Source organism: Muntiacus reevesi, chromosome 18 (genome assembly GCF_963930625.1).
Source record: "Muntiacus reevesi chromosome 18, mMunRee1.1, whole genome shotgun sequence".
Classification (NCBI taxonomy): domain Eukaryota; kingdom Metazoa; phylum Chordata; class Mammalia; order Artiodactyla; family Cervidae; genus Muntiacus; species Muntiacus reevesi.
In genome coordinates, this window is record NC_089266.1 from 18180514 (window position 1) to 18241461 (window position 60948).

The 60948-nt window shown below is 49.2% G+C and overlaps 1 protein-coding gene across 1 annotated transcript; it reads right to left on the reverse strand.

The window, feature by feature from the left end:
* Positions 1-43056: 43056 nt before the first annotated feature.
* On the reverse strand, positions 43057-46145 carry FZD2 (frizzled class receptor 2). The gene is made up of 3 exons (XM_065909173.1): positions 44124-46145; positions 43938-43977; positions 43057-43559 (listed from the first exon to the last, which is right to left on the reverse strand). The coding sequence occupies exons 1-3, from the start codon at positions 45815-45817 to the stop codon at positions 43533-43535; spliced, it is 1761 nt and encodes a 586-aa protein (XP_065765245.1). The 5' UTR covers positions 45818-46145; the 3' UTR covers positions 43057-43532.
* Between the last annotated feature and the right edge of the window lie 14803 nt (positions 46146-60948).

The following is a 60948-nucleotide window of genomic DNA, read 5'->3' on the forward strand; positions in this document are numbered from 1 at the left end:
AAAGCTGAACCTCTCAGCCCGGCCTTCAAAGGAGGGCCGCTCGGACTGTGGGTGGACCCCCTGAGCCAACCTCTGAGGGCCAGGCTGGGCGGGCAGGGTTTGGATCTTCTCATTCCTGAGCTGGACTATTTCACGCCCCTTGACTCTACATAGTCAAAGGTCATGTGTTGGGAGCCTGCAGGAGGCAAGGAAAGGTGTCCTCTTGTGCTTTTCAAGAGAGGAGGGGGGCGTATCTGAGCTCCTAACCCCTCCTCCCCCAAAGGTTTGGGCTCTGTTGCCTGGCTAGGGGGACCCAAACCCCAGCTCTGGAGTTAGTGAGAAGCAAGCGGCTCTGCCCCAGTCCCACAAGGGACACTCTCATAATTTTCTTCTCCACGTTCAAGACTGTTCCTTGACCTTGTGGTACTCACATACCTTTCTTCTCACTCTTCTCTTTTCCCCCCACATTCTCTTTCCCATCATCAGATTGTTTCTTAAATACTGAATCAGTCCATTAGATATATAAAAAAGAGAGGGGAGAAAGAAAGTGAAAGTCACTCAGTCATGTCTGACTCTTTGTGACCCCATGGACTGTAGCCCACCAGGCTCCTCTGTCCATGGGATTCTTAAGAATACTGGAGTGGGTTGCCATGCCCTCCTCCAGGGGATCTTCCCAACCCAGAGATCAAACCCAGGTCTCCCATACTGCAGGCAGATTCTTTAACTGCTGTGCCACGAGAGAAGCCCAAGAATACTGGAGTGGGTAGCCTATTCTTTCACCAAGGGATCTTCCCAACCCAGGACTTGAACCAGGATCTCCTGCATTTCAGGTAAATTCTTTACCAGCTGAACTACCAGGGAAGATTGTTCACGATATAAAGAAGAGAGGTGAGAAAAGTCTTCCTTTTATACCTTACTCTATTGGCTTCGGATTCCCTCTATTTGAGCACCCATTGAAGTCTGGGTCTCTAACAAGATTGTCCCATCCCAGGAGCCTGGGGAGGGGCCGCTGAACCATTTCCCTTTGCAAGTCTAGCACATCACATATCCACTCTCCTGGCAGGCTTGGAGTGTTGAGAAGGTGACCCAGAGCTCCCTGTCTGGTGGAGAAACTTGGATGAAAACAATGAAATCGTATTTCCCAGAGCAGTATGTTTAAATCCTACAAATCAGTATAAATCCTACAAAGCCCTGAAGTTCCAGAGAGTGGTTGGGATGGTGGCAAGAGTCCTTCAAAAGTCCCTTCCTGGGGCTTCCCTGGTGGTCCAGTGGTTGAGACTCTGCGCTCTCAATGAGGGGGGCCTGGATTCGATCCCTGGTCAGGCAACTAGATCGCACATGCTGCAACTAAGAGTTTGCATGCCAAAACAAAAGATCCGGCATGCTGCGACTGAGACCTGGCACAACCAAATAAACAAACACTTTCAAAAGTTCCTTCATTAGAGCCATTGAGGGAACTATCGCCTTTATGTAGTCATGATTACTAACCCTTCCCTAAGCAAAGCCAGGTAGAGTGTCCATTATTTGGGGAAATTAACCCTGGGTTGAATTAGGGGAAGGCGCTGCTGGATTGTGTTCAGTCTTGTCCAAATCTTTGCGACTCCATGGACTGTAGCCTGCCACCTTCCTCTGTCCATGGGAATTCTCCAGGTAAGAACACTGGAGTGGGTTGCCACACCCTCCTCCAGGGGCCCCTGGATTACGTGTCTTTAAAAACAAGATATCCAAATCCAGTGGGGTGGGTTGTGCAGTCAAGTAAGAAAGTTGCAAGATGGGGAGACTAATAAGGGAAGAGAGATAAAGAAGCAGATCCAATGTTTTTTTTTAAATATTTAATTTTATTTATTTGACTGCAGCAAGTGGGACCTTAGATTTTTGTTGCAGCATTCGGGATCTTTCGTTGCGGCATGCAAACTCTTAGTTGCGGCATGTGGGATCTATTTCCCCCACCAGGGATAGAACTCAGGCCCCTGCTTTGGGAACACAGAGTCTTAGCCACTGGACCACCAGGGAAGTCTCAATCTTTGGTTTCTTGAAAACGTATTTTCTCTTCTGTGGGAATGGCCAAATGTATCTGAAGGAGACAAGGACAGCTTTCTTTTTGGGGAGAAGATGCCACTCACACAGGTTGGGACACTGTCTCATAGCCAACAGCTACACAAGCACTTGGACCAGCTCACTGATTGCTCGCAACCACCCCGTAAGGCATGCCGCTGTCTTACCCCCATTTTCTAAGTGAGATTCTGAGGCGTGAAGTCACTGGCAGCTGGCTTGCTGCAGATCTGGGACTCGAGCCCAGGTCTTCTGATTGGAAGTCTGGTAGTTGTTGCACTCTTGTGCTGGTCACTGCATGAGGCTGGTGCCTGGGGTCATTGCTGATTCCAAGGTCCTCACTGTAGACCCTTATCCTTGAGCCAAGCAACTGCCCTGTTCAGTGTTTTGGGGGAAGTTGGAAAGGCTCATGTTCAGAGCTAAGAGACCTCTGGCCACTTTCCCAGGCTGTTCTTTCCCAAGAGGTTCTTAGGCTCAGTTTTACACCCTCCCTCCCACCCACATGCACACCCTTCTAGCCCCAGCTGCCTTGGAAGCAGGGAGAAGGAGGCAAGACCAGAAGGCTTTTGTTTTCCAAAGATGGAGAAATGGCTGAAATCCCGGCATCTCCCCCAGAAGACAGAGGCAGCTCTGGATTTCCTGTTGCTCCCAACACGGGCCAGATAATTGGAGACAGATTTTTGGGCTTGGGTTGGGAGGTGAAGCTTGAAGTACAGTCATCGGGCCTCCTGTAAGTCCGTGTGTGTGTCTGTATGTGTGCATGTGCATGCGCTGCTTTTTGGAGTTTCTTTGTTAGTAGCGAATGTATGTGTGTAGGCGTGTGTTTGAGACAGTGTGTGTACATATCTAAGTGTGTGTGCCTGTGTATTTGTGTGGCACGCCCATGTTCCCTGTACTTTTCTGTTTTCATGTATAGGACTCTCTGTGTATGTGTGTGTATGAGAGAGAAAGTGTGTAAGCACGTGTCTGGCTCTCTGTGAGTGGCTCCCTTGTTTTGTTTTTTTCCTTTGTGAGAATCAATCCAGCCTGGGGATATCTCACTAGTTCTTTAGGATCCTATTACTCAAGACTTGGTGATTAAATGTAAAACAATAATTAAGATTAAAAAAAAAAAAGGCAGGAAGGCAGATGGCCTTCAGGGAGAGGATATGAGGGAGAGAAACAGCCAGAGTAAAGTCAGAGAGGAGGCCAGAGGGGGACCATCTTACGGAGCAGAGGGTCTCATTTAAGGGGTACAGATGAAACCCCAGCCCCTCCCCCTTACCTCTCTAATAGACAAAGTCACCACACAAGTCCAAAAAGGTTCAGCTTTCTCCACGCTTCCATGGTTGGGCAGGGGAGGGAGCTAGCATTGCCTTCCTGCTGGAATCACCACCCTGAAAAGATAACCAACTCCAGTCTTCTGAGCCCTTCTGTGCAGATTCACAAATGTAGGTTCTGTTGGCTACAAATGAGATACAGACCGGTAGGGAAGTAACCTGAATCGTGAAACATTTATACCCCGCCATTGTGTACATGCTGCATGTTGGACTCTGGGCTGCACATTTTACATAGTTCTTGTATCAACAGTATGTCTGTCTGTATGTATGTATATGGATGTGTGTGTGTGCATGTATGGTTTCATAAAACCACTTATGAGCTGGGTAATACCTCTTGGCAGAGGACACTGAAGTTTGCGTTAGAACCAGGACTTTAACCCTCTGTGGTTCCCCCAAGGGATCGTTCATTTGTTCATTCAACAAACAGGGACTGAACCCCTCTCTTTTCTTAGGCATGGGGGACACAGAGATGAACCAGATGCAGTTTCTGCCCTCCTGCAGTTTCTGCCCTCTAGCGGATTGCTGATTGTCCAAGGATTGAACTGCCAACTCTCTGGGATTCGACCCCTCTCAGTGCCAGAGCAATGTGGCTGTTATGGAATCAGGGACTTTTCAGACTGGGACAAGATTTGTTCCTGGAATCAGTTGTTCTTTATAAAGACATGTAAGATAAGGACTGGCTGAGGAGGAGAGGATGCGGGGGAAGTGGAGGGCAGTGACTGTGTGTGCTGGGGCTGGAGTGTGAGGAGGGGAGGACTTCACCGGGTCAGCTTCACAGCCCAGCATTTGCTGGGTGGAGATGATGTTCTTAAATGGTCCAGCCCCTCAGGCAGTAGGAAGGAGAGAAGATGGGATACAGCACACACCCTCGCCTTTCTGCACTGGTCTCTGAGGTTCCAGCGTGGCTGGTTGGGGGTGGGAAGGGTAGAGTCCTCTACTAGCTCCTGGCGACCTGACTCAATACCCTAGTGCTGCCGCCTCAGAGCTGCCGCCAGCATTCTCTGGCCTAAATCGCTTCCAGTTTGTTTAGTCAAAACCCTTGGCCCCAACATCAAAGCCCCTTTGGAGTTTCTGGGGGTTGTTGTTCTTATATGGTGTTTATTTCAGAGATGGGTCTTCTGTTACTGGCTGTGTGTGGCGGCACAGGAGGGCTTGCTGGGGCTCTTGATTATAGACACAGCAGGTTGGCCTGGGTGGAGGGCTACCAGACAGTGTCCACGACAACTGTTCCCCAGACGCTATCCCCCCATACGCCTGCCTCTGCCTGGGGAGAGCACAAAGGCAAGCTGCCTTCTCGCCTGCCCAGGGCCCCACAGAGAAGCCTTCATTCCCTTCAAATTTATGTCAGACATTTGAGTCTGGCCTTCTAGGTGTCAAGTCTATGCCACCTCCCACAGCCCCCATCCCAGCCCTGCCCTCACCTCAGAACCCACAGACTCTCTCCAAGCCAACAGTTCTCCACTCTGCGCCTCCCCATCTTAGTCCCTCTGGGCCTGGACCCCAGCTCCCTCTACACCTCCTTGCCATCTTCTAAAGAATCCCTCCAGTTTTTCTTTTAATCTGATTGGTTGAACGTGTGCTCAGCAGTTTGACTGACACTTGGCTCCATTTGGCTCTGGAATCTGCACCTTCCTTCCTTCTGAGTTCCTGCCGGTTCTAGTAGGACCCCTCCTTCCTGGGGCCCATTCTCCTGTGCCTGGCGTGGTGTGTGCACACAGAAGAGGGATGCTCTGTCTGGGTGGTGGATGGAGGCGCTGCCTTCAGGGAAGCTGATAGCAAAGGATGCAAGGCTGGTGGCCAGGATGGAGGTAGAGCTCTGAGGACTGACCCTGCAGAAAAATCTGCACCCAGTGAAGAGGAAGCCAAATCCAGGCCTTAGCTGTTTGCTAGAGCATGAACAAAGATGAGAGACACAGAGAGGAAGAAAAGAAGACAGACGGTAAGGGCCCAAGTTTTTGGTAAGCAGTTGTTGAACATAAACGTTTCCAACCAGGGGCATTCCCTGGCCGGTCCAATGGTTAGGGTTCTGAACTCTCACTTTGGAGGGCTTAGGTTCAATCCTTGGTTGGGGAACTAAGATTCTACATCCCACAGGAAAAAGAGAGAGAGAAGTAAGATGTTTTCATAGCCAAAAAAGTAATTAAAAGAAACTACCTCTATTAAAAAAAAAAAAATTACAACCATGAGCTACAAGGACAGTCCTCTCTGAGTCAAATACCTTCTTCCTAGGGTGTTCCTAAGAGCCGGAGGCATCTCCACACCCTCCTTAACCTGTCTACTCTCCCTCACCTCCTCATTGAACTCTGTTTGTTTCTCCTTTCATCAACCCAGGCTATGCCCTTCTTCCTTCTTAACTTCCTCTCTGCTGTCGCAAAAGGAACTATCTTGAGTGTGCCAATGGTCAACTTTAGGCATCACCACCACCATCACACACCTCCCACCCCCCTACACCCCACCCCCACCATCCCCCCACACCCCACCCCACCCCCACATTGGACAAATTCTTTACCATCACAATCACAAGCTAAAAATGGGATCCCAGCTCTGGGAGGGGTGGAGGTAAGACTAGGAGTGGACTAGGATCCCTGTCATGGGACAATGGCAGTCTCTGGGTCTGAATCTCCTGCGTTCTGCACACACTTGTGAGCCAAGAGCTAGGTCTTCACAGGGGCCCCATTTAAGAACCTGGCTGACCACAGGTGAGCGCCCTGCCCTGTGGACGCTCCCACAAGGAGCCTAATTCGTGATTTCCCCGAGATGTGGTAATACAGAATGCCTGGAGATAGGCGCCCCATCCCCAAACCAGTGTCTTTAATGTCCTAAGCAGCTGGTCTTCTGACTTGGGGCGGGGGGCGGAATGCCATTTTGAGCCATACTCTTCCAGGGTGGCCCCTTGGCTCAGCCATCTAGCAGGTGTCTCCCTCTCCAACCCACTCTCTGCCCACCCCGCCTTGCAGACTTCTCATTAGGTAGTAATGTTAATGTGGCTGCAGTTAGTGATTAAAACCATTGGTTGGACTGAGGGTTAGCGATCAGCATCCCTGGCATAGTTGCTAATCCCTTGGAAATATGTTTTTAATAGTCACAGGGGAGGAGGTCAGGGTGGGTGGTCCTGGGCGTTGGGATCCAACGTCTCCTGCTCCCCCCACTCCTTGGGCCCTGTGGTTACTCCTAGGCAGGCGCTCTGGGGTGTGCTGGGGCAGAACTCACTTGGGAAGACTGGCCAACTCCGTGGCAGATGGAGGTGGTGCCTGGTACTCAGCTGCCTCTGCTAACAGGGCAGGGACAGGCTTGTGCCAAGGGTGTGGCTTGTGTAACTAAATGAAGTGTGGGGTCAAGAGGCTTTAGCCACGTGGAAGGATTAATTCTGAGCCCTGGATGTCTCACTTCTATGCCAGATGCCCAGAGAGCAATCATGGGTCCCCAGGATCCCCTTACCAAAGGAACCCAGTTCCAGATGACATCCTCCGTCTCTCGGAGGCAGGAAAGCCTCAAGCTAGAAGAGCTCCCTTTCCGTTCACTTAGGTTTCTTGCGTCTCCCGATCGTCCCATTCAGTCATCGAGTTTATGTAAGGCCTTTAATAATATATCATTATAATTGTCCTATGAACAATATAATAGCAGGCATATAATACATGTAAACTATATAATAATATATTAAGTGTAATAGTATAATTATTATGGTTAACGTTTTATTGACTGCTTACTTTATCAGGCCCTTTATATAGATTACCTCTTGTATTCATAACACCCTGTCAAGCAAGTTTTATTATCCTGTTTTTATATGGAGAAATATGAGACTCAGGAAGGTTAACTTGCTCAAGGTCATATAGCTAATAAAGGGTAAGGCCAACTTCAACCCTAGGTCTCTGGTTAATTCCAGACTCATTCTTTCCAAAGCCTAACACTGTAGGGAACTTAAAGAGTAAAATAATACATCCTCAACACCATTAAAACACTGATAACCCAGGACATCATACACACACACGTACACTAACAGTTAGATGACAGCACAAAATAGCTTCTGGAGGACTGACATCAGGCAGGATGGGCAAGGAGGACTCGGGGAGTGGTATGGGGAGTAAATAACACAGCTGAGCTGGGAGGAGGGGGAAGCCACCAAGGACAGCAGGAATCGCTGAAGACTTTGCAGAGGGAGGAGAGGGATTTGAAGCGTGGGTAGGAAGTTGGTGGTGGGAAGGACAGGAGTAAAGGTACACAGGTGGGCATTGAGCAGAAGTGAGATCAGGCTGGTCTACTCCATCCTGATAACTTCTCTCTGCCCACTTGCCCTCCCTGTAAGCAGGCCTGCCCTTAACATCTGTGGGGCTGAGGGGAAGAGAACCAATAAAAAGTCAAGAACAGGGGCTTCCCTCATGTCTCAGTGGTAAAGAGTCCGCCTACCAATGCAGGAGACACGGGTTTGATCCCTGATCCGGGAGGATCCCACATGCAGCGGAGCAAATAAGCAAGTGTATCACTGCTCTTGAGCCCGGGAACCACAACTACTGAGCCCATGTGCCCTAGAGCCCCTGCTCTGCGACAAGGGAAGCCACCAAAACGAGAAACCCATGCCCCATGGCTAGAGAGTTGCCCCTGCTCACCGCAACTAGCGAAAAGCCCAAATAGTAACAAAGACACAACACAGCCAAAAATAAGTAAATAAATAATTTTTTTTAAAGCCATGAACAAAACATTTCTAAATATTTAAAAGTTATATTGAGGACCCACTGTAAAACACAGGGAACTCTGCTCAATATTATGTAACCTAAATAAGAAAAGAACTGGAAAAAGAATAGATAGATGTAGGTGTGTAGCTGAAGCACTTTGCTGTACACCTGAAACTAACACATTGTAAATTATAAATTATATAATTATAATTTATATTATATGTATAATTATAGTAGCTTGACATTCAGAAAACTAAGATCATGGCATCCGGTCCCATCACTTCATGGCAAATAGATGGGAAAACAGTGGAAACAGTGGCTGACTTATTTTTTTTGGCTCCAAAATCACTGCAGATGGTGACTGCAGCCATGAAATTAAAAGACGCTTACTCCTTGGAAAGAAAGTTATCACCAACCTAGACAGCATATTAAAAAGCAGAGACATTACTTTGTCAACAAAGGTCCATCTAGTCAAGGCTATGGTTTTTCCAGCAGTCATATATGGATGTGAGAGTTGGGCTATAAAGAAAGCTGAGTGCTGAAGAACTGATGCTTTTGAACTGTGGTGTTGGAGAAGACTCTTGAGAGTCCCTTGGACTGCAAGGAGATCCAACCAGCCCTTTCTAAAGGAGATCAGTCCTGGGTGTCCATTGGAAGGACCGATTTTTGAAGCTGAAACTCCAATACTTTGGCCACCTGATTCGAAGAGCCAACTCATTCGAAAAGACCCTGATGCTGGCAAAGATTGAAAGCAGGAGGAGAAGGGGATGACAGAGGATGAGATGGTTGGATGGCATCATCAACTCAATGGAGATGAGCTTGGGTAAACTCCGGGAGTTGGTGACGGACAGGGAGGCCTGGCGTGCTGCAGTTCATTGGGTCACAAAGAGTCAGACACAACTGAGTGACTGAACTGAACTGATAGTATATATCATTATAATTATATAATTAGAAATTAATTAAATAAAATTAATAAAGAAAAGTTATACATAAAATGTTTAAAAAGATCTATCTCTTACCTTGACAAATCTGCTTTCCAAATCACTGGAGTTTAGGGCTGGAATGTGGTGGTACCACCCACTTTCTCTTCCCGCCAGCAGTTCCTTTCTGCTCCACTCAGGTGAGGACACCTCCCCAGCCCCCATGTGCAAACCCTGTCCACTCCCAAAGCCAGCCTGCCCTTGACCACTGTCAGCCCTGAGCGTATGTGCACTTGCACTTGGCCTGTCCTCAGTGAGTAGGATGGGTGGAGAAAGAGGTCCACAGGCTTTGGAAACAGTCTGGGGTCACTTAGATAGGAAATTCTGAGGATCAGCGAGGCCCTCAGCTCAGGTACAAAATTTAAGGGATGACATAAAACTCATTAATGATAAATAATATTTTAATTTGGACTTCCTTGCTGGTGCAGTGGATAAGAATCCGCCTGCCAAGGCAGGGAACAAGGGTTCGATCCCTGATCCGGGAAGATTGCACATGCCGTGGAGCAACTAAGCCTGTGCCCCATGACTGCGGAGCCTGTGTGCTGCAACTACTGAAGCCCGTGCGCCCAGAGCCTGTGCTCTGCAAGAAGAGAAACCACCACAGTTAGAAGCCCTGTTCACCTCAAGGAAGAGTAGCCCCCACTCACCGCAACTAGGGAAAGCCCACGTGCAGCAATGAAGACCCAGCGCAGCCAAAAGTTAATTAATAAAATTATAAAAGGGAAGCCCCTGAGGATACATTTTTTAAATATTTTAAGGCAATATTTTAAAAAATTAATATAAATGACCCAAAATAAACAAAATATCAAACATTTTAGAAGAGATGAGTTCAGTATTACTGATTTCTTTTTGACTCAGATTTCAATACTGTTCCACACTGTGTTTGGCTAGGAACCCAGAGAATGGTCTAGAAGAGAGAGTAAAGGGGGCCGTGTAGACTCTGGGTATGTGCATCTCATGGACTCTTTGCTCTGTGGAGTGTAAAGCACCTGGAGGCTCCCAGAACAAAGGACCCCCTTGTCTAGAGCTGAGGAGTGACGCATACTAACTGTGGGGTCCTTGAATGGTGTCCAGCATCTAGCAGAGGATCTAGCATGTAGCAGGTGCTCAATAAATACTTCTTGAATAAGCAGATGAATAGCATTAACTTCCACAATCATCACAGACTCATCACAAGGCTCCCGGGACAGAGACTCTCAGTGCAGCCCCAGCATCCTTGTTATCATCACCTTGTAGGTCAGGGCCATGAGTCGAGGCACAGAGGCAGGGAATGTGCCAAGAGTTAGAGAGGAGACTGAGTGAGGGTCCTGGACCCCTTTGGGGTGGAAGGAGGTCAGGCTGTGTTTGAAGAGCGGGTGAGGGAGATCCAGGTGACATGGACAAGGGTCTCAGAGGCTCAAGCAGAGCAGGGTGTGGACGACCAGAGGAAGCGGGAGGGGATCCCGGCTTAGGGTAGTGGGAAATGGGGAAGGGAGGGTGGAGCTAATTCTGGGAGGACCAAGGGGCAGGCCAGGGATGGGATGCAGGGAAGGGAGCTACAGAGCCTGGCAGGGCGAGCACAGAGCACAGGATCCGGACGGAGTGAGGAGTGTGTGAGTTTCTGCTAATAGTAGAGGCCTGGAGAAAGGGAGGGAAAGCCTCCAATGGGAATCCCAGGAGCCAAGAACAGGTCCATTCCTCCAGAAAGGTTCTGGGCGGACCCCTCCCCACCGACTCGAGTTACACACTGGTGTTTCCTATTTCAGGCCCTAAGCCCTAGGCGATTCCCGGCCTCCACCCCCTCCTCCCTCCCTCTCACTTCCACCTTCCCCAGGGAGGGACAAACACACTTGATAGATGAAGTGTTTCCACCTCAACGCTTGGGAATCCCACAAAGGCTTCACTGTGTAGCGGCCCCTCCTCCCCTCCCTGCAGCCCCTCCTCTTCCTCCTTCTGTCTGAGAGTCTGGGAATGCCTCCTTTTCCCCGGGGTGTCAGAGAGAAGGTGGACCAGCTGTGGGTGGGGAGGTTCCCTGCCCTCTCTAGCTGTGTCCCCCCACCCCGTGGAGGGTGGGTAGGTGTGGATGAGTGCTGGGGCCGTGGGATGGTGATCACTGGTTTCTTTGGGGACCTTCCTGGTAGACCAGTGGTTAGGACTCTGCACTTCTAATCCAAGGGCTGCAGGTTTGATCCCTGGTCAGGGAACCAAGATCCCACATTCGGCAGGGTGCAATTAATAAAATAAAAACAAAAACCTGGTTTCTTTAGCTTCCCACGAGGGCCAGGTTCCAGAGCTCAGAGAGGCGGGTGGGAGGACTTCGCTTCTAATTTACCTCTTTACTTTCTCTGTCCACCTCACTCCTTGCTGCTGAAGTCCCCTCCCACAGGTCAGGGGAGTGTTTCACGTCCCCCTTTCCTCCAAATAGGAACCCAAAGGAGAAAGAAAACTGAGTTTTCAAGTGCCAGGCAGTGTGCTAGCCCATTTTACAGAAGTCGTCTCAGTTCCTTCCTGAAAAGTCTTTGAAGTAGGTATTTCTCAGCCAAAGACAGGGTGAGGCAAGCAAAGTTGGAAGCAGTACGGCCCAGGAGACCAGGGATTTGGGTGGCAGACAGACCTGGGAACAATCCCTGCTCTTGGTCTCCTGAGCTGTAAATTTTACCCCCCGAAACTTCAGTTTCCCATCCCTATAGGAAGAAGATAAGACTCTTTATGGGCTTTTTGGAAGTATTAAATGAGATATGGTGCATGAAATATTAATACCTGGCAAGTGGGATGTAGTAGATGCTGAGGTTATTTTTGCAATGTCCTATATCTGGCAGAGGGCAGAGCAATCCCTCAGCTTTCCACTCTCAGAAAAGGCTCTTCTCAGATGCCAAGAGCCCTGGGGCTAGGTGCCCAGAGAAGGAGGGGAGAATGAGGCTAGGGAGAGGCAGCAAGCATAAGAGTGTGTGTGTGTGTGTGTGTACACACCAGAGAGAACTCCCCAGGGACCCTCTATGGAAGTACAGATGGTGTAAGGACACCAAAAGAGCCTGAAGTCAGGGAACCCTGAGGACACAAACATCCTCCCTCCCACCCACAGGCGGAGGAAGGACCCATGCCAACACAGTGGGTGGTCTCTTGGGCCAGCTCCTCCTCTGACTCAGGGAGAGGCAGCAGCTGGCCCCGGGCCACACCAGCCACTCATGCCGCCAGCCACACCACATGTGTCCATCACTCTAACTCTTCTCACCACCAATAGTACAGCAAAGAGTGGAAATGGGCACACTGGGTATCTGGGCTAACATTTCCCTGGTGGCTCAGTGGTAAAGAATCTGCCTGCAATACAGGAGTTGCAGCAAACACAAGTTTGATCCCTGGGTCAGGAAGACCCCCTGGACGAGGGCATGGCAACCCACTCCAGTATTCTTGCCTGGAGAATCCCATGGACAGAGGAGCCTGGTGGGCTACAGTCCAGAGGGTCGCAAAGAGTCAGACATGGCTGAAACGACTGAGTACGCATGCACACAGGCACGAGTGAGGTTACAAGCTGAGCATGCAAACAGAGATATCAGGCACCCATGTAGGGGATATGCTTTGGATTTATGTACATTGCTTCTTACCTATATGCGAGAGGGTGCCTGTGTGCATACACATTTGTGGTCACACAACTTCCAGACTTACCCTGGGGTCCCTGGGTGCCAGTGCGTACCGTGTGCCAGGATATATGTGTGTGTCCACGTGTGCGACTGCATGTCAGACAAACTCCCCGGAGCTGAAGCTCTGCAGGAAGGGTCAGATGGCAGTCTGAGACACTTTTCATGTGTCAGGAAAACCAGGCTCCCCTTTCAGGAAGCCTTCCCAAGCAAAATAAACTAGCTCAGCTCCTGGGGCAAAGGGGGAGGGAGCAGGGGATGAGGAAAGAGAGAGGGTGACTGAGCAGGGTGGAGGAGGTCACAGAGCCAGGCAGTCAAATGACACCCCTTTGACCCCACCTCGTGACCCCATCCTGATCTCTGGAAATTCTGTTCCTTTCACTTTGTCCTAAGAGGGCTTTGTCCTCTTGCTTCTCTTCAGATCTTTTTTCTCCTTTCCATCTCTCTTCTCTCCCTGCTCTGCCCTTCTCCCTCCAACTTCCTCTTTTCCTCCCCACTCCTACTACTCCGGCTGCCTGCCAGTCACCTCTGCTATTCTCTCACCTCCACTGCAGGAGTCAGGACAAGGGTCCACCTATGAGAACAGGTGGTCAGAAAATCCTGATAAGCAGTAGTACAGGTGTACCGGTTGTTCTTAAGAAGCCCCTGGCTGGTGCCTCCAGCGATGGAGGGGCTTTTTATCTGTTGATAGCTGACTATATCACTTATCAGATGCTTATTAAACACCTGGAAGGAAATAGCAACCCACTCCAGTACTCTTGCCTGGAAAATTCCATGGACGGAGGAGCCTGGTAGGCTACAGTCCATGGGGTTGCAAAGAGTCAGACTAGACTGAGCGACTTCAATGTCAGTGTGTTGTGCCAGGTACCATGGTTGACTCTAGATCTACAATAAACAGGTTCTTCCTCATGAAAATTCCAGACTGATAGGCAAGTCAGAAATTAATCAAAATCACATACATAACGTAAAATTAAAACAAGGGGGTTCCCTGGTGGTCCAGTAATTAGGACTTGGTGCTTTCACTGCCGTGGCCCAGGTTCAATTCCTGGTAGGAGAACTAAGATCCTGCAAGCCACATGGCAAAAAAAGAAAAACATCATTGAGGGCTTCAGACAAAGGAATATGCATATGTATGGTGAGAGCCTCTAATGGGGGAATTAACTTGGTCGGTGATGGGAAAGATTCACTAAGAAAGTGCTTAGCCTAGGTTTGAGGGAAAAGTAAGAGCTAACCAGATCAAGCAGCAGAGGGAGAGGGTGTGCTGTAAGACATTATTGTATTGTTGTAGGCAAAGGGAACAGTGTAGGCAAAGGCCCTGGGGCCAGAGGGAGGGAGGTCCTTTCCTATATTTGAAGAAACTCTTGAATGGTGAGGAGAAAGAGGGAACTTAGATGAGGCTGGAGCAAGCTGGGCATGCTCTCCTAGACTGTGTTAAGGATCATTCATCTTGACAAAATGCCGACATGGTTTATAAATATGAATAATTTTTTTAATTTAAGAAAATGAAAATTCATTAAGACTCTCAAGTGATTTTATGTTTTTTTCACCACGACAGCAACCACACATATTTGAAGAACAATAGTGCATGGATTTACCAACAAAGGTCCATTTAGTCAAAGCTATGGTTTTTCCAGTGGTCATGTATGGATGTGAGAGTTGAACCGTAAAGAAAGCTGAGTGCCGAAGAATTGATGCTTTTGAACTGTGGTGTTGGAGAAGACTATTGAGAGTCCCTTGGACTGCAAGGAGATCCAACCAGTCCATCCTAAAGGAAATCAATCCTGAATATTCATTGCAAGGAATGATGCTGAAGCTGAAACTCCAATACTTTGGCCACCTGATGCAAAGAACTGACTCATTTGAAAAGACCCTGATGTTGGGAAAGATTGAAGGCAGGAGGAGAAGGGGACGACAGAGGATGAGATGGTTGGATGGCATCACCGACTCAGTGGACATAAGTTTGAGTAAACTCTGAGAGTTGGTGATGGACAGGGAGGACTGACGTGCTGCACTCCATGAGGTCGCAAAGAGCCAGACACAACTGAGCAACTGAACTGAACTGAGTGCAGGGATCTGGGAGACAGTGGAAACTGCGCAATTAGAGGTGATGTTTGGTCCAGGGCCCCCACAGGTGGAAGGTCACTGTGCTGGGGAAGAGCAGAAAGGAGGGGATAGAGAATCCCCTCTGTGTGTTGCTAGGGTCTGGGTCAGAAGGAAAAGGCCAGGGTGAGCTCAGCTCTATACACTCTCCTCACACAAGGTCTGACTCTGGTCCTCTGCCACCCCAGCCATGTGCTTAGCCCCTAACAGCTGGGATGGCGTGTGCTGGGGGTGGGTGTGTTGGGGGTGGGGGGGCCAGCCGGCAGGGCTGGGAAAGGGATGAGACAGCTGAGCAGCTGGGGGTCAGGGGTGGGGGGTGGGGGGAGAAAGAACAGAGTGCTTCTCAAAGCAGGGTCCAGGGACTTGTTGGGAATTCCCAGCCCCCACCCTCGACCTCCTGACCTCGTGAATCAAAATCTTGAAGTGAGGTGGCCTCTCCAGCATCATGTTTTGTTTTGTTTTTAGTATTTATTTATTTGGCTGCACCAGGTCTTAGTTGTGGCATTCGAATTCTTAGTTGCGGCATGCCAGATCTAGATCCCTGACCAGGGATTGAACCTCAGGTCCCCTGAATTGGGAGCATGCAGTTTCAGCCACTGGTTCACCAGGGAATGACCACTATGGCCTTGTATTTTAACAGGCCCACCAGGTGACACTCAGGCTGAAGTTTAGGAACCAGCGGTGTAGAGGGGCAGGAAGTGAGGAGTTCAATCCTCATTTGACCATCCAGTCAGCCATCCAGCCATCACCTACGGCTGGGTACTCTTTTCATGGAAGCCTTTCTGAAGGAAAGGCACAGAGATGGAAATAACATGGCTGTTTTAGGCCCAACCCTACCCCCAGTCTCTCCCCAGCCCCTGTCTGGCCTCTTGTTCTGGGTGGGGGCCCCATCCTGGTCCGTGTGGGGGTGGGGTGGGGGAGGGGAAGTGTCTCCGGAGGGGTGTCAGGCGGGGCTTCCTGGCAGACCCAGCTGTCCTTTCCAATCCACACCGCACCCCCACACCCCAGCTCCCTCACAGCAAGCACACCCAGCAGCTGCAGGAACCGCCCAGCCTGGCCCAACTCTCCCGCACTGTCCCCCAGCTCCGGGGAAGTGGAGTTCAACCTGTTCCCCAATGATGCTCCCGGACCTACCACAGCCTGGACCCAAGACATCTCCCAAACCCTCCTCTCCTTCCCCACAGACCTCCCCTTCTTGAGGGTATTGGGGAAAACTGTCAGGAGCCACTTCCTCGCCCACTGTGCCTCCAGCCTGAGCCCTAGACCCAGCTGTCAGCCCCTCAGGTCACAGCCCACCCCCACTGAACGCCACCCCACACTGTGGGTGGGATCGCATCTCCACACAGGCCAAGCAGCTGGCTGGGCCACCTGCCTCAGGAGAGACCAAATGGAAGGCGGGGAAGAAGGGCAGGGGCGGGGGAGGCTCTGAGGGAGAGGAAGCTGGGGTGAGAGGGCTGGGGTCAGGAAGCCTAGGCTGTTAGAGCTGGAAGGGATCGCAGGGATCAACCGGTTCAGTCTGGACAATTTACAGCCCTCTCCCAGAAGCAGAGAGAGAGTCCAGGCAACTGTGCATCGAAAAGCGCCATCCCCTAAGCGACCCAAGGGCACTTCATTCCTCAGGGTCTTCCTTGAATTAATGGCACATTTCTTCTCCCCCATCACTCATTCTACTACTCCTAACTGCCCATGAATGATGCAAAGTTCATTAGGTCATCTCCTATTCACTCCATGTTTATAACTTTTTGTGTCTGAGGAGTGTGTGTGTGTGTCCTCAGTCGTGTCCGACACTGCAGCCCCGTGGACTGTAGCCTGCCTTGCTCCTCTGTCTATGGAATTTTCCAGGCAATATATATATATAAACTGCCTCCACCATCAGACTGGGAGTTTCCCAAGGACAGATGATCTGTCTCTACCATCGGTCTAGGCGTTCCCAGGGGACAAATGATGTCTCCCTTTCATGAGAATAGAAGTTCCCTGAGGGCAGGGGTCATTTCCCCTATGAGACTGGGGTTTCCTGAAAACAGGAGATGATTCTCCAGAATTCTGTGGGCCTCCTTTCACCTTCATGATTCTCTTCAGCAGACACAGCCTGGTATTAGTCCCTCAGCTATGTGGTCTGGGACCTAAGAGCAGAGAGGCCCTTGAATAAGGAGCACTCAGTTTGGAGACTATCTCTGCCCAGAATGGCTGGTGGCATTTGGAGTCACTGGGCCATGGCTTTGGGACTTGGGAATTGTGACAGCTGTTTCCACTCCTTGCCCATCCCCAGATTCCAAATTTGTGTCACACTCATAAACCAGCCTTGATGTTAGGTGGTTCCTGTCCCACCGGCCCTCCCGAGAAACTCTCTCAGTTTTGAAGGGATCTCTCCCTCCCTAAGCTGCAGACCCTGTGAATCGAGCAAGTCTTGTGGGGAAGAAGAGGGAGAGGAGAGGCCTACCTTCCTCCCTTGGCCAAGGCCTGGTGATGGCTAAGGCAGATGACCCCTCCCCAAAGCTCCCCAGGCTGCTGTCCCCCAGTGACCTTCCCTCATTCATCTGTTCCAGCCCCTCCCCACCATCTCCCACGACAAGTTGCAATGATAGTCCAGCAAAGACATCAAAACTAACCCACCCTCTAAGGAATCAGTCACAGAAACTTCCTCTCTGCTCGCTAAAGAGGGTGCTGAAATTTTTGTCACAGCTCCCAACCTACCAAAGTTCGAGTAGAGTTCGTTCGGGAATCTTTCTGGTATTATCATCCTGTGCATCTCATGACCCCAAGCCCCCAGCCAGCGATGTGGCGGGATCTGAATGACAGCAGTCGATACAGGATACCTCGGTCCTCTCGCAGAGGATCCTGCCACAGTCTCTTCCCACGCTGTGCTGGCCCTCACAGCGTACTGGGCGCCGCCACAGATGTCATCCTAAGAACACTCAGGTGACAGGCTGGCTAGGAGTGCCTCTTCCTCCACTCGTTTCTGCACAGAGTTACAGCACTGTCCACATTCACACTGTGTGTGTGTGTGTGTGTGTGTGTGTGTGTGTGTGTGTGTGTGACTAACCCCACCCCACTCCATACTATTAAGGATGAGCTTTTTAAAATCCTTTCATTTCTTTTTTTTTTTCCAGTGGGTTTTGTCATACATTGATATGAATCTAAATCCTTTCATTTCTATTTTTAAAAAATATTCATTTATTTATTGGTTGTGCTGGGTCTTCAGTGCTGTGAAGACTTCTCTAGTTGTGGGGAGTGAAGGCTATTCTCTAGTTGCAGTGCTCAGGCTTCTCGTTCAGGTGACTTCTCTTATTGCAAAGCACAGGCTCTAAGGTTCTCAAGCTTTAGTAGCTGCGGCCCGAGAGCTCAGAAGTTGCAGCTCCCGGGCTCTAGAGAACAGCCTAAGTAGTTGTGGGGTGGTGCACAGGCTTACACCATGGCATGTAGCGATCATCCCAGATCAGGGATTGAACCTGTGCCTCCTGAGCTGGCAGGCAGATTCTTTACCACTGAGCCACCTGGAAAGCCTGAAAGATGAGCTCCTAATGGTCAGGGTCCTTATTCACTTTTGTGGCCCTGGTAACCAGAAGAGCACGTGACATATAGTAGTCATTAAGTCTGTGGGATGAATGGGTGGATACACGGACAAGTAAAGGAACATGACCTATACAGATAACCCTAGTGGTAAAGAATCCACCTGCCGAACTCAGGTTCGATCCCTGGCTGGGGAAGATCCCTCGGAGAAGGAGATGGTAACCCACTCCAGTATTCTTGCCTGGGAAATCCCACAGATGGAGGAGCCTGGCAGGTCACAGTCCAAGCAGGTGCAGAGTCAGACATGATTTAGTGACTAAGCAACAATAATAACAAGGTGTTTAGGACAGACCCTATCCCAACCTGAGGGTAAAGAAAGTAAGGCTCAGAAAGGTAAGAAATGCATCCAAGGCCCCACAGCTAATCAGTGGAGATGGAACATCATGCCAGGCCTTTGGGGTACTGTATCCTATAGCAGTGCTAGCTAATCAAAACCAGGACCCACGCTCCCTACAGTGGTTAAGCAGGTCACACAGGGCCGAATTCCTCCCTGGGGACCTCTGTCTCCTTGGTAGGTGGCACCCCCTGGAGATGTGGCAGGTTGTGACCCATGTGGCTGCCTCTACACTCTCACCTCAGCCCACTCTGTGCACACATTCAAGCAGCTGGGGCAACAGCAATTCATCCACTCCTCCTCCTCCTCTCTCATTGCCAGGGTGCCAGCCAGCGGGAGTTCCTGCAGGGCTGTGTGAGGACCCCTGAGGAGGACACAGCGCCCCATCCCAGGACCCCTGGGTGCCTTCCACCTCCCCAGGTAGGAGCACTTCTGTCAAACCTCACTATGGCCCCCACGGGTCCCCCTCTAAGTGCCCACACTCCATCCACACACGCACATGGACACCTCGCAAAGGAGGTGTGGGGGTCCAGATCTCCAAGCTCTTGTCTGAGACTCCATCGAGCAGGGGGCTGAGGACTGGGGGCTGGCCTAGGCTCCCTCCCCAACCCCTGCTTGTAGCAGAGCCTCCTACCCCTCCACTCGTGTGCGGGGGCCCTGGCCCCTCCCGGGGAACAAGGCTGGGATTAATAAGCGGCCCAGCTCCCTCCCCTAATGGGCTCCAGCTGCACAAACATTCCCAGAATTCAGAGCCGGCTCTGTCTGGGGCGGACCAGGCCTCAGCCCCAGCATTCCTGGCCCCCTCCCCCCCAAGTCTGGGACAGCTGCTCCGGAACTCCAGCAACTGGCTGGGGATCGAATCCCAATTCGGCTTTTCCAGAGGTGGGGGGCATTGGAATGGCCGGGCCGGGGCGGGGTGGGGTGGGGCCGGCAGGGGCGGGGGCGGGGGCTGCGGAGTGGAGTGTTGAGGCGGAGAGAAGGGAAGAGGTGAACAAACTCTGAAGGGACACCTCAGGAGTTCCTGCCCTACCTGCCCCTTCCCCCTCCCGCTCTGCTGCCCACCATCCCCCCACCCCACCCCCGGAACAGCGCTCACATTCTGAGTCCTGGGTTCCCGGCCCCCGACTCTGTCTTACCTAATTCGTCTCACCAGGCGGTGCCCTTGGCTGGCAGTGCCCAGGAGGAGGTGACCCGGCAGGGTGGAGAGGAAACATAAACATTTCCCCTTGTGTTTTAAGAGATCCAGCCGTGTCCCGACAGGAGCTTCACTCAGATTCTTATCAAGAAGGGGGAGGCGGTGGCAAAAGCAGCAGGAAGAAGGAGGAAAGTGGGGGGCTTACCTCTGATTGCCCGCTCAGGGAGGGACATCCAGGGACCCAGTGGCAGGAGTCCTGGGTGGACAAAGCTGCGCCTGTACTGATGACCGCCGTCCACCTGTCTATCTTCTCGATCCCACCCCTGGATCCGGGGCCAGGGCTGGTCATTCAGCTGTCCTGGCTCAGGACACCAGTTAGGCCAGTTTGGGGGACACCAAGGGCTGAGGCCAGGCAAGGAGTCGTGTGTGACTTGTGTTTGTGCCAGGGTTTGTGTGCATGGGGGCGGGGGGGGGGGGTGACTGCGGATAGCACAGGCGACCCCCGTGGAGGCATATGTGTGCCTTTCGGGTGTGCAGAGTGTCTCGGTCCAGAGCGTGAACAGCTGTGTTAAGTGGCACCACTTGAAGGTGTTTGCAGGTGGAGGAGCGCGTGTGCCTGTGCACGTCCACCTCTCGGTGTGCAGAAGTGGGCTTTGTGAGTTCCTCACTGACTGGGAAAGAAAGACTGCCTGCTGGCCACCCCTCCTCCGGGGAAAGTGCCCTTACCCTGGGCCATGGGCTGGAGAGAAGCAGAGAACAGAGACCTGTCAAGAGAAAAGGGAGAGACTTCCCTGGTGGTCCGATGGCTAAGACTTCCTTCGAGTCCCCAGTGCAGGGGGCCTAGATTCCATCCTTGGTCAAGGAACTAGATCCCACATGCTGCAACTAAGAGTTCTCACCCAGCAGCGAAGATCCCACATGCCACAACTAAGACCTGGTACAGTCAAGTAAATAATTATATATGTATTTAAAAAAAAAAACAGCTCGGTGTCATGAGACCCTCAATTGCACATGTTTTAAAAAGAAAAGGGAACTCAGAGAGGGCAGAGCTGGAGGCCAAGAGCACCAGCTTGGGAGTTTGGAAATTTGGCTTCTGGCCTCAGCTCTTCCATGTACCACCTGGACACTTTGGACAAGTGACTTTCCTGAGCTGGGACTTTGTTTCCTTATTTTGAATATGAGAAGTTTGGACTAGTCTCTCCGGAGTCCCTGCTTAGATTCCATGGTGACTGGAGCTGAGTTTAGGAGCACAGGAAAGAAGCTTTATCCCATGGGGCTTGGAGAAATGGACTCTAGGCAGGCCACAGAAAAGAATCAACAGGGACCTCATGGAGGATCCACAGGAGGAGCAATTCAGAGGAAGGGGGTAGTTCCTGCCCCAGGAACCACTAAATACACCTAATCCACTAGACAGGGAGGCAGATAATGGCAGACACTCTCCCAGCAGGCTGAATTCTTGGTGGCAGTCCTGTGTTAGAAGAGAAGAGGGTCACTGAGACAGAAAGCCTGCGGTCAGTCATGGACACGCAGCAAACACACATGCCCTCCTCCCCCAGCCCTTGCTGAGGAATGCAGACAGACCTCTCAGGTCTTTGTCCCCATCAATCACCTGTCCACATCACATCACCTGCTTCCTTGTGGCCCCTGCCACAAGGAAGAAATGTCTTCTTGGAGGCACAGAGGGGACAGTATCTGAGTCATTTAACTTTTCCTTACTCATCTCCACCTCCAGCTCCTTCCTGAGATGGAGAGAGAGAGTGAGATGAGACCTTCCTCCTGGTATAAAAAAAGAAACTGGAGAGTTTAAGTTGAGGACTGAAACTCAGGAATTGGATCTCATTTAGGATGCTCTCCAGGCTTCCCTGGTGGCTCAGATGGTAAAGAATCTGTCAGCAATGCAGGAGACTCGGATTTGATCTCTGGGTCAGGAAGATCCCTTAGAGAAGGGTATATCAACCCACTCCAGTATTCTTGCCTGGAGAATTCTATGGACAGAGGAGACTGGTGGGCTACAGTCCATGGCGTGGCAAAGAGTCAGCCACAACTGAGCAGCTAACACACATGTACACCAGGATGCTCTCCTAGTAAACCTCATTAGCCATTCATTTAGCATTGAGAGAACAGACACTTTGTATTCAGGTCTGCATTAGAAAGTGCAAAGAAATCACATTTCCCCTAGGGGTATGATGTCAGAAAAACATTCCTTCCCCCCAAATCAAAGGTGGAGTTGGAACCAATCCTAGGCTGACTTAAGAAAACAGTTATCAATCCACAATGGATGTCAGAGCTCTTGGTGTGGACTAGGGAGAAACAAGAGTCCAGGACACCTGAACCTCCTAGATCAAGTCTCCAGACTATAAAGCTGCAGGTAAACTAGCAGAGATATTGGGGATTTTAACAATGAAAAGAAGGAAGTGGCTGACTATGGTAATGGAACTCTAAGGTAGAGATTCAAAATTGATTCAAAATTGGGAAAGGAGTACGACAAGACTGTATATTGTCACCCTGCTTATTTAACTTATATGCAGAATACATCATGCAAAATGCTGGGCTGGATGAATCACAAACTGGGATCAAGACTGTTGGGAGAAATATCAACAGCCTCAGATATACAGATGAAATCACTCTAATGGCAAGAAATTGAAGAAGAACTAAAGAAACTCTTGATGAGGGTGAAAGAGGAGAGTGAAAAAAGCTAACTTAAAACTCAACATTTAAAAAACTAAGATCATGGTATCCAGTCCCATTGCTTCATGGCAAATAGAAGGGGAAAAAGTGGAAGCAGTGACAGATTTTGTTTTCTTGGGCTCCAAAATCACTGTGTCCACTTGGGCTCCGGGACACTGACTGCAGCCATGAAATTAAAAGACGCTTGCTCCTTGGAATGAAAGCTATGACAAACCTACACAGCATATTAAAAAGCAGTGACATCACTTTGGTGACAAAGGTCCATATAGTCAAAGCTATGGTTTGCCCAGTAGTTATGTACCGATGTGGAAGCTGGACCATAAAGAAGGCTGAAACAAAATAAAGAAATAAAAATAAAGAAGGCTGAGCACTGAAGAATTGATGCTTTCAAACTATGGTGCTAGAGAAGACTCTTGAGAGTCCCCTGGACTACAAGGAAATCAAACCAGTTAATCCTAAAGGAAATCAACCCTGAATTCTCCTTGGAAAGACTGGTGCTGAAGCTGAAGCTCCAATACTTTGGCCACCTGATGTGAAGAGCCAGCTTATTGGAAAAGACCCTGATGCTGGGGAAGATTGAAGGCAAAAGAAGAAGGGGGCGGCAGAGGATGAGATGGTTGAATGGGATCACCAATTCAATGAATATGAATCTAAGCAAACTCTGGGAGATAGTTTGACATGTTGCAGTCCAGGGGTTGCAAAGATTTAGACATGACTTAGCAACTGAACAAGAACAGCAAGAAGAACAGGTAAGAACTCATATTCTCTCTCTCTCCCACCCCTTTCTACCTCTTGCAACTGTCTATTGAGTAGCAATACACCCCAAAACTGACTGGCTTAAAACAAGAGCGATCTTTTATTTGCCCACAACTCTGCAATTTGGGCAGGATTTGGTGTGGACAGCTCATCTCGTCTCCATGCAGTATTGACTGAAGCCTGGGCTGCTGTGGCTGGAAGACATGGGGGCAGGCTGGACCTCCCTCTTTCTTTTCATTATTTCTCATCCTTCAGAGGGTGTCTCTCTCCCTCTCTTTCTATGTAACCTCTGTCTCTTCTGCAGGGTATTTGGACTTCTTTACATGGTGACCAGCTTCCAAGAAAGCAAAAGAGGAAGCTGTGCCAAGCCTTTTAAGACTTAGACCTGAACTGTCAAGGCATCAATTTTGCTACATCCTGTTGGTCAAAGAACGTTACAAGGCCACTCAGATTCAAGGAGAGAGAAACACAGATGAAAGTACAGGAAAGGCATTTCTGGTGGCCATTTTGCAGACTATCTGCCACATTCCCTTAACTGTACCCCCTTTGGTTCCCCCTTGACTCACTGAAGGGCATTCTCCTCCTCCCTGACATGTCATCTTTAACCCCTCCCTCTTTCATATCCCATGTCTAATCAATGCCTACATTCTGTTGTTTTTGCTTCCTCAGAGTCTCTTTAATCATTCCCATGGTTGCTACCATCCTCTCTTACCTGGAATGCTCAATAGCTTCCTAAAAATTCTCCTGTTTTCACTCTTGCTTTGTTGCTGTGTTGCTTAGCATACTGCAGTCAGAACAATCATTCTAAAAGCCATACCTATGGGGCCATATCATATGGGGCCATATCATATGGGGCAAGTCTGGGACAGGAGAGCTAGAGAGACCTGTGCTTCATTATATGCCCTTTTGGCATTTTCTCTAAAAGCAGGATTAAGACCAAGATGCCTACTCTTATCACTTTTATTCAACATAGTATTGGAAATCCTAGCCACAGCAATCAGATAAGAAAAAGAAATAAAATGAATCCAAACTGAAAAGGAAGAAGTAAAATTCACTATTTGTAGATGACATGATACTATACAGAGAACATCCTAAAGATGTCACCAAAAAAATTACTCATCAATGAATTGAGTAAAGCAGCAGATACAATATTAATATACAGAAGTCTGTTGCATTTCTATACATTATGTGGCCTTTTTACCACGTGTGTACCTACCCTAAAACTAAAAACTAAAATACCTTTTAAAAAATGATTCACAATCAAAATAAAATTTAATAATAGAAAAACCAACCCCTGAAAAAAAAAAAAGAAAAACCAAGCCCTCATTCACCATTCTAATGAAAGACCCTCAGTGATGGCCCAGGGCTCCCAGATAAAATTTGAACTTCTTAATGGAGCTTAGAAAGCCCTTCATGATCTGCCCCACCTGGCTTGCTGCCGCATCACCCACTTTGCACTCTATGCTCCAGCCAAGCAACTAGTACTTTGAACTTCCTGTAGTTCCTTGAAAGCACCATTTTTTCTCTTGCTTTATAGCTTTTACACAGGTGACTGCTCACAACACTCTAATTATCCTTCAGGCCTCAGCTTAGATGTTTCCTCCATCACGGAAGAACAAGGAAGTCTTCCACGGTCCCTAAAGTTGGGGTTGGACGCCTATTCTATGAATATACATGACAAGCGCTGTGAAAAGCACTGTACTCATCATGCTGTACTGTATTGTAATGATCTGGTGCTTCACCTTGTCCTTCCTACTAAGGCACATGCTTCTAATAGGGCAGGAACCAAGTGCGCCTTGCTCACTGTTGTTTCCTGATCACCTATGCCAAGGTACTTATAATACTACACATTGTTGGAAGTGGAAAAGGAAGGGAGGAAGAAAGAAAAGGAGGAAAGTGGAAGAGAAGAAAGGCAAGTGGGTTTAAAAGCTGGAGTGGCTCAGAATGTGGTCAGGAGGCCCCCATAAGGATGGATCTCATAGACGTTAGATACAAAAGATGGCATCTATGATCCCATTTCTAGACATTCTGGAATAGGCAAAACTAACCTATAGTGATAGCAGTCAGAATAGTGGTTATCTCTAGACCAGGACTCCCTGGAACAAGGCAGGAGGAAAATGTCCTATATCTTGATTTAAGTTGTGTTTACATGAGTGTAGACACATGTAAAAATTCATTAATCTCCACTTAAAATTAAAATGCAATTTGTGCATTTTACTCGGTTATATCTCAGTAAGAAAGGAAGGAAGGATGGAAGGAAGGAAGGAATTATCTGGCCAGAAATTCAGGTAAACTGCCTAGCTGGTAACAGTGATGAATCAGTTATAATCTAGGACTAAGATATAGAACTGGAATCTGGGCAGAAAAGGTGTGGTGGGGTGGGCAGCGTATACATGTGTGCATGTAAGTGAGAAAGGGAGCTGGTTTATACTAAAAGGAGAAAAGTAATGCAAAAACTTTTCTTCACACATCAACCTGTCTCCTCCCAGAGCCTTCCTGCTATTCTGTAACTACAGCATAGAGCCTGGGCTCCTTGACTTGGCTTTGAAATATTTTACTATCTGTCCACTCCTTACAGGGCTTCCCTTGTGGCTCAGATGGTAAAGCGTCTGCCTACACTGCGGGAGACCCGGATTCGATCCCTGGGTCAGGAAGATCCTCTGGAGAAGGCAGTGGTGACCCACTCCAGTACTCTTGCCTGGAAAATCTCATGGATGGAAGAGCCCGGTAGGCTACAGTCCATGGGGTCGCAAAGAGTCGGACACAACTGAGCGACCTCACTTCACTTTACCTCCACTCCTTGCCCTTCTATGCGAATCTCCTTTGCCTTATGTTCCTTCTCCCGGAATCCACCGCACTATGCTGCTTCCACAAACTCCTTACCTTCCTAGGTCTGTCAGTCTACTGAGAGGTCAGCGATCATTGCTGTTTGCTTAAGAGACTTCTACTCACCATCATAGAATTCACTCCTCCTCCATCTTTCGTTTCATGGCTATTTGTTCATAGCCAGATAGCATGTAACTTTACTTTTTTATAGATACAGCTATTTTTATATGTTTCTGTTCCTGTCTAGGATGTACGCTTTCTAGAAGGCAGGAACAATGCTAGTAAGCTCAAACCTACAACTCAAGCCCCCAGCTCTTGTCTGAGCATCAGAATCACATTTCCAATTGCCTACTGGATATCTCCTCCTTAAAGTAAATGGTATTCAGGGACTTACCTGGTTGTCTAGTGGCTAGGACTCAAAACTCCCAACGCAGGGGGCCCAGGTTCAATCCCTAGTCAGAGAACTACATCTCACATGCCGCAACTGAGGCTCCTGAGTGCCACAAATAAGACCTGGCACAGCCAAATAAATAGATAAATAAATAAATATTTTTTTAAAAGTAAATCTGTTCAAAACTGAGTTCATTATCTCCATGTGGCAGAGATAATCATGCTCACCAGGTATCCCATATTCTCCCCTACACTTTCCAACTCTTTATAGTTAGGACAGGCCACAAGACTGGTTCTGGCAAATTAAATGTGAGGACTGGAATAGTAAAAAAAAAAAACCCATACATGATTTTCTAGTATCTCTCTCTTCTCTTGCCATGTAACTGAAGAGATGTCTGAAGAAGCCATGAGTTCCAGATGGTGTAGCTACAAGATGGTGGAGCCCCTGTTAGCTTCAGTCTCTGATTGATTGCATGGAGTAGAGACCCCTGCTGATCACGTGGATCTGTAATAGGAGTGAGAAAACAAGAGACCTTTGTTTTGTTAAGTGAGTGAGATTTTCACGTTACTTGTTACTGCAGCATAATCTATTGATACCCGATCCTGACTAATAGATTCTCCACTGTCCCAATGTTATCTTTATTCTTTTCAAAGGTCTTATCATCCCAGCTAGAAACCACCTTCAGTTCCTTGCTCCTTTCTTCTTCACCTTCCTCTTGATTTGACAGACAATGCTTGGTCTATGTCTCATCAACTTTCCCTTGGATTAGAAGTGTTAGTCACTCAGTCTCCCCAACTCTTTGTGACCCCATGGGCTGCAGCTTACTAGGTTCCTCTGTCCATGGGATTTTCCAGGCAAGGATACTGGAGTGGGTTGCCATTTCTCTCTCCAGGGGTATCTTCCCGACCCAGGGATCGAACCTGGGTCTCCTGCGCTGCAGGCAGATTCTTTACCGACTGAGCTACAAGGAAGCCCCCCCTTGGATTAGAACCACCATCTTACTTGACCTCTCTGACTTCAGCATCCTCTCTCCAACCATCTTCCATATCTTTCAGAATTCTCTTTTTAAAACACAAATCTGATCACAACATGCACTGGCTTAAAACCTCCACCTCTTCTTCAGTTTCTATAGGACAAAAGCCAAAAAACCTGAGGCTGGTGCCAAGCCCCCTATCTGCCTGGTCAGTGTCCGCTTGTCACCTAGTGGTCTAAGATCTAGCCACATGGGATGACCTGTGAGTCCTCAAACATACTGGACTTTTTTTGCCTCTCAGTCTATGTACCTATAGCTCTTGCTCTCTGGAATGCCCTTCCTCTCATTGCCTGTCTGGCAAACTCTTACTCATTCTTCAAAACCCAAATCAAATGTTCCTATGAAGCTTTATTCATGTCTCCATGCAGAATTATTTTCTTCCTCTTTTCTGTTGTCCAGGTAACTTGAACCTATCAGTATTTTTCACTAAAACTTCAATAATTCATTTACAAGATTGCCTCTCCCACTAGGTTGGAATTTCCTTACGAGCAGAAATGGTATCATTCATTTTCATGTCCCTAGAGGCAAAGCAAGTTGAAAGAAAGAGTGAAGGAATGGATGGGTGGATTGAGGAAAGAATTCTCTTACTTAACATATATGCTATTTGTACCCCCTAGTTTCTTCAACATGTAGTGTATCATCTATTGCTATGTAGATAATCACCCCAAGCTTAGTAGTTAACCAAGCAGGGACTTCACTGGCAGTTCAGTGGTTAAAACTCTGTGCTTCCAATGCAGGGGGCAAAGGTTCTATCCTTAGTCAGGGAACTGAGATCTCACATACCAGAGGCACAGTTAAAAAATAAAATTTAAAATAAAATAAACAACAAGCGTGTCTTCTCTTGCAGTTTCTGCAAGGGTCACAAAGTTGGGCACAGCTAAGGTGGGTGTCTTTGGTGCAACATCATGTGGTAGCACTTAAGCTGCCAGCTGAGGCTGTGGTCTTACGCAAAGACTTGAGTGGGGCAGGGCTGGGGGACAAGAATCTGCTTTCAAGTTCACTCACATGGAGGTGAGCAGGCCCTAGTTCCTTTTGGAAGGAGATTACACAAGGAAAGGAACACCAGGAAGCAGGCATCAATGGGACTAACTTAGAGGTTGCTCACCATGTGTAGTAATAGAGTTTTTCCACTTTAGATGACACGAAGAAAGAATGAGAAAAAAGAGGACAAGAGAAATTCCTTAGTGCAGGACTTAGAGCCAGGTTAATGCCTTTGAGAAAAAAATTCCTGATCACTGAGATAGTATCAATATAAATTTTACCTTCCTCTGATGAAAGTGTGTGTGTGCGTGCACCCAGAAGTCCTGAGAAGGAGCTAGATTTTTGCACATCTACAGTCAACGGCAGAGATTGAAACCAAGGTTTTTGGTAAGGTGACCCTGGGACAAGAGGCAGTTACTATGGTCCAAAAAGAAAGGGTTTTTCATTTAAACTTATTTATTTTTAATTGGAGGGATAATTGCTTTACAATATTGTGTTGGTTTCTGGCACACGTGCAAGCTAAGCTGTTTCAGTCATATCCAACTCTTTGCAACTCCATGGACGGCAGCCCCTCAAGCTCCTATGTCCATGAGCTTCTTCAGGCAAGAATACTGGGGTGGATTGCTATGTCCTCCTCCAGGGGATCTTCCAGACCTAGGGATCAAACCTGCATCTCTCATGTTTCCTGCATTGGCAGGTGGGTTTTTTACCACTAGCAACTCCTGTTATATATCAACATGAATCAGCCATAGATATGTCTCCTTCCTCTTGAAACTCGCTACCACCTCCTACCCCATCCTACCCCTCTAGGTTGTCACAGAGCACCAGATTTGGGCTCTCGTGACATACAGCAAATTTCCACTGGCTATCTAATTTTACATATGGTAATATATATGTTTCAATGCTATTCTCTCAATTCATCCCCCCTTCTCTTCCAGGAAGGGGGTTTAGAGATAGAAGAATGTTCCATTCTGTTTTTTCCATAAACTTGAGAGTCAGCAAACTTGGGATCTGGTCCTGACTTGGCACAAAGAGACTGCCAGGTCCTGGGGTTCTTCTTTTCTTTTTTTAATATTTATATATTTGACTGCATCAAGTCTTAGTCGCTGCATGTGGGATCTTCATTGTATCGTGCAGGATCTTTCCTTGTGGCACACAGACTCTCTAGTTGTGGCCTGTAGGCTTCAGTGGTTGCAGGACACAGGCTTAGTTGCCCCGTGGCTTATGGAATCTTTGGGCTACTCTCATAGCTCAGTCAGTGAATAATCTGCCTGCAATGCAAAAGACCCAGGTTCGATTCCTGGGTCAGGAAGATCCCCTGGAGAAGAAAATGGCAACCCACTCCAGTACTCTTGCCTAGAGAATCCCATGGTTAGAGGAGCCTGGCAGGTTATATAGTCCACGGTGTCGCAAGAGTCGGACATGACTTAGTGACTAAAGCATCACTTATGGGATCTAGTTCCCCAACCAGGGATTGAACCTGTGTTCCCTACATTGCAAGGCAAATTCTTAACCACTGGACCACCAGGGAAGTCCCCTCGGGTTCTTCTTTTAATTCCCCTGCTTCTCTGTTTTTTAAATAGATAAACTGTGGCATATTCATACAATAGAATATTATTGGGCAATAAAAAGAAATGAAGTACAGATACACAATTCAGCATGGATGAACCTTGAAAAGATACTACGTGAAAGCAGCCAGACACAAAAGGCCTCATGTTGTATATCATTCATATGAAATATCCAGAATAAGTGCACGCTATAGAGATGGAAAGTACCTTAGTGGACTCTCTGAGGAGAGAGTGGAATTAGGGAGTGACTGCTAATAGATATAGGGTTTCTTTTTTGCAGGGTGATGAACATGTTCTAAAATAAGATAGTGCTGGTGGTTGTACAGCTCTATGAAGAAACTAAAACCGTTGAATTATATGCTTTTTAAGGGTGAATTTAAAGGTATTCCCTTCTTTATCTGTAAAATAAAGGAGTTCAGTCACGGGATCTTTGTGCATGCCAAGTCACTTCAGTCGTGTCCGACTCTGTGTGACCCTATGAACTGTAGCCCACCAGGCTTCCCTGTCCTTTACCATCTCCCAGAGTTTGCTAAAACTCATGTCCATTGAGTTGGTGATGGCATCCAACCATCTCATTCCCCCCGCCTCCCTTTGCCCTCAATCGTTTCCAGCATCAGGGTCTTTTTTAGTGAGTTGGCTCTTCACATCAGGGAGCCAAATTATTGAGGCGTCAGCATCAGTCCTTTCAATAAATATTCAGGGTTGATTTCATTAAGGATTGACTGGTTGATCTCCTTGCTGTCCAAGAAATTCTCAAGAGTCTTCTCAAGCACCACATTTCAAAAGCATCAATTCTTTGGTGCTCAGCCTTCTTTGTGGTCCAGCTGTCAGAGCTGTACATGACTACTGGAAAAATGATAGTTTTGACTGTATGAACCTTTGTCAGCAAAGTGCCTCTGCTTTTTAATATGCTGTCTACGTTTGTCATAGCTTTTCTTCCAAGGAGTAAGTGTCTTTTAATTTCGTGGTTACAGTCACTATCCACAGTGATTTTGGAGCCTAAGAAAATAAAATCTGTCACTGTTTCCATTTCTCCCCCATCTATTTGCCATGAAGTGATGGGACTAGATGCCATGATCTTAGTTTTTTAATGTTGAGTTTTAAGCCAGCTTTTTTACTCTCCTCTTTCACCCTCTTCAAGAGGCTCTTCAGTTCCTCTTTTGTTTCTGCCATTAGAATGGTATTATCTACATATCTGAGGTTGTTGATATTTCTCCTGGCAATCTTGATTACAGCTTGGGATTCATTCAGTCTGGCACCTCGCATGATGCACTCTGAATATTAGTTAAATGAGCAGGATGACAATATACAGCTTGTTGTACTCCTTTCTCAATTTTGAACCAGTCCATTGTTCTGTGTCTGGTTATAACTGTTGCTTCTTGACCTGCATACAGGTTTCTCAGGAGATAGGTAAGGTAGTCTAGTATCCCCATCACTTTAAGAATTTTCAACAGTTGTTGTGATCCACAGTCAAAGGCTTTGGCATAGTCAATGAGGCAGAAGTAGATGTTTTTCTGGAATTCCCTCATTTTTTCTATGATCCAGTGGATGTTGGAAATTACATCTCTGGTTCCTCTGCCTTTTCTAAATCCAGCTTGTACATCTGGAAGTTCTTGGTTCCCATACTGCTGAAGTCTAGCTTGAAAGATTTTGAGCATTACCTTGCTAATTATCTTGGTTGTTTTGTTTTTTTTTTAACCTGGGTTCAATTCTAAGTGATCCCGCTTATGAACTATTCCCTTGAGTTAGGAATCCTCTTTTTAGGAATCAATGAGTACATCAAATACTTAGAACAGTGCTAGACACATAGTAAGTATTTAATAAACTTAATTATTATTTCAACTTGTTTGAGTTATCTGTTGCTCTATAACAAAGTACCCCAAAACTTAGTAGCTTAAAACCACAATCATTTTATTATATCTCACCACTTAGTGGATTAGGAATTTGGGCAGGACTTGGCTGGGTGATTCTCCTGTTCCACAAGGCATCATTGAGGATACTTGATATTCAGCTAGAAGAGAGGCTGGCCTGGAGGATTCAAGATGGTTTCATCCATATGTCTGGGCTCAGCTAGAATGGTTTTTTTTAATAATTTATTTACTTATTTACTTCCGGTTGTGTTAGATCTTCATAGCTGCGTGCAGGCTTTCTCTAGTAGTGGCAAGTGGGGGGTACTCTTCCTTGTGGTGCACAGGCTTCTCACTGCATCGGCTTCTCATTGCGGTGGCTTCTCTTGTTGCGGAGCATGGGATCTAGGGTGTGTGGGCTTCAGTAGTTGTGGCTTCCAGGCTCTAGAGCACAGGCTCAATAGTTGTGGTGCACACGCTTAGTTGCTCTGAGGGATGTGGAATCTTCCCAGACCAAGGATTGAACCCTTGTCCTCTGCATTGGCAGGAAGATTCAATGAACATGGTTGAAACTACTTGAGCTCTCCTGACCCAGATTTGGATGTCACAGAACATCACTTCCATCATACTCAATTGGTCCAAGTAGCCCAGATGCAAAGTGAGGAGACATAGACCTCACCTCTCATTAGGAGGAGTGTCAAATAATTTGAAATTATGTATTAAAGCCACTTCATTTTTTCAAGCTTCAAAGAAATTTCCCCTGTAAATGCCAGAGGGCCGTCAATGGAACTATCTCTCTTTCTCTGACAAGGAATTGGAATGATATCTCCTGAGATTTTGAATGAATTCCTGCCTAACCCCAGAGGTGTGCATATGTACACTGACATATATACATGCAAACACACACAGAAAGAGGCACAGTCACACAATCAGATCTGGCCCATACATGTAGCCAAGCCTACCCCCATCTCTAGATGAGACCCAAAAGTGAAAGAAAGTGAAGTTGCTCAGTCATGTCCAACTCTTTGCAACCCCATGGACTGTAGCCCACCAGGCTCCTCTGTCCATGGAATTTTCCAGGCAAGAGTACTGGAGTGGGTTGCCATTTCCTTCTCCAAGGGATCTTTCTGACCCAGGGATTGAACTTGGGTCTCCCGCATTGCAGGCAGACACTTTACCGTCTGAGCCACAAGGGAAGCCTGGTGAGACCCAAAGTCCTGCCTTAAAGTTTTTTCCCTAATTCACTGACCATTTTTGCTCCTGATAGTAAAAGGCACTCAGCCGTGTATGACTCTTTGCGATCCCATGGACTATAGAGTCCATGGAATTCTCCAGGCCAGAATGCTGGAATGGGTAGCCTTTCCCTTCTCCAGGGGATCTTCCCAACCCGGGGGTCAAACCCAGGTTCCCCGCACTGCAGGCAGATACTTTACCAGCTGAGCCACCAGGGAATCCCATTCTTGCTCCTACTTTTGTGGTAAGGGGATACTGGTAGGGATGGAACCAGTCATTGTGGGAGAGAGGACATAGGTCCTAAATCCACTACCATCTGGCCCTAACATGCTCTGTTAGGGACTTCCCTGATGGTCCAGTGGCTAAGACTCCACACTGCCAATGCAGGGGGTACAGGTTCAATCCCTGATCAGGAAACTTGATTCCACTGACTGGATCAAAGACCCCATGGGCTGCAACTAAGAGATCTGGCACAGCCAAATAAAGAAATAAAAATTTAAAAAATGTTGTGTGTGTGTGTGTGTGTAAATGTCTCCTGATTCTAACTGACTTCTGTGGTAAAGAAATGAGATCTGGTATTGAGAGCAAGCAGAAATGGCTCAGACATGTGCTACAGGGCCAAGCCACCGTGAGATTTACATTTTGCTGGGGATCAGCCCAAATCCTCACTTAGATGGGCCCTGCCACTCTCCTCCACATTCAGCCTATGTCCCAGGCTCTCTCTCCTCCCTGTTCCCTGCTCAGCCCATGTTCTTCCATGGCTTTGCCCATGTTGTTCCCTCCACACAGAATACCCTTGTCTTTTTCCTGACGATGCCAGGGTCTGCTTTTTGTATCACATGCCACTGCAATTATCTGCTTACATGTCCACTTTCCTCAAGAGCAGAAACCAATGTTCTATTTACTGCTGTGTCCCCAGTGCCTGGCACAGAACAGTTCATAACAACACTGATTGAACCAATGATTGAACAAGCAGCTTTCGCTCTCAGATTCAGCAACCACTTCGGCATGTCTCTGTGCGGTCCATCCAACTCCAGCCCAACTCCTCGGGTCCCTGTGAAAAGGGGCAAAGGTCTCAAAGCTTTGAGGGGAAAGTTCAGGCTGGATTCCTGAGGCCCCAGGCAGACTCTGCAGAATCTCAGAAAACAGAAAAGGACATGGTGCTGAACTGCAGACCCAGAGGCACCCACATTCCCAGTGGGAAGAAGCAGAGAAGCTTGCAAGGTTTTTCCAAAATAAGGGAAGATGTCTTAAAGCCTGTGTGTGTGTGTGTGTGTGTGTGTGTGTGTGCAATCGCTCTGTTGTGTCCAACTCTTTGCAACCCTATGGACTGTAGCCCACTAGGCTCTCTGTCCACGGAATTTTCCTGACAAGAATACTGGAGTGGGTAGCCATTTCCTACTGCAGGGAATATTCCCGATCCAGGAATTGAACCTGCATCTCCCACATCTCCTGCATTGGCAGGCAGATTCTTTACCACTGAGCCACTGCCATGGCTCTAAAGTCTTTATGCCTCAGTTGAAATAATCCAGGGACTTCCCTGGTGGTCCAGTGGTTGAGACTCTATGCTTCCACTGCAGGAGGTACAGGTTCAATTCCTGGTCAGGGAACTAAGATCCCACCTGCCTTGCAACCAATAAATAAATAATAAAGAAAGCATTGATTTGCTAAAGTATATTATTTTTAAAAAATAAAGAAATTGTCCGTAAACACACCTGGTTTTGTTGGGTTACGTATTAGGGTCCATGGGGAATAAGTAGAACTGTACCTGAGCCAACACTTTTCTAGAAGCTGATTCTAGCTACTAAGGTGGGGGCAGGTAAAGAACGTCTTATCAAAACAAAGACTTTGAGTAAAGAGGTCTCTTGGAGCAATGCTCCTCATACTTGAATGTGCAAACAAATCTCCTGGGAATCTTGTTAAAATGCAGCTCCTAATTCAGTAGGTATGAGGTCAGACCCAAGATTCCTCTTTTCTAACAAACTCCTAGGTGATGGCACTGCTCAGCATTGGGGGAGGCTAGGGGGGGCAGGGGAGAAAGCAGATGGAATCACACTTTGAGTAGCCAAGACCTTGAGAAGTGGCACTGAAATCCAGACACTGAGGGAGGGCTCAGGGCTTAGGCCTTAAAGGAAGAGGCTGTCATCAGCAATGTAAAAAAAAAAAAAAAATATATATATATATATATATATATATATATATATATATATATATATATATATATATATTCAGGAGATGATGTAAGAGGCAGGATAGTATAAAACCAGCCTGACAAGCATCTGGCATGCTTGCTAACCTTTATATTCCCTGATTCTGAGACCATCACAGACATCACTAGTAGATCCCAGCACTACCACCCACTGAACCAAGAGGATGCCTCAGAATCTATCTCAACACAGTACTCCAGGTAGCCACTACCTGGAGTGGTTAATTGGTAGCCACTACCAATTAGATAAGTAACTCTATTTGCTATTTCTGGTATTGTGGTTAAGAGTCTGATTGCCTTTGCTCTGCTCTGACTAGCTCGACGGTCTCAGAATAGCTGATCCCATGAATCTCAGGTACTTTAGTACGCTGTCTATAATTTGAGGTAAAGATAGCACTGATTTCATAGTTCTTTTGAACCTTAAATGCTATTATGAATGTATTGAGCTTAGCACAGTGTCTTGCATATAGAAAGTATTCAATAAATGATGACTACTACATAGAAGGATGAATGGGGTGGCTGCACAATTAGAGGGGCTGTGAGTGGTGGGGGTGGGAAAGAGGAAGTCAAGGGAGAGAGAAGAGCCAAAGACATGAAGGTGGAGAAGAAAAGGTGGACAAGAGCTGTGCCAGCCTGGGGAAGGCAGGGAGATTTCCAGCTCTCTTTGGATGGAACTGGGCTCCCTATTGGCACTGTAGCTCATTGACTGGAAGGGATGGTGGCACTGGTTATCTTGAGGTATCTGAGTTCAGAACTTCCTATCAAAGCAAACGAAGCCTTTGAAGTGGTCAAAAATATTGCTGTATGTCCTTGAAGATTATCTCTGAGTTTTATTATCATTCAGTTATTTTACAACTCAAAACGACTGGTAGTAGGGAAATGATTTTTGTCCATGCAAACTGTGTCTGCGATACAACTTACTGTTGCCCATTGGAAGCTGCTGTTTTGCATTAAGTGAACTTATTTCTTGATGGCCTATATTCTGGTTCTTTGGATTCTAGTTTGAATGTCTCATCTTCACTAACTAAGGAGTTAAATGAAACTTTTGATGTGTTCATTGAATATTTTTATAAGTAATTATTCTTCTTGGAGAAAACATATTTTTTAAACATTCTCATTAGCACTGAAGATTGAGCAGAAGGCTTCTGGACCCTCTGTCCTGGGCAGGCTTTCCTATGTGCTCCTAACACCAGATTACATATGTCAGGTTATTAGGGGATTGTCCCCAACTGCATTGCTTGTTTTACACAAACCAAGTAGATTCATCATGATCCCATATTTGAGCCTGCACACATTTTCAAACAATTATATAGTGAGCTTGTTTAACAAGACATGTAACAACCAAACTCACAAGTACCACACCTGATATTTATCCATTCTTTGATTCAAGAAACTTGATGGTAGGCTACATATAGGCAAGGACTGCACGTGTGCATTTCTAGAACTTAGCAAGTCCCTGACTCCTGGTAAGCACTAAATACACATCTACTGAGTTAACACAGGAATGAAGAAGCTTAACTAGCATTGATTAAGCACTTACTATGTGCCAACCTTCCCTGGTGGCTCAGAGGTTAAAGCGTCTGCCTGCAATGTAGGAGACCTGGGTTCAATCCCTGGGTCAGGAAGATCCCCTGGAGAAGGAAATGGCAACCCACTCCAGTATTCTTGCCTGGAGAACTCCATGGACAGGGGAGCCTGGTGGGCTACAGTCCACAGGATCCCAAAGAGTCGGACACGACTGAGCGACTTCACTTTCACTTTTTATGTGCCAAGGGCTATTTTAAGCCTTTTACTTGAATTAGTTTGCTTAATTCTCCAACCAGGCTTGCATGGTAAATATAACCACTATCCTCATTTACAGATAATACACAGAGAGGCTTATTAACTTGCCTAAGGTCAACAGCTAGCAAGGGGCTGAGGCAGGATTCAAGCCCACGTAGTCTGGCTCCAGAAGCTGTGATCTTGGGCACTTACCATGTGCCAGGCATCTTCCTAGGCTCAGGGATACAGAGATAAAAGACCAAACACAGACTCTCTCTCAAGGAGGTCACAGTCAAGAAAGGAGACAAGTAACAGTAACGTGTTATGCTGTGACAGATGAGAGCACAGTGTGGGGACAGGACTGGCCTGGAATCTGGCTCTCGGCAGGGGGGCCCTGACCTCAGGTAAGTTCTGAGGCTCTAGGAGTTAATGATATCCAGGGTAGGGGAAGGGAAGAGCACTTGTGCCACAGAAATGGCACGTGCACGGTCACAGAGCACGGTTGGTCTGAGGACATGAAGGTTCTGGAGGCTGGCAATATGAGAGTGTAGGGAAGAATGACTGGACATAAGATTGCAGATATAGGAGTCAGACCCCCATCTTGGAAACCTGTATTTGCTCAGGGCAGGAGCTGGGACATTCCTTGGAGGCCTAATAGAATTGTAAGCAAGGGAGTTAGAAGTCAGATCCCAGGACTTCCCTGGTGGTTCACTGGTTAAGACTCTGTACTCCCAGTGCAGAGGGCCGGGGTTCAATCCTTGGTCAGGGATCCACGTGCCACAACTAAAGATCCTGAATGTTGCAACTAAGACCTGGCGCAGCCAAATAAATAAATAAATAAAATGTTTTAGAAAGGGCTTCGCTGGTGGCTCAGTGGTAAAGAATCCACCTGCTAATGCAGTAGACACAAGTTCGATCCCCGATCCGGGAAGATTCCACATGCCTTGGAGCAACTAAGTCTGTGCACCACAACTGTTGCGCCTGTGCTCCAGAGCCCAGGGGCTGCTACTTCCGAGCCGACATTCAGCAACTACTGAAGCCTAGAGTCCATGCTCTGCCACTAAAGAAGCCGTTGCAATGAGAAGCCCAGCTCACTGCAACTAGAGTGGCGCCCCCACTCGCTGTAACTAAAGAAAAATCCAGCAACAAAGGTCAAGCACAACCAAAAATAAATTTAAAAAATTATTTTTTAAATGTTAAAAAAAAAAAAAGGAAGCGCAGATCCCAACTCTGCCTGCTCTCTACCCCACAGGACACGAAGCCCAGGACACTTAATTCCCTACAAGCCACATCTCACACCAGAGTTCCCTGGAGGCCTAGACCTGGAGGGAGAAGCTAATTGATTCTGGGACACATCCAGGGCCACCTGGAGCAGTGGCCAGACACCTTCTCTCCCTCCTGTTCAGGATTCCTGCCGTCACCCCCACTCCCCAACCACCACTGCTGTGGCTACCTCGGGTACACTCCCTCCTGTCAGTCACATGCCAGGTAAGGCCAGAGATGAGAATTAAGTCCCCTTCTTTCCTACATCCTTTTGCGGCCCACCCTCTGACTCCACCATCCCCAGCAACCGCATAGCCTGGCATACTCCAGGCCACAGTCAGAGGAAGGAGAGTAGGGAGACCGGAGCTCCCTGGGGGAGCCAAGACTCCAGGCTGTACCCTCCCCTCCCACCAGGCTGAGGTTGGTGATTAGCTGGGTTAATTATATCCAAGCCATTTCCGATTGGCACAAGCCCACCCACCCACAGAGCCTGCCCAGAGGCGTGTGAGCCTGGCCCAGGGTCAGGATGCTAGGGCGCCAGTTACCCTGGGAGGGGTCCTGACCCCTGCAATGGTCAGATGGAGGGTAGAGGTCCACCCCTCTCCAGGACCTCCTCCTCTGTCCCTCACCCCAAGTCTCCTTCTCATTACTTCCTACCCCTATCCTCCTTTTGGCTCACCCCCACACAAACCCCATTCCTCCCCTCCCTTCCTCTCTCCCCCCAAGGTCTGGAATGAAATCACGGGGCTCTGAGTTCCGCACAAGGCACCGACATAAACACTCTGATTGGGGCTAATTATAAGGGCCAGGTTGGGAGGCTGGAGCCTTCAGAAAACTTGGCGTTCAAACAAAGGGCCCAGGGCTCAGCCCCCAGCCCAGGCCGGCTCCTCTCCAGGCTAAAGAATAGGATGGTCCCAGGCCATAGGCAGTCCTCTGTAAACCCAATCAGTGGCCTGTGATCTTGTTCCATGTCCCAGGTCCTATCTTGTCCTTTCTTAGTCGCGGTCACTTTGGTCCTTCCCGGCCCCGAATCCCAGGGCCTTCCCAGGTAGCCTGGACCAGCCGCAAGCCTACAGTGGAAGGCCAGGCAGCTGGGGAGGGGTTCTCAGGCTGTGAGGCTGGGGACAGGGCTGAGCAGAGGGAAGGGGGGAGGCGCCGGGGAAGCCAGCTGTGACAGCCCTAACCCTAATTAGCCAGCTTCAAAGCCTGCCAGCGAGAGAGCCGGCGCGCGTGTGTGCTCTGCTCATTCAGGCGGGTAAGACATTTCTGTCCTAATCAGAGAAGAGAGAGGGAGAAAACCACGGCCCACCACCACCCTGGGGCTCCTCTAGATTGTGAGCATGCACCCCAAGTCAGGTAGAGCAAGTGGGAGCACAGGAAATCATTCTATTTTGTTAAAACTACCTGTAACCATAAGTCCAAAAGCCCTCAAGAGATGCACGTCCTTTGATCCAGTGATTCCATTTTTAGGAATTTATCTGAAGTATAGAAGATTGCTACAATTTATCAAGCTTCTACAATATGTTCGCTCTTTACATGCATCATCTGACCCAATCTTCACCACAACCTTGCCAGACAGGTACCTTCAGCTTTTTAACAGATGAGGACTGAGTCTCAGAGGTTAGGAGACATCCATGAGGGCTCACAGCTGGCACTGTGTCGTACCAACACCTGTAACTCCCCACACATGTCTGTCTCTTTCTCCTTTTCTCCATCAACTATAAAAGTCTTACATGTTTATTACACTGTGCTTCATCTTGATACCTGCAGGAGAGACAGAATCTAGAGAATAATCTGTTTTGGGGGTGTTCCTGGTTTTGTAGGTCTGATGGTTTGCCCTCCAGAGCCCCCCTTTTTCCATAGCAGAGGGAATTACAGATGGAAAGGGGGAACACTGGGGTCTGAGAAGGTGAAGGCTGCCCCAGTGATAAAGACTGGATAATGTCTAAACCAGGGATTGAAATATCAGCTTGGGGGCAAGATGGGGGAGGATACGTGCACAGATAGACCGTACACCCTCTATAGTTACATGCAAAATTGTTTTCGCGGAAGTCTGGCCATTTTTTCCCAGGAGAATGCCCAAAGATATTGCAGTTTCTCAGAGGAGTCAGTGGCCCCAGAAGTTTAAGATTCATTTCAAGGTGAGGAGACTATCTCTGGAGAAGGAAGGGACCTACTATAGTGAGTAGTGAGATTACCAAAGAGACAATGCATTGGAAATGGTAGGAACTTGGGCTCCGCTCCCCCAGACACGTTCCCCGGAGCACCCTGGGACAGCATCTCCCCAGTTCCAGAATCCAGCCCAGGTCTAGGATCCCAACACCCTCTTGGAGAGCTTTTTGGAATGATCTAAATTACAGATTCCACTGATCCTCACCCTTGGGGGATGTTCAGAAGAATTTTGTCTTGGAAAACCATAAGTGTTCTTTTCTGGGGTACTTTAAAGGACAAAGAATTTGTAGGGAAAGGAAGCATCTTCAGGAGGGAGTCTGCAGTGGGGGGAGCTCATCAGTTAAGCAGGGGAGCCTGGAGGACCAAGCGCTGTTGCTGCTTTGTGGGAGGGGGTGCAGGAAGGAGGGCAGGTAGAAAGCCGCTGTGGTCTGACAGCTGCCCAGGCCTGGGGGCCTCAGGTGAAGGGCTTTCTTACTTGGCCCTTGATCTTCCACTAGACAAAGCCACCCTCTTCCAGAGGGAGGGACCAGCACACTCACAAGGGGTAAACGGTGTCCCACCAGAGGGCGACCCAGAAGTCTGTGAAAGCAGACCTTGGGGCTCATGAGTTTAACTAGGCTTTCCCAGCTAAGGAGTGGAGACAGATCCCTCTCCAGCGGTGGCAGTGAGCTCAAGTGGTTTACTTATGGGTCTCTGCTCCACAGCACTTTGTCCCCTAAATCCTATGCACCAGGAGTCCCCAAGCTTTGTGGCAGCAGGGAACAGTTTTCATGGAAGACAAGTTTTCCACGGACCAGGGCGGGGTGGGGGATGGTTTGGGGATGACTGGAGCACAAGACATTTATGATGGACTTTATTTCTATTATTATTCCAGCAGCTCCACCTCAAACCATCAGGCATTAGATCCTGGAGGCTGGGGACCTCTGCTCTACACCCTCACTGTAAGAGTTGTTTCATTAAGCCAAGGAGAGCAGCCAGAGAGAAAGTTCCCCACTTTCCCTAAGGTAATTCTGTCTTCGGCTACCCCCCTGGAGAAGGGGAGGGCGTCTAAGAGAGGTATTCTTTCCTAGCGAGGCAATTATCTTATTGTCTATCCTCTCCTTAGCTGTAAAACCTATTTTTCCAGTTTTCTCAGGTTCTTTCCCCTCCATTGGCAGACTTTGAGGGAGGAGGGTTGAGAAGGATCTTTACCAAAATTCCCTCCCTCCCATCAGGCTCGGGAAAGAAAAAGGTAATTGTTGCTAGTCTACCATCCCCACCTGCCCTCAGCGTGAGGGCCCACTGACAAGTGGACCCAGGTTACAGGGGGCTGGGGTCTGGGAGGCAGAGGAGGCTCTTCCCAAATCTTCAGCAAAGACCAGCACTCCTCTTCCCACTGGGCTCCCGCTCAGCCACTGGAAACCACCCTCCCCCCATCCCCCCTTTCGCAAGCCTTGGCCATTCTTTCCGGGAGAGGCGCTCACAATTTGTTTGTAATTTAACTCTTTCCTGCAGCCTTTGTGGGGTTCCTTTAGAATCTTGCAACAAATGGAGCTACAGGGTGCTGCCACCTCCCTGGCTTGCTTCTTTGATAGTGGAAGGTAACTCCCCATTGGGACTTCACACATATCATCATTTGAGAAACGGCTAGTTTTAACTTATAACATGGGCCACTGCTACAAATCATCTAAGGGAGGGTTATATATTTTGGGAAGGGGGGTTTGCTGAAATCCCCAGGCTTCATTCAATTCCAAACAAAGCCCCACATACGTGTTCAATTACCACCAAACATTTCCAGATCCCCTCCCCCAACATAAACTAACACACACCAACACTTCGAACTAGGGGTTCTAACTTACTTTCTCCCTTGTCCCAAAGACTGCCAACAAAGGGTGTTAAGGCACCATTTTCCCTACTACCTTTTAGCTAAAAAAGCAAGATGGGGACTGGGAACCTCTTCTCCATCCTAGCCCCAACCAACCAGGTCAGGGGGAGATGGAAGGAGGAGGTGTGGTTTGGTTAAACTAATAAAATGTTACAACCCTGTTAAATACAATTAAAGGTCTAGATCTCTAGAAGATAATTAAATGCACTTTATTATGATGATTATTAGCTTTTAATTTGCACTATTATCAAGACACAGGAGATGGTGAAAAGTTGAGTTATAGGGGCAAACTTGTTTCACCCTACCCCTTGGTCTTCAAATCAAAAACCGGAATTGAAATTCTAAAATACTTCAGATATTTGGTTGAGGGAAATGATGTGTATTGGAAACTGCAATTCTCATACCAGCATGAAAGATACTTTAAGAAAAGTCTTGATTTTATTTGGGGGGGGGGCGGGTATAGGGGGGAGACAGAAAACATCTGTTATAAACATTCTATCAACCTTGTGATATAGAATGTCATGTAAACACTCAACCCCATCCCCACAGTCACAAAGAGCCTGCCCAGAGCCTGTGTCCAAAGCAAAGATACCCACTTCTCCCCTCCCCTCCCTTTTCTGGGCAAGTGTGAAAAGAAACCAGTCTTTTGTCAAAGAAAAACTAAAATCCCACCAGCCCATCCATCCGTTCCCTCCCTCCAACCCAACCCATTTTATTGCTTTTGGAAAAAAAACAAAAACCCACAGGGAACACACAAACCACCCCACAAACGGCTAACCTGGATGCCAGAGGAGATATTCAGTTGGGGGTGTGGGGAGGGGAAGAGCAGGCGTGGAGCTGACAGCAGGGGAAAGCACAGAGATGCAAGCATATCTCCAGACCTCTACATCTGCGAACTTGATGATGCTCCCCCTAAAAATGGAGGCAGTCAGAATCCGCACTCAACGTAGTGGGTGGGGGTGGGGGGTTGTTTCAAAACACATCACAAAGCACTTTCTGCCCACTCCAAGAGTTCAGGGCAGCGAGTTGAAAAGAAGAAAAATCAGAAGAGAAAGATCTTCCTGCCAGCAGGGGGGTGGGCCTGGGATGGGGGTGTGTGGAGGCCATTACTCACTCGATCTCCGCCCTCTCCCCACCACCCCACCCGTCGGTTCGGGTTGGATTTTTTTTTTTTTTTTTCCTCCACGTCTTCATCTCCGTTGGGAGGTTTCCAAGGACTGAGTGAAGGAGACAGCACAAGTGAGGTGAGAAAGGGGGAAAGGGAAATCAAAACGAAACAAAACGAATCCAAGTCTTGCTCAAAACTACCTAACAGCTTCCATAGGCCCAGCGTCAGTGAGAAAGCTCACAAATTTGGCTTGAGAAGTTGAATGTGCCAACTCCTCAGAGCCAACACCTCTTCCAGCAGGCCCGGCCCTGTCAAACCTGGGATGGTGTTTGAAAGGGCCCTGAAGAAAGGAGAGAACCCCTCAGCTCCCCCACCCCCTATTCCCCAGGCCTGACGCCCCTCGCTGCTTTCCCCCCCCCTTTTTTTCTTTTAAATACAAAATATATAATTAAATTTACAAAGACTATTTACAGTTTTAATTACAAACCTGGTGGGGCTGTTGGGCAGAGTTTTCTTTAAAAAGCGACCTAAAAAAGAAATGTTTTCGATTGTTCTTTATTTAAAAAAATAAAATAAGGAGTCTGTAGGAGCCCCCGCCCCACCCCCTCCCCGCGGGCGGTGAGCGCGCGGTGCGGGCCCGGCCGGGGACGCGGCGCACAAGCGCCGGGCTCACACGGTGGTCTCCCCGTGCCGGCTGTTGGTGAGACGGGTGTAGAACTTCCTCCACGAGTGCAGCGTCTTGCCGGACCAGATCCAGAAGCCCGACGTGATGCCCACGATGAGCGTCATGAGGTATTTGATCATGTAGACGGTGAAGTCGGGAGACATGCGCGGCGTGTAATGCGCCGGGCACGGGATGGCCAGGCTCTTGCAGTGCTGGCTGACCCACGAGCGCTCCCAGTGCTCTCGGAAGGCCTGCTCGTAGAAGTAGCAGGCGATGACGATGGTGGCAGGCACCGTGTAGAGCACCGAGAAGACGCCGATGCGCACCATCAGCCGCTCGAGTTTCTCCGTCTTGGTACCGTCGTGTTTCATGATGGTGCGGATGCGGAAGAGGGACACGAAGCCGGCCAGGAGGAAGGACGTGCCTATGAACAGGTACACGAAGAGCGGCGCCAGCACGAAGCCCCGCAACGGGTCCAGGCTATTGAGGCCCACGAAGCACACGCCGCTCAGCAGGTCGCCGTCAATCTGGCCCATAGCCAGGATCGTGATGGTCTTGACGGCGGGCACGGCCCACGCGGCCAGGTGAAAGTACTGCGAGTTGGCCTCGATGGCCTCGTGGCCCCACTTCATGCCGGCCGCCAGGAACCAGGTGAGCGACAAGATGACCCACCAGATGGAACTGGCCATGCTGAAGAAGTAGAGCATCATGAAGAGGATGGTGCAGCCCTCCTTCTTGGTCCCCTGCACCACCGTGCGGTAGCCGTCTTCGGAGAAGCGCTCGTTACACACCACGCGCTCCTGGAGCACGAAGCCCGCGATGTAGGCCACCGACACCATGGTGTAGCAGCCGGACAAAAAGATGATGGGCCGCTCGGGGTAGCGGAAGCGCTGCATGTCCACCAGGTACGTGGTGACCGTGAAGAAGGTGGAGGCGCAGCACAGCACGGACCAGGTGAGGATCCAGAGGCGCGCAAAGCGCGTCTCCTCCTGTGAGAAGAACATGGAGCCGTCCGGCCGCGCCGGCTCGCAGGGAGCCGCGCAGTCGCGCTCGCCCAGGAACTTGTAGCTGAGATAGGACGGCACCTTGAGGACGCGCGGACAGTGGAACGGGTGCTCCAGCGTGGCATAGCGCGGCGGCGACCCGCCGCCACCCGGGCCGCCCGGGGTGCCCCCCGCACCCGGCTGCAGGCCGGGCGGCGGCGCGGTGGTGAGAAGCGCGGGCGCGCCGTCCTCCGAGTGGTTCTGGCCCACGCAGATCTGCTCCGCGCCGTGGCGGGGGAAGTGCTCGCAGCGCAGGCGCTCCGGCCACTGGAAACCGAACTTGTTCATGAGCGCCTCGCAGCCCTGGCGTGCGCGCTCGCAGATGGAGCGGCACGGCGGGATGGCCTGCTCCAGCACGGTGCACACGGGCGCGTACATCGAGCACAGGAAGAAGCGCAGTTCGGGCGAGCACTGCACTTTTACCAACGGGTAGAACTGGTGCACCTCCAGTCCGGCGTCCTCTTGGTTCGTATGGCCCAGAAGGTTGGGCATGATGGTCTGGTTGTAGGCGATGTCCGTGCACAACGGGATGGAGATGGGCTGGCAGAAGCCGTGGTCCGGGATGGATATGCCCTTCTCTCCGTGGAATTGGGCCGGCCCGGCGGCGGGCAGCAGCAGCAGCGGCAGCAACAGGCGGGGCAGGGCGCTGCGGGGCCGCATGCTGGCCGCCGCCCCCCACTCGGCTCCCGGGCGCCCCCCCGCCCCCGCCCCCAGCCCGGAGACCGCGCGCCTTCCCCGCCGCCTCCTTGCCGCGGCCGCCGCCTCCCGCGCCTCTTTGCAAACTTTGCTCGCGGCTGCCGAGTTGGGGAGGCCGGGCGGGGGAGGGGGGCGACGCGCCTGCCCGCTAGCTCGCCGAGGTCGGACTGAGCCGCCGGAGACACTGCGCGCGGCTTGCCCTCTCTCCTCCTCTTCCTCCTCCTCTCGCCTCTCCCCTCCCTTCTCCGCCCAGCGACTCCTTTGTGCCTTCCTCCAGCCCTCACCTCGGCCTCTCCGATCCCAATTAGTCGGTTTCAAGGGGGCCCCCGCCGGCGGCCCCGCCCTCTCCTCAGCCCCCCAAAAAAGGGATCCTTGAAACCGCCCCGTCGAGCTCTAAGCACCATCCCAAAATGTTCTCTCGGCCAATGAGATTTAAACCCGAGGACCAGCCCCGAGGGCTGGATTGGTCAACCACAACATAATGAGATCAGAAACCAGATGCCAACAAAACTTTCCCCCCGCCTTTTGCTTTTTAAAGAGACAAGCTATTATTATATTGAGAGCTTTTTGCCCAACACGGGATTTCTCTGGAGTCTCGGCGGCGAGGTTCGGAGACACACGTTGATCAGAACCGCGGCGGACCCGCGTCACTCAGCCTGGATCACTCTTCTTCCCGGGGCCACGGATCTCTAGGGGTAGAGCCTCTTTAAATCCGTGCCTCCGCGCCTGCTCCTCGAACCCCACTTATTTCAGTCCAATTTTTCAGAACAAGTTAAAAAAAAAAAAAACTCAAATTTGAAAAAAAAAATTGTTTAAGGGAGAGATTTTTTAAAAATTAAGCTAACAGTGTACAAAGACCCTTCTCTCAGCCCATTTTCATGGCATCCAGACAAAAGTTTCACGTCGCCCTATACGTAGACCTCTAGGAGTTTGCCTCGCTCCTCCCTCTACTTGCACCCTTAAATAACCCTCTGAAAAATGAGAGCTTGTCTCTTTAAGAGGCTCTTAAAGGGGCCTGGACTCCGGGGCGTAATTGCCCCGTAGCAAGCACAAAGGAGCCCATTATGGTTCTTTGTGTTCGGTGGCACCTCAAAGTGAGAAAACTCAGGAACTCAGAGGCCCTGAGCTGGAGGGTTGGGGCGGGGGTGGGAGGGGGTGAGATGAAGGAGAATGGCCTAGAGCTGCGGCTTCTCCCTCCCCTTTCTTCCGAGGCAAATCTTAATTATGCAAAGTAAAGTTTAGTTGCCATAACGAGGAGGTCTTAATCGGAGGTTAATGGTGGGGGGTGGGGGATGACGAGCAGTTTTCAGGGAAGAGATGGCTCTTTTAGGCCGTTTGGGGGAATTTTCCTCCTCTCTCTCCACCTCTGCCTCCGCCCCGTAAAAGCTTCCAGATATGGTCTCCTGGGAGAGAGGGGAGTTTTACCCAAATCTTAAGTGATTCCACACCAGAAAGGAGTGGTGTGTGTGGCGAGGAAGGAGGCTGAGGGTTGTGGTAGATGAACTGCCCCCCCCCAACACACACACACACACACACACACACACACACACTCTGGGGGTTGTGGTGGATGAACTGCCCCCTCCAACACACACACATACACACACTTCTCTCTGCTCCCCCCCCGACACACACACACACACACACACACACACACACACACACACACACTTCTCTCTGCTCCCCCCCCCCCCACACACACACCTCTCTGCTCCCTACCAACACACACACACACACACACACACACACACACACTTCTCTCACCTGACTGGGGGGGTGGAAGGCTGTGGCCAGCAGGGTTCCGGTTGGTTTAGAAAGGTTTTCTTCTTTTTTCTTCATTCTTGGATTTTAAGTTTGGTGGGGAGGGAGTTCTGTGGAGGAGAGGGGGAATTTGCATGTAAATCTCCTGGTCCTGGTGTTGGTTGATGGATCAATTATTTCTATTGTTTCTCAGTCAGAAGGCGGGGGCACTTAAAAAGGGGAAAGAAACTTGAGTTTAGAAAACCTCCTTCTCTTCTCTATATGGTCCAAATCCTCCCAGCCTGGCGAGCTGTTTCCTAATTCAATCTAGAAAAGGATTGCTTTAAAAACAAGACAAAAACCCCAAACAACAACAAAAAGAAACCTAAAAGGAAAAAAGAAAGGAGAGAATAAAAAGAAGGAAGGAAAATTCTCAGTCATAGATACAAACAATGGATCCAGGTTTGATAGGATTCAATTTTTTCCCCCATCCTTGGTTGAATGAAATACAGATTTTCAGGTTCTTTACAAACATGAAAATTGGTCTTATCATTTCCTGGAGAGGTTGACTTTTCACAGCTTTCGGGAAGAAAGAATTCCTTCAAAATCAGGGAGGCTATGCCTTAGCTCTTCCATTTTATTTTCATTTCACCCACAAGTCCACCTTCACCCCAGAGCAGTCTAGGGATGGGACAATTGTGCTGTCTTGCTCTGTGGGGCCCAAACTAAGCCCAAGGTGCTGTGCCTTCAAATCTCCTCTCCTACTTTGCCCCTAGGACATCTAGAGCTGGTACCAAGTCTCTGAGCTGAGCAGTGGAAAAAAAAAAAAAAATGAGTAAGACACACTCCTCCACTCCACTCAGGAAGCGCTCACAGTCTGATAGGAAATTGAGAGTAAATCTCCAATAGAAATGCAGCATCTTCAATTTCCTTCCATGACAAACCTGTTTTCCTACCCTAGAGCCAGGCTTGAGTGACAGTTATCCCTTCCACCCCTAAGGCAAAGCGGGAGCTGAAGCTGCAAAAAGAAAAAAGAAATGAAAGACATCCATTCATACAATCAACCTTTCAGTATGCATCACACTTTTACTGAGTTTTTCGATTTTAAACCACTGTGGTAGAGGTTATGGCCAAGACAGAGAAAGATGGCAGCATCCCTGCCCTTGAAGAGCTGAATTGAGGTGGTTGAATCTAGAGCTTGTCATTAAGAGTAAAATAAGTTGATAAGAAGAAAAACAAATATCATATATTAACACATATATATATGAAATCTAGGAAAATGCTACTGATGAGCCTATTTTGCAGGGCAAGAATAGAGACACAGACATAGAGAACCGGACTTGTGGACACAGCAGGGGAAGGAGAGCGTGGGAAGAACTGAGAGAATAGCGTTGTAATATATACATTAGTGAAAGTGAAAGTCACTCCGTAGTGTCCCGAGTGACTCTTTGTGACCCCACAGACTGTAGCCCACCAGGCTCTTCTGGTCATGGGATTCTCCAGGCCAGAATATTGGAGTGGGTAGCCATTCCCTTCTCCAGGGGATCTTCCTAACCCAGGGATCTAACTCAGGTCTCTGCATTGCAGGCGGATTCTTCACTGTCTGAGCTACCAGGGAAGCATGATATATATACATTACCATGTATAAAATATGATAATATGGCAACTTATATAGTGGGAAGCTTAATTGGGAAGGGAATTTGACTGAATTGGAGAGGGCAGAGGAGTAGGAAGTTGTGGGAGAGATTCACAATCATCACAGTCATTTAAATGGATGTAAAATGGCCACAGGATTCAGTGCTACAGAGGGAAAGGGGTGGTGCTAGGAGGCCTCTGTGGTTGAGTGAGGAGTTAAACAGGATGAAGCAGAGGGAGGTCAGCAGGTGTCACACCTGCAGGGCCTTGCAGACCAAGTGTTAGGTGCTAGATGTAGAAATATGACCTTATAATCTCAAGGTAGGGATAGGCATCTCAGACAGAGGGAATAGCATGTGCAAGGGTGTAATGTGGTGAAATGAATGGACTGGGCAGGGGGCACAAGTGTACAAATACTTTGGCCTGTCAGAGACCCGTGTATACCTGGGTGAGTGACAGCAAAGAAGGTTTTAAATAAGGCCAGACCTGAGATATTGTGCACACAATCTGGACTCCTGGAGATAGAGATGCATTGGCATGTTTAGGGAAGCAAATTGTTTTTTCCCCTCTTAAGTTTTAGATGGTCTATTTGGACAGTTAGGTGGAGCATGATTTGAGTCAGCTAAGTCAGAGATTCCAGTTACCAATAGATCATAAGAGAACCAGGCAAGAGATGCTGAGAGCATGAACTGAGCTGAGGCAGTATAGATGAAGAGAGAGTGAGGAAGGAGCCCAACCAATGTTTCTGACTTAGATGATCTGATGTCATTAACCAGGATAGGAAACGCAGAGACAGGAAGAACTTGAGCACAGTGAAGCCAGGTCAAGCCTATATTATGTTCAAAAGAAGATAGTATGTTCAATAGAAGTTGACTATTCTAACACAGGGCTTTCCAGGTTGTGCAATGGTAAAGAATCTGCCTGCCAATGCTGGAGAAGCAAGAGACTCAGGTTCAGTTCCTGGGTCAGGAAGATTCTCTGGAGAAGGAGATGGCAACCCACTCCAGTATTCTTGCCTGGAAAATCCCATGGACAGAGGAGCCTGGTGGGCTACAGTCCATGGGGTCGCAAAGAATCAGACACGACTAAAGCGACTGAGCACACACGCACGTTCTAACCCAGGGGCTTGGAAGGAGCTCTTATGGATTTAGATCTAGTACCTTTAGCTATAGTTGAAGCTATGAGAGCAGCTAAGATCACCTAGAGAAAGGGGATTGAATGAGAAGACTCAAGTTTTGGGGGCATCAACATTTAAGGACCACGGGCTGTGGAAGAGGGAGACAGAGAAAGAGCAGTGGGGCCAGGAGACATTCTAGTCAACAGGAAAATGTCCCTGACTTGTTTTTCCTGGGTCTTGAGAGCCTCAAGTCAGAATTTTTTTATTTACCTTGTTTCAGTTGTGAGACTGAAATGAGATAGATTATGGCACTCGCTTGACCTAATGCTAGGCAAAAAGTTTGGTAAGTAATAGCTATTATTTTAATCCAACAAATTATTGAGCATCTACTATAGGCAAAATAGACTAAGTCTGCAGAGACCTAGGCTGCAGGTTCAGGGGTGGTGTTCTGCAGAGAACTGGGCTGATTTTCCTCCCTGAGAAATACTTCTGGTTGGTCTGGGGCTTCCACAATAGACTGGGAGCCGAAGTTGCCGCCAATGCCGCTGCCGCTTCTGCCCCAGCCCCTGGGACACTACTGTCAATTATCTATTGGCTTACAAATCTGGTATCTAGGATAATTGTTGAGTGTCCACTGGAAAGATGCCACCCACTCCATTCCATGGGAGCAGAAGTCTCAAGTCGACAGGAGAGCAGAATAAATAGCTGGTGGAGAGGAAAGAAGTCTGCTCTGGGGCTCAGAATGTGCTGGGGCTGCAGGCTTGGCTCCACCCACACCTATTGAGTGACCTCAGGCAAGTCATTTTCCTTCCTTAGCATCAACTGCCTCATCTGCATGAGGGGATTATTATTTTTTTTTAATCTACTGATTTTACCTTTGGGCCAGATGTAAGAGGCTGTGAAAATAATACTTTGGGATCATCACAGCTGTCCTTACTAGGTGCCTCCTGGGCAGGGTGAAAGGCTTGCGTGCTAGAGCCAGTCAACAATAGCCAACATACCACAGGGGTACTGAGAGCACAGGGAACTTCTCCAAGCTAAGGAAACCGGGATGGGTGGGCGGGGAGGAGTGGTCTGCCCAGGGCTCCTCACTCTTATAACACAGCCAGACTTGTGGGATCTTAGTTTCCTGACCAGGGATTGAACCTGGGCCCTCAGCAGTGAAAGTGCAGAATTCTAACCACTAGACTGTCAAGGAATTCCTTCTGACCTCTCATTTTGCCAAGAAGAGTCCTGGAAATTGTGTGTGTCCCTGTCTCCTTGCTTATTTCCCATCAGAACCCCTTCCTTACCGAGAAATCATCCCACCTGGCAGAGTTAGGAGTCCTCCCTTTGTTTCCTCAAACCCGGGTCAGTAGGTCAGTATTCTTTCCCTCCAGAAGCACTGAGGTCCCTCCACCCTAAAGGGAAAGGGTGTGTATCCATTCAGGAGGGACAGGACTGAGGCTGAGCCCTGAGAATGAGGATCTTCATGCCACAGTGAAGATCCTGAGGCTGGAACTAAGACCCAGTGCAGCCCAATAAATATTTTTTAAAACTACTCTGTTCTCAGTAGGGTAGGTTCTGGATGCTTGGTGAAAAACAGATTTTCGTCTTCAGACACTCTGCTTGGCTACCCCTATCTTCAACCTACAAGGTATTCCTCTGCGCTTCCTGAATCTTCCTTTTCCTCCTTGAGCCTGGAACCCACCTTCAGGTGAGATAGCAAATTCCCTCTCCCTGAACTCCATCCTCCATTGAGATCTCAGAGAACCAGCCCTTCAGGCACAGAATCATCATGAGGTCCGGGACTCCAGGAACCCCCACTTGTAGATCTCCTTCAGGGCACTTCAGCCTTCCCCCTGCCAAGTTCCCAGGCTGCTCGGCCCTGGGGACAGAGGCGGGTGGGGAGTTGGCAGAGTGTAGCTCTTATCCCCTTTATCTCTCCAGCACTCTTCCCCCAAGCTCTCTGGATGGCAAAATGGGCCATAAAAGGATTAAACAGATATAACAGATGATCTATTAATTAAGGACTTTAATTAGCCCAGGCCTCGGCCAAGCAAAAGCACAGTGTGGGCTGCTCAGAGCAGACTGCGGAAAAAACAAGCTGAAAAAAAGCAGTGCTGAGTTTGGTTTGCGAGGTTCTTGGGGGTGACTCTGCCTTCTTGGCCCAGGAAATAAGTGTCCCTGGGAGTGAATGAGACAGATAGTTTTCTCCTGGAAACTTCTAGAACTGAATGTCAAGAGAAGCAGAATGGGGGAGCCTGAATCATTGATTTGTAGATGCGGAGGGGCCCTCAGAGGGGATGAGTGTTGGGGGTGGTCACTGGGGAAGGAGAACCAAGACAAAGTTGCTTCTGGGTTGGGGGCTCCCCTCCTGGGCCTGCAGAGCACACCCTTCCTTCCCTAGGACTGCACCCCATCTCCTAACTTGCTCTCCCCTCACTTTTTCTTTCTTCCTTTCTTCTTCCCTCTCTCCCTGATCCCCTTCCCTTCTCCCAGAATTTCTCTCCTTCTCCTCCAGACTGGGCCACCTCACCCCCCTCCCCTTTCTCTTTCCTGTAACTTAAGCTGTTGTTGGGAGTTGGAGGAGCTGGGCTGGTTTGAAAGGAGGCCCCACTGCTTTTCAGGGAGGAATTGAAACCATGGAGCTGGGGGTGAGGGGAGCAGAGGGGGAGGGGGGCAACTTGAGAAATCAAAGCGGCTGCAGCTCCATCTGGGAAACCAACATTGATTTACTAGCAAGGACCTGGCTCTCCAACCCACACCCCAACCCCAGTCCTGCCCCCTCCCCCTCCTTCCCTGGACTTTGCTTTGTGGTGATAACTGGGGGGATGAGGAGGCCTGATTCCCTCCCCGAGCCTGAAAGCCTGTTCTTGTCCTTGAAGAACTAGCCTGGAGGAGCCAGACCACCCCCCACCCCCCACCCCCAGGGGACCCTGGCTGAGCAGGGCTGCAGATGCTTCTAAAGGAGCTGGGTGTGGGAGGGGACCCCCAGGAAGGAGGAAAGCCCCTCAGTCCAGGCAGCCTAGCCTCACAGACTTAGTCCTGCTCTGGCTTGACTCGACCTCCCTCCCCAGAGATGTGGGGCTGGGCTTGGGGTGCTGACAGGAGGAGGCCACTGCTTCATCTGTTGTGGCCTTTCCCTCGGAAGTGGGGGGGAGGTTTGGGGGCCTGGAGTGGGAAGTAAGAACCAGAAAAAGAAAAAGAAAATCTACTTGATTGAATTTGTTTGTGCTGAAGCTCAGCGTAGGCTGTGGACACCCCTGGGTTTGAGGGGAGACTCAAGGCCATTCTACAGGGCAGTGCCACCTCCCTCCTCCCCTCCTCGCCCCTCCTTTTCTGTTTCACCTTGCTCTTCTATCAGATCCTTAAACTCCTTGAGGTGTAAGAGCTCTCTAAAGGAGCCTCTGCAATGGGAATAGGGTCCCAAGAGTCCTAGATACTACTGCCAGGTGGGAGTAGAGATCAAAGTGAGTCACAATCCCAGGAAATGTTTGTGCAGGTTTTTTGACTGACCACCTGGTCCTCCTTGGTGGGGGAGAGGGGTTGGTTTGGTTTGGTTTGGTTTAGTCTGTGCTATGGGCCTGTGGGATCTTAGTTCCCCAGCCGGGGATCAAACCCGTGCCCCCTGAAGTGGAAGCATGGAGCCCTAACCACTGGACTGCCAGGGAATCTCCAAGGGGTTGGGGGTTAGATCCCTGAACTCCTTCCCCTGCACACTCACATCATTGGTATTTTTCAGGATTCAAGCATCCAAAATTCAGGGCTAACTCTCGGGAAGAAGAAGAGGAAAAAGAAAGTGATAGTCACTCAGTATGTCCGAGTCTTTGTGACACTGTGGACTGTAGTCTGCAAGGCTCCTCTGTCCATGGGATTTCCCAGGCAAGAATACTGGAGTGTGTAGCCATTCTCTTCTCCAGAGGATCTTCCTAACCCAGAAATCAAACCCGGGTCTCCTGCATTGCAGGCAGATTCTTTACTGTCTGAGCCACCAGGGAAGTTCAGTTCAGCGTGTACCCCCCACCAATTGAAACTTTTTAGAGCTTGTAGGACTCTATGGGATGGACCCATCAGATCTTCTGCCCCAGGGCAATATTTCTGTAAGCCTGAAGTCCAGAAGCATCAGAGTCAATGGAAGAAGGGCGCCCAGGCAGGATCTGCCTATTAGAAATACAGATTCCTGGGCCCTCCTAATTATAATCCCCAGGTGATTGTGCGATTTTAGTTCCCTGACCAGGGATTGAACTCCAGGCCCTTGGCAGTGAGAGCACCGAGTCCTAACCAATGGACCCCCAGGGAATTCCTCCCAACTGATTCTTCTGCAGGCTCTAGAGCTCTCTGCTTTCCAGACCACTCAATTAGCTTTCAGAGCCCTGGTTAATCTTGGCAGCTGCCCAGGCTTGCTCTGTCCCCCATGGCAAATGGCAGACCCATTCAATCACCTTTCAAAATTTGACCCTGAAGTATCTTTCCAGCAGTGATTTCTCCCGCATTGCCCCATTGTGGACAAGATGGACTGGTCCTCAGCATCCATTCTCATCTTCTACGAGGTACCTTCCTGCAATGCAGAGGTTGAAAAGCCAAAAACCCCAGGCTCCCTTGCAGCTAGAGTTCTGGATGCAAAATGCATCCATTCAAGACTTAGAACGTGGAAGGGAGATAAAGTGATAAGGCCATGTTCTTACTGCTCTAGCTATTTCTGCTGGCAGGCAAAGTCCTAGAGATGGGTTTTTTTCCCCAGCAACAACACCTCATTCAGTCTCTTGATGATGGTAGCAGCCTGGCATCTATTCCTATGGGGCCCTGAGGCTATAGAGGTGTATCTGTGACCTCAGTTCCAGTGGCAGCCTCATCGTGGTTCTCCTTACCTGATTCTGGCAGAGGAGACTGCTCCTATTGGAGGCTCATTTCTATAGCTACATTAGAAAGTCTGCTCCTCCAGTCCCTCTCACGATTTTGCAAGCTCTAATTCCCTGTCATCTTAGTCTGCTTTGGCCGCCGTAACAAAATGCCATAGAGCAAACAGCTTAAAAAACAGGAATTTATTGTCTCCTTTCAGGAGGCTGGAAGTCTGAGATCAGGGTGTCAGCACAGTTGGGTTTTGGTGAGGGCTCTCTTCCTGGCTTGCAGATGATGTCTTCTTGCTGTGTGCTCACATGACTTTCCTTGGCACATACCTGTAGAAGAGAGAAAAATCTTCTTTTCTCTTTCTTTAAAAAAATTATGTATTATTTTTATTTATTTGCCTGCATTGGATCTTAGTTGTGGCAAGAAGGATCTTTGATCTTCATTGCAACATGCAGGATCTTTAGCTGCAGCATGCAAACTCTTAAGATGTGGAATGTGGAATCTAGTTCCCTGTCCAGGGATCAAACCCAGGCTCCCTGAATTGGAGCATGGAATCTTAGCCGACCACCAGGGAAGTCCCTCCCTCTTCTCATAAAGTCACCAATCCTATTGGATTAGGACTCCACTTTTATGATCTCGTTTAATCTTAATTACCTCCTAAAAACCCTCCTTCTAAAAATTCACATTGAAGGGTAGAGCTTAGTTATGTGAATTTCAGGGGAACACAATTCAGTCCATATCACCAGTATTAAATATGCTTCTGCATAAAGCACCTAGAATGTTGTTCAATTCTTGCACTGAATCCTGACTTTACCCATGAATTAGAGCATTTGGTATGTGTTACTTATGATGTCTAACTAGCATCCACTCTCAACAAGATCATCTCTTGAGGGCACAGGCTGTGTCTTAGGCTTTATACACAGCCTATGCTTATATAGTAGGTGCTCAGTAAACATTTGTTAAGGAATCAATGCCCTCTATAAGCAGGACAGAGCCTGAAGCACTTCTTGGGTTGAGTAGTCTAGAAATTCAAGCATCCTGCTCTGGATGCCCCAGTCTAGCTCCCTTACCCTGACCACCTTGCCCCATTCTGGAACCTATACTTCAGAAGGGGAGAAGCTAAGCTCTGAGGATGAGAAGTAAGCAAACTAGGTCTGGGTTTCCAGTCTCCATTTTTGATAAGATTATCCAGTTCCTTGAAGACATATTTAATTGCAAACATGTTCTTGTCCCTAATCTTAGAAGGGATAAACAACAAATTTGACATAATGGTGAGAACTCATGAAGTGGACCCAGGAAATCTAAATGCTCAGGTCCTGGCCTTAATAGGCCACAGCTGACCTACTTCCTAGCTCTCCAATTTTCCGTGACTCACTTTGCTTTGGAGTATCAGTTTCTCTATCTGTAAAATGGGTACAATAAATCTTATTCCCTTTGAACTGAGGACTGAATGATAAAATGGATTTGCAGGAACAATTGCTCTGGGAAGGAACACTTGACTCCGTAACCTGGAAGCAGAATGTCAGGCAGAGGTCACTCAGAGGCCTGAACACAAGTACACAAGTTGGACCTCCTAACAAGGTGGCGTGTTGGAGCCCAGCATAGGCCTCCACAGCGGAGGAGAAGTTTAAATCTTGGCTCCACTTCCTTGCTACATTCCCTGGGATGGGTCACTCACAGTCTCTGAAGCTCAGTCTCTTCATCTACAATATGGGATATTAACCTTCTCTCTCTGAAGGTTGGGAGGATTAGATGAAGTGGTAAGTGAGCTGTAACGTTCCTTAGTGGACACTCAGTGCAAGGCGTTAGGATTTGTATTTTCTTCTTTCCCTCAATCAGGTAGAGGCAGCTGGAGGAGAGGCTTCCAGGGAAATTGGAGCAGGTGTCAGACTTCTAAGAAGCCCTGAGGAGTTCAGGAGGCTTTGCTCCATGGCTGGGTCACTCCGATTAACCCTTGAGGGATTCTGTTGTCTGAGAACTGGCAACATAGATGAACAAATATGTTAATGTTGGGCAAAAGTAAAAATCTACAAGGGACTTCAGCTTGGGGGACAGGGTGACAAGGCCTCTTTGAAGCTGAGGCTGACCCAGTCGTTCTCCAGGTGGCTGTCTTTTGACACCCTCCTCCACTCCTCCAGACATCTCTAAGTGTCCCAAAAGGAGAGAAGCTGACTCATTAAAAAGCAAAGAAAGCGATCAGGACCTCGCCTGAGCCCTCTAAATACCTCTATTTATTGGTAAGGGCCTTCCTGTTAAGGGTGCCTTTGCAGGAGAGGGAGGTGTATCTCCAGGGATAGAACTGGGAGAGGAAGGTCCTACCTAGAGGGTGGGGGTCATTGGGAGGAGAAAACCCACTTCCCTCCTCTCTCCAGGAAGCTTTCCTATCCTGCAGCTGGTGCCCTAAGGATTCCCCCGCCCCATCCCAAGCCCTTTCCTTAGAGAGAGCCTGCTGAGCCTGGAATGAAAAGAATCTGAACTACAAACAGACCTCCCGGAGGCACCCCCAACTCTCCTCCAACCACTCCAAGGCAGCTAAAGACTGGCTTCCCGGAGCGGGAGACGGGACTGAGAGGCTGGGATGGGGTTTGGGCGACGCTGGGCTTGGAGATGGGGCCTCAGTGGGGGGACTTTTTTTCCTGGAGAGGGGTGGGGTGGGGGGAAGGATTGAGGGCAGGGTAGGGACTAGGCCATACAAAAACCATATTTTTTTCAAACCCCAAATCAGAAATGGGACGAGTATAACTGGCAGGGACCATGGGATTGGGCGTTTGCATTTGAAATCAAGCCTGGCCTTAGCTATAAGGTCTCCACCCCAGGAGTGCAAGCAGTCACCCAGATATACGAGGAGAGAAAGAATCCAGTCTCTCCCCCTCCCACCCCACCCGCAGCGTTCTCTGGCTCTCTGAACACTGGGGTGTGGTGGGCCAGGGAGCGTCTTGTTTGGTCACCCCTCCAGGAGCCAGACGCTCCCAGTCCTCAGTCTGGGCTGTACAGATGAGTCTGAGACGGCTGCAAATGAGCTTTGAGGAGTCGGAGGGCAGGGGCTGGAATCAGAGGAAAGCTGGAGAGACCAGCCAAAAGGACCAAAGGCGCCGAGCCAGAGAGGCCCCCTCCTGCCCGCCACACTTCCCCAGCCCCTGGCCTCCTGCCCGCTGTCCCCTGGGAATCCCTCCCCACTCCCTCCACCTGGATCCAGCCTAGGGCTTTGATGTGAGTTAGCCAGGGCTGTCAGTGGCCACGGGTGCCCAGGCAGGGCATTAGAGAGGGACACCCTGGGGAGGTGACCAGAGAGGACAGGCTGCTGAAGCTGGAAGCTGCCTTAGTCACGATGACCTCTTTGCAGGGGCCGCTCTCTCCAGCTTGTATAACACAGCTCCTGCCAAGGGTGGTATATAGAAAGGCACAGAGCCCGCAGCGGGCTGGGGAAGGCCGCTGAAAAGGCAGCTTAAGGGCTTCCTGCTGGGTGAGATGGATTAGGGGCCTATGGGGAGGGAGCCAGGCAGTAAGAAAGGCACTGGCCCAAAGCCAGAGCCCCTTGGCCCAAGGCCCTCTGGGATCAGGAGCCTCTGGGTGTCTGGCAGGCGAGGGTCAGCGAGCTCCACCTGGACAAGGGGCGGGGAGGATGGGGGCCCAATCAGGGTGACCCACTGTATTGAGGAGATACCATGGGGTCCCTGTAACAGAAGGGGGGAGGAGACACTCCTGAGTGAACTAACCAACTTCTCGTAAAAAAGGGAGAAGAGGCAGAGCCGATAGACCCTAGTCTTCCACACAGGAAATTGATGGGTCTCCCTGCTACCTCCCAGAGGCGTTTCCTCTCAGAGGCTCCCAGGGTGGAGGGGGAACGAACAACCCTTCCTACCCAGAGATGGCCCCCTCTGCTTCTCAGGGACCCTGATATGGAATAAAGTGAAGGGGACTCACCTGGTCCTGAAGTTGCCACACAGACATTGATTTAGGGGAAAAGGCCAGGTGGCCACCGAGACAGTGTCTGACTAAGAAGCCCTGGCTGGTGCCCGGACTGTGCCCCGGGGACTGGCTTCTTCTGGCCCTCAGTTCTGTGGTCTAATCTATGAGATAATATCTCTTGAGGCCACACCATGGAGTAGGGTGAGCAGTGGTGGAGGAGTCAGGAGATCAGACTGTCCCGCTGAATTTCAGTTTCATCACCAGTCAGCCGTAGAGAAAAAAAATCTGCTCCACTTTGTGTATGGTCAAGAGTTGACACAGGCAGTCTGGAAAATTTAAATGTGAGGTTCCAAGACACCTTTGGGCTTCCCAGGTGGTGCTAGTGGTAAAGAACCCGCTTGCCAATGCAGGATTCATAAAAGATGTGGGTTCGATCCCTAGGTCGGGAAGATCACCTGGAGAAGGGCATTACCACCCACTCCAGTATTCTTGCCTGGAGAATCCCACGGACAGAGGGGCCTGGGGAACTACGGCCCATGGGGTCGCAAAGAGTGGAACACAACTGAAGCGACAGCATGCACGCATGCACCAAGACATCTTTATCCCTGGAGTGTGTGTGTGTAAAATGATGAATGTTCCTAGGAGGGGAGAGAACGTGGAGAACAGAGACCACCACATGGGGTGCTTTCCATCTCTTTCCATCTTTACCAGGACATTTAGAGCATGATGTTATTGCCCCCTATTTCACAGATGAGAAAAGTGAGGCTCAATAACATTATGCAATTTCTTATCCAGGTTTATAGAAGCTTATATAATGGAGCATCCAAATTAGAAGGCAAGACTCTAATCTTGGGTCTTTAAGAGGTTAAATGGCCCCAGGGCCTGGAAGCATTATTCCTCTGTTCCTATGCTTAGAGGATTTCTCTTGAGGTTTTATCCCTTCTCCTTCCAGGTTGGGCTCAGACAGGAAGCAGGCTTGGATCTCAAGATGCTTCCCCATGGTGCAGAAGGGTTGAAGGGTTGGCAAAGTGGATGAGGAAGTCGGAGAAGGTACACGTGGCCACTGGGGCCATTCTCTGGGGAGAAGGGGCTCCAGCCATGGGTACTGCAACTCAGGGCATCCCTGGATCAGAGCTGCCCTGTCTCCCAACTCAGCTGGGCCAGCCCTCTTCTTTGTGCTCAGTTTTTTCCCACAGCCCTGTAAGGGGGGTGCTGGGATCCCAGGCCCACCCCCTCCTGCTGGGCAGCACCCCACCAAACCCCATCGCAAAAAGTTTGAGAGTGGAGCCCGAGGGGGGTGTCCTCATTCCAAGGAGGCCTCGGCACCCTTCTCCCTTTCTGGGGAACAAGAAGCTTGCTAACGGCTTGGGCCCCTTCCCCAGCCCCTGGCCCCAGCCCTGGCTCCCCCAGACAAAAAGCTGCTTTACATGAGAAGAGCTGACTGGCCTGGCCTTACCCGGGCACTCAAAGAGACGGTAGCCCCTGACAGCCGGGAGACTGCCCCTTCCCCCACACCGAGGTCTCGTTTAGTTGCAATTAGCAATTCTTTGCAACCCACGGGCCTGAGGGGGATGAGCCCCCTTACCTCGCAAACCCAGCCTCCCTGCCTCGGCTCCCCTTCCCCCTCTTCTCTCCTCCCTCCCCACCCCTCCCCTTCTCTCCGCTCCACCCGCCAGCTCTCCCGCTAGTCCGTCGACTTCCTTGGCGTTCTCCAAACAAGGAAGCACCCAGAGGTGCCAAGCCGGGGGCGGCTTGATTCGGGGTGGGGCGGGGGTGGAGAGGACCCTCTTCTCAACCCACACTGCTCTGCCTCTTCTTCCCTCCTCTCTTCCCACTTGCCGCCCCCTCTCCGTGGCAGGCTTAGTTT

Coding starts and splice junctions, on each gene's coding strand:
- FZD2 (XM_065909173.1), bottom strand. CDS start 45,817: ATGCGGCCCCGCAGCGCCCTGCCCCGCCTGTTGCTGCCGCTGCTGCTG. Junction 43,978..44,123: donor CGGCACGGGGAGACCACCGT/GTGAGCCCGGCG, acceptor TTTCTTTTTTAG/GTCGCTTTTTAAAGAAAACT. Junction 43,560..43,937: donor CTGCCCAACAGCCCCACCAG/GTTTGTAATTAA, acceptor TCCTTCACTCAG/TCCTTGGAAACCTCCCAACG.